The sequence below is a fragment of the Natrix helvetica genome (genome assembly GCF_964273705.1).
Source record: "Natrix helvetica genome assembly, chromosome: 1".
Lineage (NCBI taxonomy): Eukaryota > Metazoa > Chordata > Lepidosauria > Squamata > Natricidae > Natrix > Natrix helvetica.
In genome coordinates this window covers 131,950,640-132,022,728 of record NC_138548.1, presented here as the reverse complement: position 1 = coordinate 132,022,728, position 72,089 = coordinate 131,950,640, and positions in this window count along the sequence as shown.

Sequence of the window (72,089 nt, the reverse complement as noted above, 5' to 3'; positions counted from 1 at the left end):
ATCTATCATATATATATATTTGTTTTCGTAGATTTTCACGGGTGTAGGTATGCTGGTTTTGTTGTATTCGGGTCTTTTCCCGTGTAAAGTTGAGATTGTCTTTGCAACGTTTCGTATTTATATATATTTGTGTTACAACCCCTGGTATGCCTAAATATGGGAGGAAGGTCACACTCCCTCTTTCTGTCCTTCGGCTTCATAGATCTATCCTAGTCTCCCTTTATTTATTTATCAGTACAAATACAACACATATATACATACACACACACACACACACTATATCACTATGTAATAAACTATATGTGCACTTCAGTGCTCAAGGATATTTTGCTAGATAAAAAAACAAAACTGTTACCATTTGGGAGCTTCTCAGAACACCATGAAAAAATTACTAAGACACCAAGGACACTGTGAACTAAGAAGATTTGGGACTCTCAGCAGATAGATATTCAGGTAAAATAGGCAGAAACTAATGGGGAAAGGGATCCTTAATATACCCAGATCCATACATATAACTGTTGAAATAATAATTATGGACAGATGATGTATTGGGAGGCAAGTACTTAGTCTAAAATATGCTACCTATCCAAAATAAAGGAACTGAATAGTAGAAACTGTCCTACTTATGGAAAGGACAGGTTTGTGCATGTTGGTTCTCCCTGCAACTTATCCATCTGCATTTTCTTGACTTCTTCAAAGTAGTTGGCAAGGAAGCTGTTATTTTTGGGATGGTTGGTGATGCTCCCTTTAGTGTAGCTCTCTTCATAGCTTCCTTAGAAAGATCCTTGAGAGTGTATGTGCAGAGCAGGAGAGCAGGAAGGACCTCAGTTACAAGAAGTGGATACAGGATGCACAACTCTAAAGTCCACATATTTTAGCCCTCATGCGTTTATTAAGTTGTTTACATCCCTACCTTTTGTGTGTTGTGTCTTCACTATATACACAGTGAACACAACTACAAATGATTCAAGAAAATAACTGATCATAACTAGTGTAGTCCTTCTGAAAGCAATTCATCCACACATGTCTGACCTGGTTCTAAAATTATTGTAAAAATTAACTGAAGTATTATAAAAGCTTAAATTTTACCAGAATATTTTGAATGTAAAGAAATGTAGGATTTTTTAAAAGAAAAAAGATAACTCATAAAGGGATATTTAATCATTTTTTGGCCCTTAGGATGCTGGTCTCAAAGGCCACTGAACTACACCCTAAGGACTGTAATTCTAGGCATGTCTTCTCATATAACATTCATTTTGAAGTCCTTCCCACTGATTTCAAAGGGTCTTACTCTCAAATAAGTGGGCATGAACGTCCTTAAAGCACATTAGAGATTCAGAGCTCCAAATAGCAGATCAGGGAATCAATGCATTTATTATCTTGATGTATTAATGTATTATTTAAATTCCATGAATAAAAATGTGAAGAGAGCAAGAGAGAATACATAGCAGCTCTCCTTTTACCATTATGTGCAGTCCCTCACAAACCAAAGCATGGAAAAGTGGAGGAATACAATAAACATTTCAGATGAAGACTACACGTTCATGAGATGCTCTAAGGAAAGGAGTCAATGTCCCTCTATTTTCCCTCCATGACATCATCTCCAGGAAATGAACCTTGCTGCAATTTCATCACTTTTAATAATACTTTTCTCTTTCTTCAGTTAATTGCCTGCTCTTTGCAGGATCAAGTAAGGTTGAAAGCAAGGACAATGCAAGTCATGTATTTTTCCAGAGGAAACACATCAGAGACCTGAAAGGTGGTATGGCCAAATGTTTTCTATAATACACTACAGTATTTGAAACAAAGCATGAAAGTCCCCCAATGACAACATATGCATGGTGAGGTTATCACGCAAATCTGCCCATTCATACTTATGTCCTGACATTTGATACCCATAACATGATAGCAGGTACACATAAATGAAGCAATTTATTTCATGAATGCTCATATTTATGATTTCTTTCATTCACTAACTGTTTCTTTTGAACTGTATTTTTGAAAGGTATCATTTCTTTGCAAAATTGAAAGATCCAGTACTATAGTGGGACCCCAGGTGCTGACTGTAATCCATTCCAGGACTTCGGTTAGCACCTGATTTGATTGTGACCAGAAGCAAGACTGACTGTGCATGCGTGCACACACACAAAATGGCATGGAAGGGGAAATTGCTGCGGCCCCCGAGGATGTGTTCGTGACCTGAGTGAAACATTTAGCAGATTTTTCGGTCGGCACCCAAATTGTTCGTGGTCTGAGCCATTCAGGACCCTGGTCCCACTGTATTTCATTCATTATTATTGTGAAGGTCAATATTTTCTTTCTTTCCTGTGTCATGAAACAAAAGCATTTCGTTTCCCGTAATATTCTCCATCTGATTGGATGGAGTACTCAGTACTTCCTGTTTTCAGTGTCTCATCAATACATTGCTTATAACATTGAAGCAAGCATGACTGCAAATGAACTTGCAGACCAAAATCCTGACATTTAATTGCAGTAAGACACTTCTGGGGGGCAAATTTCTATAAGGAAATCAAAAGTGGCAATGTCTTGTGAAATGTATCACATCCTGTTCTTATGAGGCATGTGAAAATGAATTATTACTTATCTGGAAATAGAACAACCAAAACAGTTTCAATTAAGAATTTTCTGAGCTTTGGTAGGGTAGGGATTTGTGAGTAAATCTATTGCTGATTTCCACAATTTCTTGGCCCAAGAAAAATATTACCAAGGACCTAGCACAGTCCAGTTCAATGTTAAGATGAGCAGGAAATTGTCCAGGATTTAGTCCAAACAATCTTGCTACACATAGTAATACATCTTGGAGGTATATCTCCCCATAGCAGAAATAATTTGTAGGTCTTTGATGCTCTTTAAAGGAAAGTTAATTAAGTCCTTAAGCCAAATGTTCCATTGAAGCAAAATTGTGAAATGGCATGGCACCCCACTTCCAAACAAGGAGCTATTGCTGTGGTTTGCATCATTGGATCATATGTTCTTCTGTGCATCTGCCAAAGCCCCAAACATCAGCACTAACTCAACTTTTATTGGTATGCAACAACATTCTTCATTTGGGACTGGTCTTACATCACTGGCTCACATTACCTTGTGAACTCCAAATCAAATGAATGTTACATGCATCATAAATAATAATTTCCAGACGGTATATTGGCAGGATATATTTGCCCTAATTTTGCTCATTAATCTAAATGGATAGCAGTGAGACAATGCTACCAAATAGATAACTTTTATCTAATGAATCATTGATTTGCATCCAGGAGGCTACTTGTATTTCTTTCAACAGCTTGTAATGACTTAATTATATAAATATGTGCCATTATTTCTCAGTTCTGCTCACATTTAATATCACAAATATTGGTGTGAGTCCCTGTGTAATTAATTCATCCGAGGGCTGAATTGATCAAGGTTCAGGATCTCAGCAGATAATAAATCGTGCCCTGAAATGAAAGGATTGTTCTGTGGTTGTCACATCTCACCAGCAAATCAAAATGGAACAATATACCACATATTTTGATGTAACTCAATTGGAGAGTTATCTGAGCTATTAAAATCTTGGCTATTGGACTACAGGTAGTCCTCATCTTAGAAAGTTCATTTAGTGACTATTCAAAATTACAATGGCATTGAAAAATATAACTTATGACTGTTTTTCATAGTTACAACCTTTGCAACATCCCCATGGTCATGCGATTAAAATTCAGATGCTTGGGAACTGGTTCATATTTATGACTGTTGTCATGTCGCAAGGTCATGTGATAACCTTTTGTGACCTTCTGACAAGTAAAGTCAATAGGGAAACCAGATTCACTTAACAACTGCATTATTAACTTATCAGCTGCAGAGGTTCACTTAACAACTGTGGAAAGAAAGGTCATAAAATGGGGCAAAACTCATTTTACAAAAGTCTCATTCAACAACAAAGATTTTGGGGTTGATTGTGGTCATAATTTGAGGACTACCTGTATTTTGATTCATGGTATAATTCTCCCTGGTTCTTCCTTATTTATGAATACTCAATTTTTACTTGTTTTCCACAATGCCTGCAGATGGCCCAGACATGATTTCAATCAATGTGATACCATGTTATTTCAATCAAACCACTGACCTTTGTGCAAGACGTCATGTAATAAATTGTCTATCAAATGAACAATTCCACAAAATATTAGAATATTACCAGCATATTTTAAATTATAAAGGAAAATACAACAGAATGGACAGATTTTAAAAGAGCCATGGTGGCCCAGTGGTTAGAACGCAGCATTGCAGGCTCACTACTCATTGCCAGGAGTTTGAATCACACCAGGATCAAGGTTGACTCAGCCTTCCATCCTTCTGAGGTTGGCAAAATGAAGACCCAGATTCTGGGGACAATATGCTGACTCTGTAAATTCCTTAGAGAGTGTTGTAAAGCACTATGAAGTGGTATATAAGTCTAAGTGCTGTTGCTAGAGCTATGTAAGAAGTTATCTGCTTTCTTTTTCTTTTCTTTTCTTGGCAGCGCTTCATCTGTAGTCATTGATCATGGGATCCTGAAGACTGCTAAACTGGTAATGCTTACCTTCTTCCTCTCGTAAATGTGATACAGGACTGGGAATTCTCTCTAGTTCAACACTGATCACAGTCTTTCTTTTGTTAGCTGCACTATCAGACTTGATTCCCCTTTGATTGAGATAATACTATTGAAAGGACCAAATGATGGGATGTCTAGCTGGTCTTGGTCATGCAGAGAAAGAAACAACATCAATCCTTTGGCCCAGGGGAGGGGCAGAAGCAAGAGAAAGAAACTTAAAATAATTCTGAAGCTATAAATTGACCTGAAATATTGCTTTGATAGACTTACACTACACTACTAGCAATAAATATCTTTCCAGAAATCCAGGTGCTTCTCCCCTCCCCCCCCTAAGCTTGACAGCTATGAATAAGTCATATGTGGGTTATGGGGATAGAAAACATGCTGAGTGGACCAGTTCAGAAATAATGACTTAAACCTCTTAAAATAGAAAAGACATTTCTTAAAAGGAGCCCTGCTGGATCAGTCCAAGAATTCAGTTAGTCCAATATTCTGGCTCACTCAAGGGACAGTAAGGTTAAATTCAGCATCCAGGCTGAACATAAGGGTGACAATGCTCTTCTACTATTGCTTAAACAATTGGTATTGAAGACAAGCATTGGACCTCCTCCCCAGCCCTCACTTTGTCTCTTTACAAATTGGTCTTATTTTATTTGTGGTCTTTTAAAAAACCATGGAATGCATTTTATGCACACTTGGGAACTTAGCCACCTGAAGATTTGAGCACTTGCTTTAAGATTCTGCTTAGTAAACTGACATTACCATTTGGTATCCCTTTTAAATCAAAGAAAAAAACTAGGAAATTGAAGAAAAATAAGGCTGTTACAGGATTTCTGAATTATCAAGCCTGGATTTTTAACATTCCAATATGAGTCCATGAGCCTTGAATAGTTCTGAGTACATATATAGTAAACTAAGCGTAGCTGTTAAAAGTGTGAGAGCTAGAAAAGTACCAATCTAATAAGTGATGTTTGTTTCCACCCTTTGAAACAAAGGGAATAATTTCAATAGAGGAGAATATTTGTAACTCAGGGTTAAATTTGGTACTCTCTGAACTTGGTTTTCTTGCAGATGTTTCATTACCAAACTAGGTAACATCATCAGTGCTATGTTAATGGAGAAAATGATCATAAGAAGACTTTTTGATATTCTATTTTTGACATTTGCCTAAACATTTTGCTATGTAAGGATTCCCTGTGAAATTCAAGTTGCCTGTGGAATATAACTTTTTACAATTAAGCAAGGGAGCTGAATTTATCACCAGATTTCAAATTTATTCTACAACTTAAGTCCACTTGATATTTTTGCTGAATATTTTTATGTTATGTTTTATAATTGAAGTGTTTTCTGACATCTTAATCATAAGGCTTATTTTAAAATTTCTCGTAAGAGCTTCCACAAGTTAAATTTTTGACCTAGAACATCTTTTGGCTACACAAAGGCCACTAAGAAATAGATTAAATCAAACCAGCACCAGGTGAAAATTCATTAAGTTCAGTAGTATTTACTAACTAAGCAGTAATATCCGTCATAAAACCAGATAGCTGACAGAATCCTTCCATCTTACATGATTAGTAAAAATGTACTTGGCATGGTCACTTCACTTGATCACCAGTCTTAGAGCAAATCCACACATTAGCCTAAAATGCCATCTGTCTGAAATGGTTTATGGTCTCTTGTCAGAGCAGGGAGGTTACACTAGAAGACTTCCAAGACCTTCCAACTCTGTTATTATGTTATTCTGCTTGTCTCCTGTGCTGTTCCCAGCTGTTTTTGAAACCAGTCTGGATTGTGGCAATGGGGAAGGGTTTTAAGATGGCTGATGACATAATTTGGACTATGGCCACTGCATTTTCAGTATGGTCATTTTCCAGCTTCTGGGCATTATGTTTTGTGGAAGTAATGCAAGTTCAAATATGGGCTGGTGGTTCAATTACTGTGTGGCATCCTCTTCAGGACTTCTCCCCCCCACACCATCTTTGCATATGCTTTCCCAGATATTTGCACAGAGGGGCCCCCATCCCATATTCTCTTGCTTAATTTATATATATTATAGTCCCGATATATGGTATATGTTTTTCAATGCCTCGTGGAACCACCATAGGTATGATACTATGATGATTGCCAGATGAGGTACCATACCTTTCATATGTTTTGTCTTCTCCCCCTGCATTTCAAGCATTCCTGGAAGACTGCCTCAAGCAGTCTAACAACCCCCATCACCAATTGATCTAGGATTTAACAGGATTTTGTTGACCCTTTGTATTATCAGGCCTTCTGAACGTTTTTTTTTTTTTAAATTGCAAATCCAATGGGAGAAAAAGCAGAGCCTATTTTGCACAGTCTGGGCAGTAAATGCAACAACGCACAGTGGGAGATGCAAAGGTTGAATAGAGTTGCCAGAGTAAATTGGAAAACATGAGAGAAGAAAGTTTATTGCTTTAACAATCCATTGTTGGATGAAATGTCAGATCCATCTGATGTCTATCCAGCTGAGAATATAGGAGTCAGAGAATCCAGAATGAAATGGTGGCACAAGCCAGCCATTGTTGAATAGGGCATGGGATCCCCATCTTGGCTATTTTAAAACATTAATACACCTGGCTGGGAATTCTGGGAGTTGAGGTCAAAAACATCTTTAAGCTGCCAAGATTGGGAACCTTTGCAATAGGGGAATAGGGGACTTGTCAACTGTTATAGCCAATCAGAGCTGATGCTGTCACTAGATTGGATGGAAATTCTGAAGACAATTTGCTTGGAAACATTTAAGATGATTGATGACAGAAAATAGATTTGAAGTGGAAGTTCAAACACAAACAAAGAATGCATTTGTGATAAACTGGGTGGAGGAGGACATTATATGTTCCTGCATTCAAGAAATGGTAGGTGGACTATACAGGTGAAAGAGATAAGCAGAAATTAATAAATCTGCCACAAAGAATTTTAATCAATCTGCAATAGTATAACAGGGCAATTTCCTGGAAAATGTTACCTTATACAACTTCTAATGCCTAAAGCACAGGAAGCCTATAATGCTAGTTTAGTCAGCTGGAAAACCTAATTGATTTCTCAGTTCTTAATCAATTATCATATTTCTTCCTAGGAACATTTGATTGTTTTTTTAAAAAACAATAACCCCAACCTTCAAGGCTAAAAGCCTGTAACTTTTTCAGCAGGTAGGCTGATGGCTATTATGTCAAAGACTGTTTTCAAAACCTTCCAAAATGCAAAGGGGCTAATTATTCCTTACTTAAGGCACATGAAACGTCTAAGGCTGCCATTAATGGAGGATTTCATTTCAACTACAATCTTCCTCAAAAAGTAACTGGGTGGTAAAAGGATTGTTGAAAGGTCCACTGGGATCAAAATTTTGAAGATTTATTGATCTCATTTAAAGTTTTTAGCGTCATTAATAGTCACCTTTCTTTTGTAATTCAGCCAATCGAACATAAAAAAATTGTAGAACATAGAGCACTTTGTGAGAGTTCACTGAAGCAAACAATACACAGGGGCCCTCCTGAGTAGAACTATTAAGAAATTGGTGAAGAAAGAAAGAAAGAATTGCTAAAGGAAAAACAAAAGTCAATGTTACGCTATCGTGAGTTGCTCATGATAAAATACTCTTCTTCAAAGGAAATGAATCTCTTCAAAAGGAAATGTAACACAAGCTCCATACAGAGGTGGGTTGCTCCCAGTTTTACTACTGGTTCGTTGCGCCCATGTGCACAGTTCAGTGTAAATTGCTCTTTGTGCATGCGCAGAACAGTCTACAGTGAACTGCGCATGCGCATGCGCAACTATAAAGCATGCCAACAGTGGCAACCGGAGAAGTGGTTTGGGGGCATGGCCAGCCTGGGTCTCTGCCCGTTCTGCAACCCAAGCCAAAAATACTGCTTAGGCTGAACTGGGAGTAAACCAACTCTGGCTCCATAGACTTGGGGGTTTTGTGACATTTTAATTGCAGAAGAATCCTGATTATTTGGCAAGACAGGTTTATATGTTTTTGAAAGTATTAAAAACAGCTGTTCCCTTGGGGAGAGAGGGAAAGAAGTCCTACATTTGGTTGGAGATCAATAGAAGAAGGATTAACAGTGAATAATAGAATTATTTGATAAATGTGTCCCACATAATAAGTTTAGCATGGGTGCTACTTTAACTCACATTCAAGCCTGCAGATAACGTCAGGGTCAATCTTGGAAAGAATGAATTATTGTGAATTTTGCCTCCTATACCTGGGGTTTTACTATCTTTTGTTCTGAGTGTGATAACACTTCCCCAGACAGAGCTGATGCACAATTTGGAATCATAAAGCTGTGCCTCATGTTCTTTGGCCATATTATGTGGGAGAATTCACAGTTCTATTTCTCCTGGTTTTTTTTCCCCATTTTTCCTCACTGCATAGATATATAGCACATTTTTCAAGTCCAAAGTTCATTTTGATGTCACTGCTGAACAGTATTGATTTAAGTTCAGTGGGGCTTTTTGCATACATTTTTAAGTCATCCATGTATAGTAGATGATTTATCTTGCCATGTTGGCTTGAGATTTGGTATCCCAGTTTTGTGTTTTGTAGGATTATTGTTAGTGGAATTAATGCATTGTTGAACAGTAGTGGTGAAAGTGAATCCCCTTGGAAGATTCCTCATCTGATGTTGACTTCACCAATGTTCTCCCCATTTGTTGTTAGAACTGTTTTACATTTTTGCATATTTGCTTTCAAAAATGTACAGATATTTTTGCTGATTCCAAAGTTTTCCAGACAGGTGTTAATCCAGCTGTGGGGTAATGAGTCAAATGCCTTCTTGTAATCAATCCACGCCATATTTAAACTTGTTTTTCTTCATTTTGCATTTTTTAGTACCATTTTGTTTATGAGCAGCTGATCTTTTGTTCCTCTTGATTTTTTTATAATTTCCTTTTTGTTCTACTGGATACAAACTGTTTGAATACTGAATTTGCCAGTATCCTTGTAAAAAGTTTGAACGTTGTTGGCAGACAAGTAATTGGGTGATAGTTGCTTGGTTCTGTGCCTTTTTCTGGATATTTCAATATCAAGTATGTTCGGCCAGCAGTTAACCAGTTCTTGACCTTCTTTGCTTGTTTTGCCACCATGTCAGTTTTTATTACAATATTTTCCATCTTGTTTTGTGCTTGTTGTTGAGTATCTTTGATCCAGGAAGCAGTGTTGTGTTCCACTGGGTTTTCCCACAGTTCTTTCCAAAAGTTCAAAGTGTTTTCTTTACATGGGTGAATATTAGTTTCGATTTGATTTTCATCAACGGACCAGTAGAAGAGGTGTTGGTTTCTTCTGAACTGGACATTTTCATGTCTTCTGAACTGGACATTTTCATGTCTTCTGAACTGGACATTTTCATGACATTTATTATACAATTGTATCACAGCGGCCAATTGTTGCACCGGATTTGGCATTATCATCATCATCATCATCATCATCATCATCATCATCATCATCAATTATGTACCAAAATTAGGCTTGAACTGAGTCCAGACTTGAGTAGTGGATAGAAAAGTTAAAGCTATAGAGCATATGAACATTCTCACATAGTGCATATACTGTAAGTGTGAGTATTATCTCAATACTGTGTTATATTTTCAATTGAACAATCTCACTTCCCAGACATAATCATCTGCTATAAGTCACAATGGTGTTCTGTGTATACTCTGAAGCCATCTGTATCTTTTGCATAATTACATCATGTCATGTCACATTACCCTTCCTCCTCTCTCCCTTCCCAGACATGAATGTCTTTACTGGAAAACTGCTTCTTCCTGTGTGAGATTTGTAGTATAGTATGGGAAAAAGATAACTTTATAGGACTTATAAAAATCCAAGCCATATAAAAAGTTGCTCTGACTGACTCTAGAGCTTCAATATCTAGAAAACATAAATAATGGGATAAAAGGATATTACACAAAAAACAGTTTATGAACCATACAGCAAGTGAATTCTTTTTTTAAAACACAGCTTGTTAAAAATAGTGTTTACTTTAAAGAGTTTAGTCACTAAAGACTAAAATGAATGAGTCAAAGGTCTCCAGAAGCAATATTTCACTCCATTTTTATTCTCGGTTGAAAGCCAAAATATAGAACATAACAGGAAAAAAAACCCTCCTAAAACTTTGCTACATGAATTTTATTCTGTGGTTTCAACTTATACTCTGTGTATAGTGGAACAGTTTCCACGGGATGAATCATGACAAGGACAGGTAAGAAGATTTGATTGTTACTGAGAAAGCTTTCAGAGGTGCTGGAGAACCTGCATTTCAGTGATTCTCAGCTAGAAAGAATCACATCTCCAGAGAGATGCAGACTGCCACATTCAAAGCATTCTTTGACCTTCTTCATCTATGGAAAATAACTTTAGGCTTTGAGAAACTCTGCCCTGGTTTGCTAAGACTGCACTCTTTGTGCACGATAATGGTAATGGCAATAACATTAACATTTGAACAAGATGGCAATTACGCAGTATCTATTTCAGGAAATATAAGACATTAAAATACAGAATGTTTTAAAAAATGAAGTTGAGTAGAACTCTTACAGGACTAAAAATGCAGCAGACAAGCTATTTTAAAAAAACCACAGGAGCCTGGGTCAATGATATGTGACATTACTAAGTAACTATGATACAAATGCGACAAGTTCATATTTAACAATGTATGGTGTTCTACTAAGACAAATGAGAGAATGCTATTTGGTGAAACCTTTCTAATTGTCTGGTCTTAGATAATTGAAGGAACAGCTATTCTCAGCTATTTCTGTTCTGGTGTTGTTTTACATTATTATAAAGGAGAACAGAACTATTGAAATTGCTCCAAAGATATATGACAAGTAGCCTTGCCAACAAAGCCTTTGTCAGTACACTTCCTATATCTAGCTTACTAAATCCTTTTAGGTTGAAGGTTATATCCCTGCTTCTTTGTACATATGTGGAACGCAAGCACAGCTTAAATGATGATACTGTGATCATTATCTTTTTTGACTCACCCGGCAGATGCTCTTGGTTGATTCAATGTTGGAAAACAAAGTGGGAATATGATCCTGAACATGTCTACTCTGAAGGAAGCTTCAGTTCTCTGGGTCTTATTTTCTATATATGTCTATGCAGCGGTATTGATTGAGGCCTTTGAACTATGGTGCTGGAGAAGACTCCAGAAGAGTCCCTTGGACTGCAAGGCAATCAAACCAATCAGTCCTAGAGGAGATCAACCCTGACTGCTCTTTAGAAGGGCAGATCCTGAAGATGAAACTCAAATACTTTGGCCACCTAATGAGAAGGAAGGACTCACTGGAGAAGAGCCTAATGCTGGGAAAGATTGAGGGCAAAATAAGAAGGGGACGACAGAGATAAGGTGGCTGGATGGAGTTACTGAATCAGTAGGTGATTCTTAAATAGGTGAACTTAAATGGACTCCAGAGGATGGTAGAGGACAGGAAGGCCTGGAAGAATGTTGTCCATGGGGTCATGATGGGTCAGACACGACTTCACAACTAACAACAACAACAAATGCAGCAGCTGAGTTGAGTAAGAGTTCAAAGAATTACAGTTAAGCTAAGTGAAGAGGTACTTGAGAGATCAGGAGTTAGAAGATAAACAAGGCAACAGAAAGCCTTCTGAAGGAGGATCTCCAACTGCAGCAAGTTAAGAACAAAGTTGTATGAACATACTTAGAATAAAAGGATTCACATTCAGCCTAAGGTTTGCAGGCATCTGTGATAAAACAACAAGGCAAAAATCAAGAGCTTTTAACACCTTGACCAAATATTAATGTTTCCTTTGCTGTATGTGTTAGACCAGACTTTGGACATACAACTAGTGGAGGTCTAAATAAATATTTAAACATTTTTTTTCCTTTTTAAAGAAATACACTGCATAATATTTTAAACTAGAGTGTTTAGATAAAGTACTTTGCTTCCCCAAACTGGTAGTTGAAGAGCATTTGGACATAGGATAAAAGATGAGAAGAAAGAAATGGACCAAACTATAGAATCCAAATAGATACTCCTCAACATCACTATTCATTTAATGATCATTTCAAGCTATGATGGTGCTGATAAAAGTGACTTATCACTAAACTTCACAACCGTTTCTGCACTTGTCAACCAATGTGTATTTATGAAGGTTGCAGCATTCTGGAGTCACAGTCATAATCAACTTTCCAAAGCTGGCTTTGGACAAGTAAAGTCCATAGGGAAAGCCGGATTCACCTAACAACCACATTTCTCAGTTAACAACCATGGTCATTTGCTTAACACCCATGGTAAAATTGGACTTGACTCATTTAACAATTGCCTCACTTAGTGACAGAGGTGCCAGTCCCAATTGTGGTCATAAATTGAGGATTACCTGAAAGCAAATAAAACAAGGACATTTATTACATATTACATATATTACAATCCAAAAAAGTCTCCTAAACCACAAGGTTGGCAGAAAATAAATAAATAGAAATAAAAAGGAATATATTAAAATTCTAGAAATTTTACCCTTCTACTCCAATCCTACACCAACACAAAAACAACCCATAAAATACCTATTATGGAGAGAGCAATTATTTTGTATCTATATAGTTTGGCACATGTTCTTCTGAAGCCTACCATCCTACAATCACATCAACCTGAAATCAAAAGGGAAAACATGAACATTTACCTTTAAATTAGATACATTTGCATGCAATTTGCATTTTCATGCATTCTTTGAACTGTAAATTGTATCACAGCATTCAGTGATATGCATAATAAAGAGCTAAATTTATTCCAACCTGCCTATTACTCTATAATCTGAACTTAAGGTCAGTTCAATTAAAATTACAGGTCAAACAAGTTCCCTGCAAGTGCCTGAAAAAATGCAATGTGCACAGTCAACACACGGCTGAGTCAGAACTAATGCACACTGACCTTATGATATGACTCAGAAGACATGCTCCATTCAATTATTTCACATCAATGCAAGGGTAGGCAAAGCAAATGGTTTAGGTCAGAGAGCAACATTTCAAAGTTTGAGACGGATGCCCTTAGAAAGTAGCTGCTATGAAAGGGGGTGTGCCAATCATAATGTGATTTTCATACTGAGACTAGCGAGTCACTAAAAATCTATTCACCAGAAGACCAGCTAGTATGTTAACTTTATGTTATCCACAATATCACCAGAATACTGTCAGTATTTCTAGATTGCCTTCACCTTGTTTTCCAAGAAGTGGGGATATTTTCAAACAAAGGATTGGATCAGTCACCCTGTTTTTATTATCTAAATATAAAATGGGTTCTATATCAGGCCTAGAGGCATTCTTCTAAATGAAGATCATGAATTATGCCAGCTTCCCATGTATAGTTACTGTAATCAAAATTGTGAGATCAAAATAATAGCAATAGCACTTAGACTTATATACCACTTCATAGTACTTTACATGGTTTACAGAGTCAGCATATTGTCCCCAACAATCTGGATCCTCATTTTACCCACCTTGGAAGGATGGAAGACTGAGTCAACCTTGAGCTGGTGAGATTGAACAGCCGAACTGCAGCTAGCAGTTTGCCTGCAGTACTGCACTCTAACCACTGTGTCCCCCTGGCGCTTCTGACAAAATCTCACAAAAACCTATGGTAACTCAGAATCAATTAGCACCAACATTGACCACTTACAAAGTATTGTAGTTGTTTAACAAATAGAAATGCCATGAAATGCAAATGTTTAATCTTAAATTATTCAGTTTTTGTTTTACATATATTGACTGATTGATTAAATAAATAAATAAATAAATAAATAAATAAATAAATAAATAAATAAATAAATAAATAAATAAATAAATAAATAAATAAATAAATAAATAAAATAACCACCCAGAGCCCCTTTGTGATGGAAATGGGTGGTTAAGAAGTTTGATATATAAATAAATTTTATTTTTCCACTTTTGCACTGATGAAACATTTGATAGCAGATGGCCATGAAGCCTATTTTCAGATTGTTGAAACTGTGGAAATCATCAGAATTATCAGTGGTATTTAGCTTCCTTGTCAAAAATTCACCATGCAAAAAGAAATCCAACATTAAAAATGGAGGCCTAATCCTCTGGGAAACAACAGAAGAATGGGATGAAAAACAACTGATCTTTCAGATAAATGTTGAGTGATGGTGAAACTGATGGAAACCAAGAAAAGCCAACGCAAGATCCATAACTGTTTCTTAATAGCTGCCAAATATGCATCAATTTTGAACGTATATTGACTGGCAGAGAATGAAAGCAGAAAATCGGATAGTATCTTACAGCCTCAGAACATTTGTGATGGGTACTTTTTCTCCCTCAGAGATGACACAGTAACAGCAGGCAGAACATGAAATGGCACTTGAATCCAAGAAGTGATTGCTGAGCACCCAGCTCTGACAGAGCTCTCACACACAAGGAAAAGAAGACATAAGAGCGGAGACTCACAAAACTGAGGAGTGTTCAGGTTCATCTATTTTCAATTATTGCACACTGAATTGCTTGACATACTTTCTTGATTTTATTATCTTACCTCAGACAGAAAAACAGACACATTAAGGAATAAATCCACAGGAGCTTTTGTAGCAATAAGGGAAAGCACACTATGAACAATGTTGATGATCATTGAGATACAGAGAGGAGTAGTTAGTGAAAAGAAAGCCCTCTGATTCTTGTCCCAAGTCAAATCACTCCAACAGAGGATATTATGGGAAAAACAAAATGGCATTAACATTGGGCAGAGAGGGCAGCCACCTCAAGTAGTAGGTGATATTGAGGGATACTCTGTGGTAGTCGCTTGAGCCAGACATAAATGCAGGATATGATGCTTTTATCAAAATGGAGAAAGCAGTATGTGCCATTGCCATGCAAAATCCGCCCATGTTGTACATGTGTATAATGCCACTACACATGTACAAAAGGGGTGGAGCACAATCAAAGCTTTTGTCATTTATATACATTTTTTCATGTCTGGTAACTTTTTTACCTCAGTATCCTCAGCAAAAAATAAGATGCCCTTAGCAGTAAAATATATTTTAACTGATCCTGGTATTTCACCCTGATTCAATCATTCCACTGTGAAAAGCAACCCCCAAAGTGTCACTTCTTAATATAATTTAGTTTGTCTATTTCCTTTCTTGGATTCTATTACATTTCTTCCTTTTTTCATATAGATCACATCCCAAACTGATATCAAGAGATCAAAAATATACAAAGTTCTTTAATCTCAGCTAGTCAGCAATGAATTCTCATAAGAATTAATAACATAGAGCGTTTAAAAATCATAATAGCAATGGTACCGAAACATTGTATAGGCTTTATCAAAAATCAAAATCATAACATCATCATAGCATCAACCATTGCCTACACAGAAAATAATAGGAAAAGGTGAATGGCCTAGAAATGTGAGTTGCATCTCAAAGTTCACATGATTTTTGTATTTCCTTGTGAAAGAAATATTAATGGAATTTTGACACATTAACCAGGTCATGCTGAGGTGAGAAAAGCTGCACGTTTTTTTTTAAAGAATAGAAACGTTATACTTCTCTAATTATCAACTATGCACTACAGACAAAAAGGCTGAAAGAGAAACAAAACACATAATTTTAGTTTTTCCTCCATGATGAAAGAAAATTACATGGATGGTTAACTTCATGTTCTTTCTGGAAACCATAGAACAATGATGGAGGGCAAGGGGACAGAAATAGGACAGTAAAATGGTGTCATAGGTGAACTAGTTCAATGTCAGAAGAATAATTTAAGGTCCCAATTCAAGCTGGGGTTACACAAGAACAAATCAGCATGAAATCCAGACATGCTGAAAGGAGATGATTTATTGATTCTGAAATGAAAGAAGTTTGCTTCTCGGGTTAGCTACAGAGAAAATGAGCACAGAGAGGTTGTTTTATAGGGGTGTGTGTGTGTGATTATTAATATGGGGTTGAGGCAGTGGTGGGATTCAGATAATTTAACAACCAGTTCTCTGCCCTAATGAATTTCTTCCAACAACCAATTCACCAAAACTGCTCAGAAAGTTAACAACCGGTTCTCCCAAAGTGGTGCGAACTGGCTGAATCCCACCCCTGTGTTGAGGGTCATGGGTGCGTGTATGTGCTGGTTCTAGTGTGTGACTTTGTCAAAAGATCAATCTTAATTGTCCTTATTTGTGTCAATCAGCTTGCCTTTGTTTGTGTAGATGGGGTTTGCACAAAGTGTTTGCACTCTGCAGTGTTTGTTTTAGAGTTTGCACTCTAAAGTGTTTGCACTCTGCAGATCTCCCAAACCCTCTGCATGTCAGGGGAAGATTTCTCCCTGAACTAAACGAGGCTTGGATCGGGGCTGTTTCCAACAGCATATTCTTTAAGGTGCGAAGAAAAGAAATAAACATTCTGGAGAAACATATTCTAATTAATAAAACAAACTTTAATACAAAAATAATAAATGAAGAAATAAAACAAAACTAACTAATTGTTACATTTTGAAAAAAGCAATTCTGTCTGCCAGCTTCCCGGCAGACGCAGACAAAAGATCAAAAGGAAAACTCTGGAATGTGTGAAGAGCAGGGGCAGTACATCATTGTCAGATAAGAACTTATGACCTGCGCAGTAACTCTTTTCAGTTTAACTATTTAGTGTCAATTCAGTCAGTTCAGGCTAGCAAACAATTTAACGCAGTGACACTGCATGCCTCATTTTTTTTGTCAAAAACGAGGCATGCAGAGAATTTGAAAGGCCTGCAAAGTGCTCCTGGGGGCTGGGGGGGGGGGCAAAAACGAGCAAAAAAGCAGCCTATTTTCCATGAAAACTGGCCCTCCCCCCCCAAAAAAAAGGCATGGATAGCTTTAGGAGGCTTGTAGAGTGCTCCTGGCGGGTGGGGGGTGGGGGCAAAAATGAGCAAAAACCAGCCCATCCTTTTTCGAAAATGGGCCTGGTTTTTGCCCAAAAAGGGCATGTATCGCCTTTAGTAGATTGTTCCTGGGGGGGGGGGCAAAAATGGCCTGTTTTTCATGCATTTTTGCTTTCTCCAGACACCAGGAGCACTTTGCAGGCCTCCCAAACCCTCTGCACACTCATTTTTGTGAAGGGAGCAGGGTTTAGGGAGGCCAAAAATGCTGTATTCAGTGTATAAGATGCACCCAGGTTTTGACCCACTTTTTTGGGGAGTGCATCTTATACTCCGAAAAATATGGTATCTATTTGAGTGCAACATAGTTTCTACTCTTGGTCAATTTGAGAGAGAAGAATCTCCTATATTTATTACTGATTATTTAAATTCTTCCCTCATCAGTCTTCACAAATTCCCCTAACAATCTTCACAGTGGAATCTATAGAAAGAGGGAACTCGAAACAGAAAATTTTGTTAGTGTGTTAGCATTACATGCCTTTACAAAAAAAGGTCAGAATTGACATTGTATCCATTTTCTTGCCTGGTATAAGCTACCCCCTGCAGTTGCTGCTGTTTTTCCACCTCTGCAGTATAAAACTCCCAAATCTTTCCTGCATTGTTGAAAAATACATGGAAAATACATCAATTGTTCTAGAAATGTATCTGCATTGTCTATGCATGCCCTATCGCCAGGACCATTTCTTCAAGGCAGAAATGGACCTTCTACAATCAGCTTTTTCTTACCCGCCTCATTTTGTCTTCAGGGCACTGAGCTGGTTTTCCTGCTGTGGTTCAAAAGTGATTTTCCCCCCCTGTTAAGTGCCTTGAGTATTTTTATCCAGTTTGGCTGGCAGGCTTTATTTTAGTACAAGCTTGCTTCTATGGTTCACTGACTGCTTTGCAGATGAAGGAAGGCTTCCTCAACTGAGGAAATAGTCATACTAATCTAAAGACTTCTAAGAATGTCTCTTTACCATTAGTATTAAAATAGCACACTGACTAAAAATTTTGCCCTATACATAAGAGGCTGATTCAAAGTCCAGCAGAAATATTTCTTGGCTGTAGTTTTTTTAATTACTAATTTTCCCCTTTCATTTAGCTAGCTGATGGGTTGTTTTTTTTTAAAAAAAGAAAATATGTGCAGAATTCCATCATTTCGTAATTTTTCTAGTCACTTAAAGAAATGAATTCTTTTTCCTCATGTAACTGGATAAACAATGAAATGTTAGCACATTTCTTTTTTAAAAAGAAAGCAGCTAGCTAGGAAAGCTTAACTAAATGAAGCAAAGAAAATAGTTGTTTACAAATATAATGCCAACAATCTCTTAAACATTAGGAAAAAAAAACCTCAGCTTTTGTGATGTTTTAGCAATAGTAAAAAAGAAATATATATATAAATGTAAAATGGCTGGCAAGAAATGATTTTTTTTGTTCAGCTGGTTGTTATGCGTGTTTGTGTATGTGTGTGTGTGTGTGTACAGTATATATGCAATTATATATTATTATATATTAATACTTTAACTCTGTATCTATATAATAGATTTATCTATGTGTGAGTGTCTATACATAATATGTATTATAGTATATATGTATAAATGTCTATCTATTAATCTACTTCAGTCTAAATATATCCACTGAGGACACTTCATTTTATTTGTTTGTTTATTGTCCATCTTAATTATTGCTATAAAAAAATCAAGATGGTGAACACATCTCCTATTTGAAACACAGTATCAATCTTGTGAGGTGGATTGGGCTGAGAGTAAGTGACGGGCCGAAAATCATTCAAGCAGCTTTCACTGCTAAGCCAGAATTAGAATTCAGTTTCCCAATTACTGGTATGATGCTTTCATCATTAGACCAAAAAGATTGTCACTGAATTTCAAACTTCAAATTCAAACTTCATTGATGGTTATGGACTCTAATCTATCATGATGGTCCAATGCTAGTTAATCAATAGATATTTCCCAGCTTTCCCTCTAGGCTAGGATAGAGTGACTGGCCCAAAGTCTCCCAGCTTGCTTCAATCTTCAAGGAAGGATTAGAACCTGAAATGCTCCATTGTAGTCTATCACCTGAACTGTTACACTACATCACTACATTGCTGCTGCTCCCACTCTCTACATATATACAGTATGTCTGTGCATATACTCTCTACATATATATGTATGTGCACATGCACACACACGAAGAGAGAGAGGAGGGTGAGCAAAAACTCATCTATCTATCATCTATCTATCTATCTATCTATCTATCTATCTATCTATCTATCTATCTATCTATCTATCATCTATCTATCTATCTGTCATCCATCTATCTATCTATCATCCATCTATCTATCTATCATCCATCTATCTATCTATCATCCATCATCTATCTATCATCTATCTATCTATCTATCTATCTATCTATCTATCTATCTATCTATCTATCTATCTATCTATCTATCTATCATCTACCTACCTACCTACCTACCTACCTACCTACCTACCTACCTATCTATCTATCTATCTATCTATCTATCTATCTATCTATCTATCTATCTATCTAGTCCCGTGAATACAAGGAATATGCAGACCCAGGCTTGGCTGTCTGCCACAACTAAATTATGCAGATAAAGCCACCCCTTGGCTGGGAGCCTAGAAAGTTCTCTTCACAAACACAAGAAAACACTTACAGAAAGCTTTCGCAATAGCTTGAATATGGGCTGTTGTCTCCTGCAAAGATCCCCTCCCTTCGCTCCACTTATAAACTCTTTGGGAGGGGCCACACCCTTAACCAGCTGTCCCTACTTCTTTCTATAACATCTTCTCCACAGCTGTTCCTGTCTCAGATCATACACACATCAGGAACAACCTCCCTCTGTTCCTCCTCACTGCTCCCTGACTCAGATGCCACCTGGTGGCCAACTAGTTCCTGCTCTGATTCCAAACACTCTCCATAGTCTTCCTCATCCTCCAGAGCAGTCCCATAATGGTCTGAGCTGTCAGAGTCCACCAACAACTCAGCCGGCCACTGCTGGACCACAACACTATCTATCTATCTATCTATCTATCTATCTATCTATCTATCTATCTATCTATCTATCATCTATCTATCATCTACCTACCTACCTACCTACCTACCTATCATCCATCTATCTATCTATCTATCTATCTATCTATCTATCTATCTATCTATCTATCTATCTATCTATCTATCTATCTATCTTTCTATCTTTCTATCTTTCTATCTTTCTATCTTTCTATCTTTCTATCTTTCTATCTTTCTATCTTTCTATCTTTCTATCTTTCTATCTACAGTATCTATCTACACACACACACACACACACACACACACACACACACACACACACAGACTTGCCTACAGGAAGGAAAATGAATGGTCTGTCAGGGGAAAAACACCCTGTTAGAGATCGATGAACCGTGGCTGATTCCCTTCAGCATATCTTTTGAGATATTTAGAAAAGAAATAGTCTTTAAAAGTATTCTAATTAATAAACAAACTTTAATAATAAAATAAAGAAAAACAGAAGTAACTAATTGGTTACATTTTGATAATGAAAGCTACGTTAGCCAAAGTTGGCTGCCGAACAAAGAAGAGAGGAATTTTGGAATGTGTAACGCGTGCGCAATAAATCACTTTCAGATAAGAACCCTTTTTTTGTTTTATGACCTGCGCAATAAAGCTTTCTTAGTTTAACTCTTGAGTGTCAGTTTAGGCAGTTCAGGCCTAGCAAACCTTTTAACATCGTGACACCCCTTCTTTTGCTAGTCTGGGCTGACGTCATCAAATCATCAATTAAGGCACATCTTCTTTCGCAGATACTCGTGTTGATTTGCGGCAAGTGGTTTGTTAAGCATGTCTGCGATCTGATCATGTGTAGAAACATATTGCAATTTAACAAAACCTTGCTTAACTAATTGCTTTGTGTTTTGATAACGAATGTCAATGTGTCTGGACCTAGAACCTGTGAAATGTGACTCAGAAATATAAACAACAGATACATTATCTTCCATCACGGTGATTGGTCGAATCGGACGTGTCCAGATATCTGTGATCAAAGCATCAAACCACGTTAGAGAATTACAAGCATCTGAAACACAAGCATATTCAGCTTCAGTAGATGAACATGAAACAAAACTCTGTTTTCTCACTTGCCAGTAAACAGGACAACCATTTAGGAACATCATGTAACCAGAAGTGCTTTTGCGTGACTTCTTGTCGCTCGCCCAGTCGGCGTCGGCAAAACAAATCAACTTTGGTTGATCAGTGTGTGTTGGTTCTAGCAATAACTTCATGTGTTTAGTGTGTTTTAGGTATTTCAACAACTTCTTAATGCATGACCAATGAAATTGTGTTGCCTTACCTACGTGTCGTGATAAAAGATTAACACTAAGTGCGATGTCAGGTCTGGTCCAACTACTAATGTATAATAGTGAACCAATGACTGAACGATAAAGTGTTTGATCCTCGAACTCAGGACTTGGTTCATGTGTTAAGTTGTGAAAATCTGTTTGCATGGGTGTCTTTGTTGTGCTAGCATCTTTCATGTTGCAATGATGTAGAATGTGGTCAATTTTCTCTTCTTGTGAAAGACTAAACCCCTTCTGTGTCTTTTCAATTTGAACACCTAAATAAGTGCTAATGTGTCCTAAAGATTTTAGTGTGAAGTATCTCTGCAAACTTTTAGCAAAAATCTCACTCATTTTCTTATTTGGACCAATATAAACAATATCATCAACATAAACAAGAATTATCTCATATGCATTGTTAGATCTTTTTGTGAACACGCATTCATCAGTTTCGGACTTAATAAAGCCCATTGAATTTAGTTTGTCAGTAAGACATAAATACCACATTAAACCTGACTGTTTCAGACCATAAAGACTTTTGTTCAGGAACCAGGTATCCCCTTCTTGCTTTCGGAATCCTGGAGGGCTTCTCACGTAGATCTCTTCATCTAGGTCTGCATGTAGATAAGCTGTGTCCACATCAAATTGGAAAACTTCTAAACCAAGAATAGTTGCAGTGGTTAAAGCAATTTTTACACTTTCAGTTCTGACTGTTGGTGAGTAAGTGTTTGTGTAGTCCTCAGGATAACGTTGAGCGAAACCCTGAGCTACCAGTCTGGCTTTGTATAAAGACTCACCATTCGGTTTCTTCTTGATTCTGTAGACCCATCGGGTGCCAATGACTTTCTTGTTTGCTGGAGGTTTTGCAGGTGTGAATACATTAAGTTTCTTTAAACTGTCCATTTCATCCTGCATTGCATCATACCATTTGTCTTGTTCTGAATCAGGAAGCTGTTTGATTTGTGTGAATGTCTCTGGAGGAAGAGTAACGTTGCAAATCAAAGGTAATGGTGTTTTTGTCAGTTGCCATGAATAACGTTGTGGAGGGATTCCTTTTGTGGCCCTCTTGGAGCGTCTAGGAACATCAGTCCAGTCTTCTTCTTCTTCTTCATCATCATCCTCGTCCTCACGTTCGTCGCTAGCATCAGCATCCGCGGCTTGAGAAGACGGAACATCAGGTTGTGAAGAACTGGTAGAAGGAATATCTGCCTGCGAATTGTCATCAGGCTGCGTGGCATCTGGAACACCATCTCTAGGAAAATAAACTTCAGGATCATTGGAATGAATCCTGGACCAGTCAATATCTTCCTCAAAATTAGCAGATTGTGAAATGACAATCACATGTTTAGTATCAATGAATTTGTACCATTTTGAATTATCATCAATACCCATAAATCTCAGTCTCTTTGCTACTGTACCTCCCTTTCTTCTTTGACTTAAGGGAGTGTTCACCATAGCATATGAACCAAAAATGTGGAGGTTCTTGAGATTAGGCTTGTAGCCATACAGCATGTAGAAAGGAGTTTGATTGATTACACTGCTCCAAGTACGGTTGACAATGTAATTTGCATATTTGATTGCTTCACCCCAGTATGCGTTACTGAGATTGGCATCTTCTAGAAGACAACGCATCATGGTTTGTAGAACCCCTTGTCTTCTTTCTACGACTCCGTTATGAGCCGGTGTATATGGAGCAGATGTCTGATGAAGAATTCCATTCTTACGCATCCAGTCCTGGAAACGCTGAGACATGAATTCTGCACCACGGTCACTCTGGATTCTGGCGATGCGAACTTGGTATTGTGTAGAAACAAACGCTGCAAAGTCTTTAAAGATCTGAAAGGTCTCAGATTTCTCTCTCATAGGATATACAAATCCATATCTAGAATGATTATCTACAATTGTTAAAAAATACTTTCTGCCACCAAGTGTTGGTGGGAAAGGACCCACTATGTCAGTGTGTACCAAATCAAAAATGCGTGTTGACCGGCGTGTAGCGTGTTTGGGAATTGCAGCCGCCTTGGATTTAGCCTTTTTGCAAACCGCACAATCCAAAAACACCTTACACCCCTTTAGATCCAAACCTTTTGCGAACTCCGGCATCTTTCTAAGAACACGGAAACTGGCATGCCCCAATCTTCTGTGCCACTTGTGAATACACCTGGAATGCAAAGGTTTACCAGTTAGTGAATTCTCAACATTAACAGTTTCATGAGGACCCTCAGGCTTGCTCTGAGCAATCTGTTTTTGTTTTCTCTGTTTGTTGGCTTTAGGAGCCTTTGGCACAGTAACGCTTTCTCTCTCTGGGACAACTCTCTCTGGGTTTGCGTTGTGCCTTTTTGGAGTTTGCATACTTGCCTGTGCTTGCCCTTTAGGCTTTGGCTTTAAGTAATAAACACCACCAATCAGCATAGTTTCAGCAACAATATCACCATCTTTAACTAAGTAACTTGCTTTTTCGAGGTGGTGAACCTGGAACTTTAACTCTCTAGACAAGTGACTTTGACTAAGCAAATTACTGGTTGCTGAAGGTATGTAATAAACATCAGGGATGTGTGTATCGAGCTCTTCAACGTAAACAGTTCCTTTTCCCATAACCTTGCAAGTGTGGTTGGTGAAGGAATACAGTTCTCGATACTCGGGCTCTGGTTCGCCCATCTCTGTGAAAAGTTCCCTTCTGTGGGTAACGTGCACAGCTGCTCCACTATCTAAAGTCCACAAAAGACGTCTGTCGAACTTTGGATCAGGTTGTGGAACGTTGGTTATGGCCAGTGTTGCAAGCGGAGCTTGTGGATCACGCCTTGGACCACGACGACCTTGTCTTCCGCCTCTACCTCTGCCTCTGGAATCTGTTCCTCTGGGCTGGTACGTGGCGGGAGCTGGAACTCGTTGGGGATAATCCCGGGTGTCATGTCCCACACGGTTGCAGGTGTAGCATTTTGGCATCCTTGGAGCGTAGCCTCTTCCTCGGAAGGGACGTCTGGCTGGAGCCTTTGGTGCTGGAGGCCGTTGCAGATGTGGGGTAGCTAACCTGATAGCTTCGTCTTCCACTAAAAGTCTGCAAACGTGGTTAACTGTGCGTTGAGCAATAGGCACGTAGTTAATCTTTGCAACAGCATCTTTCCATTCATAATTCAATGAGTTAATGATGATGCTAATCATTTGGATATCATCGATTACATGGCCATTTTGTCTCAATTCACTTCTCATTCTTTTCAGTTTGGTCAAATGTCCACCAATTCGTTCACCGGGTTTCAACTTCGAACCATGGAACTCAGACATGAGCAAACATGAGGATTCAATTGAAACGGGCCTGTAGCAATCTTCCAAAATAGCCCATATTTCTTGGGCAGTTGCATCAGGTGGAAAGATACCTTGGATCTCAATTTCCATTGACATGAGTAAAGTCGTGATAGCTCTGTTTTCAAGGTTTCTTATTGCAGGTGTCCAGGGTTGACGGGGAGGATCAAAAACCATGGAATATGTGCCTTCTCTTCGAAGCAAGAGCGCAATTTCACTGACCCAGGCTTTATAATTCTCTCCTGACTCCTTTAATTTGGACTCACCAGTCAAGGGGGTGACTGTGAATACCTGCTGAGGAACAATTTGTTGCTCTGGTTGCAAATCTGGTTGTTGAACCAGGGGATGCTGGGGTTGCATCATTGGCCTTTGCGTGGCAACATCAAATTGGCTTCCTCGAATTCGCCTTTGGCTTTGCCTTTTTCCATCTAGGGAGAATTCCACACCGCCAGGGGGTATTGAAGACTTAACCTTTGGAGACAAAGTTTTGGCTTCTAAAGGACTCATAGCTAATTCTTTAAAATTCATCACCTTTTGTTGTAATAATTTTTCTCCGCCAGCAGATGGCAGTGCAGCTTCACTTCTTGGCTGCCTCTCCTTTCTATACGTATGCGGGAGTTCAGTTGACTCAAAGGGACCACGTGACCTCGGTGACGTGTACATGTCTCTTTGTTCTAATTGACCAATGAACTCTGTGGGGTGTGTCTTAGGCTGTTGTTTTGAAGAAGACAAGATGGCGTCCTCAGACATTTTGGGAGTGGGGGAGCTTCTTCTACTTCGCCTTATCTCTTCAAAACACACTCTCGCCTCCCTAGCATATTTTTCAAACAGTTCTATTTGATCTAGATAGCTTTGCATTTCTTGCTCATCTGGGGAGATGTTATAAAATTTGCTTTCTGCGTGGGAGGATTTTAACTCTGCCGGCAGTTGCCATTCATCAATCGTTTGATAATCTGCGAGGGTCTGGGAATGGAGTGGCTCTGGCAGAGTGGGAAGTTTTGGCTTGGCCCCCAAAAATTCATAATCTCCTGGAGATATTTTAGAAGGAGGAACCACTGACCTCGTTTCGTGGATGTCGCGTCCTGTAGCTCCTTCTCCCATATTTGGCTCGGCACCTGAAGGAATTTGTTGTTCCTGAAGCACGTTTTGATCTTGCTTCTCTGTGTCCGAGGGAGCCTCCTTGTCAGAGGAAGCTGATCCTTCTGTGCTCGCCCCATCTTTCTTTTTCTTTCTCTTCTTCGACATGGCTAATTAGCCTTAGTCGGTTATCTTAAGATAGCGCGAAGAGAAAATACAGCCATAAATTGTAGTCATCTCAGCTGGTCATCAAAACCAAAACTCTGCTACCAAGTTGTCAACCATCCTCTGCTACCAAGTTGTCAGGGGAAAAACACCCTGTTAGAGATCGATGAACCGTGGCTGATTCCCTTCAGCATATCTTTTGAGATATTTAGAAAAGAAATAGTCTTTAAAAGTATTCTAATTAATAAACAAACTTTAATAATAAAATAAAGAAAAACAGAAGTAACTAATTGGTTACATTTTGATAATGAAAGCTACGTTAGCCAAAGTTGGCTGCCGAACAAAGAAGAGAGGAATTTTGGAATGTGTAACGCGTGCGCAATAAATCACTTTCAGATAAGAACCCTTTTTTTGTTTTATGACCTGCGCAATAAAGCTTTCTTAGTTTAACTCTTGAGTGTCAGTTTAGGCAGTTCAGGCCTAGCAAACCTTTTAACATCGTGACATGGTCATTGGTTTTCCATACAGAATGTTGGAGGGTCTACTAGCGGAGGACACCAATAGAAGGATACCATAAAGCAGAAACTGAATACCTTGGAAAATGGAAAATGTGGCAAAAACTCCGTCTGTCTGTCTGCTGTCTCATTATTTATGTGATTTAAACCTAATCTGCTATGAGCCCAGCACAGAAAAAACCAGCACCATGCAGCCTAAACTAATTTTGCTGTATGCCGTTCTCAGCCATTCCTAAAGTGACTTTAATCTATTCCAGAGTGCAGCATCTTGTTAAGGGGGTTGAGTTGATGTTTTAGTTCAGATTCCACAACCCCATACTTGTTATTCCTCTGATTCTTGCCATCACCATCTTTTCAAAGAAGACAAACTTTAATGTGTGGCTGGGTGAAAAATGCCTGCCTTTTTCTTTATTTTTCTCCAGTCTTTTCCTCTGCCCAGGGTCCCCACAATCCTTTGGTACAATGTCCAGAACCCACTGAAAGTTGCTGTCCAGTTGTAAAAATTAATGTAAGAGAGGAAAAAAGTATTACTAGTATGGAGAGTGGGGATGAATATAACGAAAATACATTAAAAATGTGTCTGCTTTAATAAATGGATGCAATGGAAAAACAAAAAGATTCATTGAAGAAAAATGCAACTGCTTTAAAATAGTGTCAGGTTCACCCTCCTATACTTTTTGAAACCTAGTCCTGAACCTCTACTAAAGAATTTTCAAAGCATGGCCAACCTTAATAAAGAAGATCATATTGCTTATGTTGAAGTCATTGAAATGCACTTAATTGTATTACTATTACATTTTAAATCAAATTTCATCAACTTTTTCCTGCTGCTTTTCATTGTTGTTCTGGTTATGTCTCTTTCTTTCTATCTGTGGCGTGCTGCTCAAAGGTCACATTCAGCCTCAAGAAAGCTGTCATTTTTTTGCCCTAAAGTAAGAATAGGGATTTGATGCTACAAATCCAACTGCAGCGGAAGGCTGCTTTCAAATCTATTTTAACGCAAGGGCATTGCAAAGGGTCAACTTCCTCATTGGTAAGAGTAGCTAATAATATGGCCGAAGGCTGAACCTGGGTTATTCCGCTGCAAGTGTGACAAAGAAGTGAAAATAGCACTACACCCCCTTACAAACACTTAATGCAGAAGCTGAGCCAGAGCCTGCATTTGCCCTCATCATTCTTCTTCAAAGTAGTAAGCTGTCTGATTAGAGATTTCATGCACAGACAGAGCTGCAAATTAGGTTTTGTAGTGAACAGAGAGAGAGAAAAAAAACCAAACAAAGAAACACAGCATTCTGGCAGAAGTACCACAGTGAAAGGATAAGAAAATATATTCACACCAGGCAGTGGATTATGGCAAAACACAACATAAGATGTTCCACTAATAGGAATGGGAGTTTGATAGAAATTGTTTATTTTCTGGAGAATGGTTACTCATTACTTTTCTCTATGATGAGACAAAATGAGATCCTGAGACCTGGTTTTTGGAAGTGGTTAAGGCATCAGACTGGAGACCATGAGACCATGAGTTCTATTTCCACCAGGTAACCTCAGGCCAGTCATTGTGTCATAGCCCTGGGAAGGAGGTAATGGCAAACCAGTTCTGAAAGCAATAGCACTTAGACTTATACATCGCTTTAGAGTGCTTTACAGCCCTCTCTAAGTGGTCTCCAAAGTCAGCATATTGCCTCTAACTATCTGGGTCCTCATTTTACCAATCTTGGAAGGATGGAAGGCTGAGTCAACCTTGAGCCTGGTGAAATTTGAACTGCCAAATTGCAGGCAGCCAGCAGTCAGCAGAACTAGCTTGCAGTACTGCACTCTAACCACTGCACCACTGTGGCTCATGAAAGTAAGCAAACATGAAAGCAAACAAACTGCAGGGACAGTTTGCCAGGCAAATGCCAAAAGTCAGAATTGACTTGAAGGCACACACACATAAATGAGATCCTTTGAATTATGTATCCCAAAGAAGTCCTCAAGTCATTTTATGTAGAATTGCAACCTTTTGGGTTTTTTTGCAAGTGAACAGCATCTTTTACATATCCTAACTATAAACTGATTATCCCATTGTTGGGGTACAAATAATAATCTTTACAATCTTCATTTTCCCCTAGTCTTATTTTTTATTTTAAAAAAGTTTGGGTAAAATGATATATTTTCTCTTTGTCAGAAAATTCCAATATTTATTTTTAATTTGCAGTCAGTCAAATCCCATTCAACCCCTATATCCAGATCAGAACAAGTACATGCACCGTTTTAATTCAGCTAGCAAAAAGTATAGTTTGATGTTTATTTATAAAACATCACCAAACATCAAAAACAGTTAAATGGCAAAAAGGCACACAAGAGCAGATACATGAAAAACAGGTAAGAGATTTTTAAAAAAACAGAGAATTTAATATCAACTATCTATGTTATCTATGTCCCAAAAGTGCTTTTTCCAAAAGGCAACTGAATTTTCTTCGTTTTTCTTTTCTTTGAAAAGCTTCTCATCCAAGAAGTTTCTACATTTCTGGTTCAGTTCAACACTCTGGGCAGCAAACAGCAGTTAACTGGCAGTCAACATTGAAAATAAAGCAATTAAACCACAATTTATGCAACAATATCATGGACTGTAAATTACAATCGGATTCCCAAGCCTGAGAAAACAGTCATGTCTTGAGGGACCTATGAAAAACCATTAGCCAATGTGATCTCCAGGAGGGTTTGATGTTCTACAGGATGCAGATGTTTTACAGAACAGGTGCAAATTACAAAACAGTAGAAGGTGCTGAATACATGGGAAATAATCCAACTATATATTGGTTTAATTCAATCTAATCCAATTTCTTTTTTATATGGGCTTTGTCTATTTATTTGGCTTGTCTTCTAGAGCTCATCTTTAGGGTTAGGGTTAGGAATGAATACAATGTGCCATTCAAACTCAAAGCAGAAACCTTGGTAGAAAGCAGCGGAAGCAATCCATTTATATAACAATGATGTTACTGCTATGTACCAGAAATGCAGAAACCTTTATGAATGGAAATATTGAATTGAGGTTGGGAAGACTCAGTTTTTAACCTGTAGAATATAGCCTTCAATCCTTGATTTGAATTAAAGTTTGATGGATTTGCACTTTCCCAAGCATATGCAACATATCTAAGATTCCTGGGCATCACAGTGATTTACAAGTACTGTTACAAAGTGGAGTGATTAAAAGAGATGGGGGGAAAAGATGGATGCCATTCATGAGTATCTTATGAACAGTACTACTTAATTCTTTGCTGGAAATAAAAGACATAGGATCCATTTTACCCCCACAAAAAAAGTAAATAGAAAATAAAATAGCTCTAAACCTAATGTCTATAGAACCACATTAAAATATAGGTTTGTCAGTAGATGGTTGTTATTATAATAATTATATAGGTTACTACAACATCTGCACATTGGCATTTGTTATTTACACAGCAAGCCTGAGAATACAAATGATAAAGTTGGAATGTAGAAATAAATAAATTAATAAAGCATAAAACCTCAATCTTAGTCCATAGACATTGTTAATAATTAAAACCCAATACAGTGGAATGCATGCTTAGTAAGAGCATTAGAAATTAAATTAGTTATTTAATTGCAATTTTCCCCGCTCATAATATCTGTATGGCACAGAGAGAGGGGATTTCCCTTTGCTCATTGTTCATTCATTCTTCATGAGCAATAAACACATTAGAATTTCTGGCCCCAGTTTATCTATTTGACTGCCTAAATGCCCATTGCTGAAGTCTGTAAGGGGGAGTTGAAACACAATTATTTATATAAGTTGCAGAAATACAATGTAGAATACATTGACCAGTGCTCCCCCCATTTTTTGCATGCTTTTTTCGCCCTCCCCAGACTCCAGAGGCTTTATAGGAGCCTGGGGAGGGTAAAAACAGTCTCCCCCGACCCCCCTGGAGGCCCTCTGGAGGTGCAAAAAAACAGCCCTATGGGCAAACCGGAAGTTCACAAACGGACTTCTGGTTTGCTCGTAGGGCTCATTTTAGCCCTCCAGAGGCTTCCCTGAAGGCTCTGGAGGGCTAAAACCGATCCTATGAGCTAACCAGAAGTCCGTTCCTGAAGTTCCGGTTTGTCCGTAGGGCCGTTTTTTCCACTCTGGCCAGCTGACAGGGCAACGCCTCACATGCCCTAACAAATGGCTCTGAATGCCACCTGTGGTTCGCCATCCCAGCCTTAGGTCAACTCAGAATTATATCAATACAGTATAAACTTTTCAGTAGATTAGGAAGCATGCTCTTCTTAACCTAGATTAGAAATCCCATTGTTCTCTAGAAATAAATGAGAAGTAGTCCTCAATTTACAGCTGTTTATTTAATGATGGTTCAAAGTTACAATAGCCTCAGAAAAAATGACTTACAGCCCATCCTCAACAGTAGAATCAAAAGACTACCCATCTCACCTCTTCAATAGTTGTAACATCTTGTGGCTGTTACAAGATGGCCTTCCCAGTCAGCTTTCCAACAGCAATGCCAATTGGGGAAGTTACATTTGCTTAGTGGTCACATGACTCACTTAACAACCATATGATTTGTTTAATGACCATGATAAAAATGATCATAAAAGTTGAGTCTTGTCCCATGATAACTCACTTAAGAAGGACTCAATAAGTGGACAAAAATGCCAGTCTAAACATCTAACTGATTGTGTGACAGACCATAATGCCTCTGAAGCCAACGAATATACAAAGAAGATCCAAAAAACAATTAAAATAGAAATAGCCCAAAAAGGTTGGAGAGAAGAATGTTCAACTTGGAATGGTATGGAATGCAGAATATCTTAGATGACCTCAAAAACTGATCAATTGCATGACTGAGCTAAAGTTAACAGACCATTATTTTGAAATTGCATGATAGCGACAATTAATTTATTGTCAAAATCCTGCATTTTGTACACTACTTGTAGTGCATTTATATTTAAAAAATAAATGTTGGCATGTCTGAAATGATGCACAAAATGGATTGAAACAAGATTCAGTAAAAATTAATAAATAGTTTGTGACATATATTAATGCATAGCTTTAGTAACAAAGAGTGTAAGCGGCAACAAAAAAAGAATATTTTGCAGTTAATGTTGGAGAGGAATTTTTGTTAAAATAATTATGAGCATGGGCCAGCTTGATCTCAAAATTTTAAACATTTCATTACATTTAGGGTAGAAGTAGGTATTCAGCAAAAATATTGGAATTATCTCAAGACCTTTATGAACATTATAGAATGTCTCTTTAACTAATTATTTAAATCCGAGTGAGTACACATTATGTCATTATTATTGTCAATGTAGACCAGTTTAGTGCAGTGGTTAATGCTAGGAACCTATGAACCTATGCTAGAAGCCAGGAGTTCTAGTTTAACCTTATAGAAAAGCGATGGCTAACATTTTTGTCATCGTGTGCCGAACGCTCCCTGTGCCCCCCCATGCATGCGTGTATGACACCCCCCATGCCCTGTTTGAGCCTAGTAGGCCTTCCTGCCAATTTTCTGATCTCTCCCACATGCCCCTTGCCCCCTGCGTATGCACGGCAGAGACCGGAATATCAGGCTGGTAGAGGCACGCGCGCACACACATGCAAGGTGGAACTGAGCTGGAGCGACGGCTCATGTGTCCACAGAGAGGGCTCTGCATGCCACCTGTGGCATGTGTGCCATAGGTTCACCATCACGGTTATAGAACATATGGCATAAAGACAGCAGGACATCCTTGAGCCAGCCATTCTCTTTCAATCTTAGGAAGGAGGGAAGGGTAAAGCAGTTCAAAAAAATTTTTTTCCAAGAAAACTTGTAGAGACTTGTAGAGTTGTAGATGGCAGATGCTAGGAATAAAAAATAATAACTGACTTGAAGGTGTGTGAACACACACACACACACACACACACACACGCACACACACTCAGTAACATGATAAAGGATTTTTCCAAAATGCCTTTGACAAAGTGAAATTTGTGCAAATATTTTTGAGATGCTTCTGTCTTTATATATGAGCATGTGTTTGTTTTCAAGTAGAACCTAATTCAACAAAATGGCAACAACTTATTTTAAGTAATTTTCCTTCAGTATAATTCATCCCTCCCTGATTCCCATTCTGCTCGATATATGGCCTGGAGTTTCTTCTCCTTTGTGATGACGATTGCATAATCTGTTAACTGCCTCAAGATTAAAATTTTATAGGCAAAGACTCAGCTATGTAATCTTCAAAATTATAAATCCTATTATGTATTTATGTGTGCATGTACACATATATGCATGTACCTATATACGTAAATATATCTATGTATGTATTTGTGTGTATATATATACAACACACATACACAGGCACACACACAAACACACACAAATTTGCAGCCTGCATCTGAGAATAAACAGAAGTGGAGACCCAAGAGAGAGCTAAAACAGACTCTGCCATTTTAATCTGTATTGCCACACGCTGTGCAATTAACTAATTGAGTCTTTGATTTTATATGGAGTGAAAGGAACTGCAGGAAGACTTTTGTGGCTGCCTTAATGAGGAGCGGTTAATCTTGCCTTTTAATGGAGCTTAATTTAGACTACAAATGAGCACACAAAGGTACTTGTAAATAGTTTTGCATTGTCAGGGAGGGAAGCATCAAATCAAATCTCCCAGGGCACAATCCGCAACCCTGTACCAGTCATTGTTTTATAAAAAGATGGAATAGGAGCAGATGACTCCAAGTTAGGTGGATTGGCTAATTACATACCAGGCACAAATGATAATTACAAATGAGTTCAAATTTCAGTTCAAAGTTCAAATTTGAATCTTGGTGCAAATCCACCAGATTGAAGCTCAATAGCAAAAAGTAGAACATTTTATATCTGGATACAAAATAATGCATGCACAGCAGTGGTGGGATATGACCGTATGCCCTGGTACGGGTGTACCGCTGCCTGCTGGGAGCACCAGATATTGTTCCGGTATGGTGCTTCGAAGTGCCCACTCTCCCGCCCGCTCTCCTTACTGCTTGAGCTGATTGGGGCTTTCATGCACGCACACGGAGAATACGGCACCTGCGCGATGCTCCACCGAGCAGCTGGAGAGTCGCAGGTGGTAAGAATGCATACACGCACTGTGCACGTGCTGCGTGCATTCACGTGGTGGATTCCGGGCCCTGTTGCAGTGTACCAGTTGCAACGGGATCCGGAACCCACCACTGATGCATAGGTACAGGACTGGGAGATCTGGTTTGGAGTCAGTGTGTGTAAGATAAGGTTAGGTGTTCTAGTGAACAGCCAGTAGTCAGCAATCTAATATGCCTGCTGATAACTGGCTATGCAATCTGGGGCTTTGCTAAAATAATTGTATCCAGCACACAGGAGGCAATTGTTTTATTGTACTCTATATACTGCCTAGACTGTACTTGAAATATGGGTATGTTTCTAAGCATTGCCCTTTAAGAAGACCATGAAAAAACTAAAGTGCTGCAGCATAATAAATATAAGATGAATGTAGAAATGAAGCAATGTGAGAAGTTGTTAAAGAAACTCAGCATGTTTCATTTGCAAAGGCTTTAAATTAAGGACAGATACAATTGCAACTTACAAAATATCTTACCTGTTGTCATGTGGAAAAGTGTATTGAAACTGAGGGAGAATAAGAATTAGATGATATTAAAAGAAGAAGGATTTAGACTATGAGCAGAGTTGTTCTGATAGCAAGAGCTGTTAAACCTTGGAACTGCCTGCCTAGACCACTGGTAAAGTATCCAAGCTAAAAATTTCCAAATGGGGAAAGGGTTCCAAAAGGGTTCACTTGTTTTAGAGAGTTTTGTGAATTCTTGAAGAGAACAGGGATTTGGACCAAGTGATATATAATTTTGCCATATCGTTACATTCTCTGATTCTATTGGAGGGGAACAACAAGTGTTGCAGTCATGGGCCAGGACTCAGACTCTGACTTTAAAGAAGAGGCTCCAGCAAAACCTGCAGAATGTCAGCCTCAGAAGAAACCAAGTGATGAATCACCCATTGATCCTTAAACACAGACCAATGGTGTCAAACTCAAGGCCTGGGGCTCCAGATCCGGCCCATGAGGTGTTTAGATCTGGCCTGTGGGGCCACCTTGGAAACTACAAAGGACCAGCCCGTGGTGCCTTTGCCAGTGAAAACAGAGCTCAGAAGCCCATTTTTTTCTGGCAGGGCATTTGGGGCATCCCAGGTACCTGTGACATGAGTGATGTTGAACTGGCCATGCCCACCCTGGCCACACCCACCCTGGCCCACAAGGTCAAACACAACCCTGATGCAGCCCTCAATGAAATCAAGTTTGACACTCCTGAACTAGACAGTTGGAACAGTCAGATGAGGTTGACATAAGACCTCACAGCCCAACCACCCTACAAATAAAGAGGAAAACAGAGAAGACATGTTTTATAAGGCTTCTTGTCAAGCAAGGGATTAAATCTCTTGATTGTCTGCAGCCTGATTTATGAAGCAGCCCTGACCTTTGTTGGATACAACTGCTTGATTTTGGCTGTTTATGGGAGAGAACATATGCTTCCCTTTTGCCTTTCAGCTCCACCCTAGGAGCCTTCCAGGCAGGAAACCATTTTTGTGTTGCATTTGTGCTGATAAATAAATAAAGGGAGACTAGTATAGATCTATTTCAAGCTATTTAGCTCTCATCAGCTAGCCATACCCTTACTGGGATTTGAACTTGGGCTGTTTTTACAGTTGTATTAGCCACTAAGAAACAAGCTCTCCTATCTTATCAGCTGAGCCAAGGAAATAAGTAATATCCCTCCCTCTTACATTTGTGCATACCAGGTGCTTTGATCCAACACTTACTTATTTCCTTGGCTCAACTGATAAGGGAGGAGAGCTTGTGGCTTAGTGGCTAATACAAATGCCTAACATGTAAAAACAGCACAGGTTCAACTCCCAAAGTAAGGGTATAGCTAGCTGATGAGAGCTAAATAGCTTGAAATAGATCTATACTAGTCTCTTTTTATTTATTTATCAGCACAAATGGAACACAAACATGCCTGGAAGGCTCCTAGGGTAGAGCCTGGAAGGCTCCTAGGGTAGAGCTGAAAGGCAAAAGGGAAACAGTATGCTCCCTCCCATATTTATATACAGGGTCTTTTCCCATGTAAGATTGAAATTGTCTTGGCAATATTTCAGCGAGGTCTCACTCACCATCTTCAGGCTGGGTTTTGGGCTTAAAGTGTGATCGGAGCTGCCATCTTTCTATAAATCTGGGTGGGTGGATGTGGAGTGCTGACTTTGTTTCAGTAAGTGGAATGATTGGTTGTGTGGTTGTATCATGATTGGTAGATTAGTGCTCATTGGTGTGGCTGTGTGTCTATTGTTGTTTCATGTTGTAACGGCCTGGGTGATGGGTGGTGCTCATTTGTTGACTAGGGCTGGTTTCCAGATGTCTGGTAGGCGGGAGGTATCATCACGTTTATTCATATTGTGGGGGTGTTTCTCTATTTCGATAGATTCCATAATTATTCTAAGAGTGAGACCTCGCTGAAACGTTCCCAAGACAATTTCAATCTTACATGGGAAAAGACCCGAATACAACAAGACCAGCACATATATATAACTTGTAGGGTTTTTTCCCTACTTCCTTTTGTCTGAAAAATAATAACTTTCCCTTGGGGTGTAAACTTTACTTTTGACCACTCAATTTTTTAAGATGCCAGGAGGATTGGCACAGCTGGTTAGACAAACATGGCCAGTCCTAGAACCCACCCACCATTAGCTGGCAGAAAGCCAGGCTGGTAAGGCTCATTGTTGAAAATTCTAGGCAGGATACCAGGATTACAACTTGCCGGTATAACTAATCTTATTAGTTAGCAGAGGCAGCCAAAGCTGGCTAGTGCACTGCAATGCAATGCTATAAAGATAAGCAGGCCACAGAGAGAACATCTGGCGCAGAGAAAATAGCTTTCTCAGCCTTACCATATCTTTATTCTTGAAGTGGTTGATGTTTCATTAATGCTTGTGTTAGGCTGTCTGTAGAGAGATGTAAACATATTCCAAATATATAGAATTTAAAAGAAGTTAGCTGCAAAAATGTGTGCTGGACTCTTCAGTCCTGGGCCCCTGTTCAGAAAGTGGGTTGAAATCCCAGTTGGTCTGCTTGACCGATATCAAAACATCCCATTCCATCATCATAAGAGATGCCAAAATTAAAGCTTGTGCACATTAAAGAAGCAGAGAATTAAAAGTGAATGCAGCCAAAGCAATGCTAACTTTGATTTCTCAAAATAGCTCTGATAAGCTGAAAATAGAATGAGGCATGAAACTGATTGATTAGCTGCTCATCGCAACATCAGAGAGCTCATCACACCCACCAACCAGGGGTGGGTTTCTGCCAGTTCTAACGTCTTCTATAGAAGAGATTCCACAAATCTACTGTCCCTTTTAGGACTGGTTCTAGCTCCCTCCCCCCGCCCATCCGCACCACGCTTGCCCCGCCTGCCATTCACTGATTGGCTGGCTCACCAATCACCCCGCCCACCTCTAAGAGTCCTATCTAAACCATAAAGTCTTAAAACTGTCAAGTTTGAACATCCCTGGGTTGTTCTAAAGGGTTATGGGTGCAAGGGTCTTGTAACTTGACAGCTTTAAGACTTGCACACTTGCACACTTTAATGCCAGAGTTCCTGAGCCAACATGACTGGTGGAGGAATTCTGGGAGTTGAAGTCCACAAGTCTTAAAGCTGTCAAGTTTGAACACACCTGGAGTTTTTTTTTCCTAAAGGATTAGTGGTGCAAGGATCTAGTAACTTGACAGCTTTAAAACTTGCGTGCTTCAAATGTCAGAGTTTCTGAGCCAACATTTTGGTTGCTAAGCAAGAGCATTGTTAAGTGAGTTTCACCACATTTTACAAGTTGGCCATGCGCACTCAGTCACATCACTGCCAAGCCACTCCCACTCAGTCACATGGATGGCAAGCCAATCCCACCCAGTCACATGGCCAGCAAGCCACTCCCACAAAGCAGGCCACACAAAGAAGAGGTTCTAAAAAATTTTGAAACCCACCACTGCCATAAACCCTACCTCAGAGTTCTCCATATGAAGGAAATAAAGTTTTCTATTTTCTAGTTGCAACTGTCTATTGTCTGTAGCACCCCCAGGAGAGAACCCACTCCATTGGCATCAGATCTCCAAGACACAATAGAATGGGATGATTAAGTGGAAACCTGCCTTGAGTGCTTGAAATCAAACAATTTCATTAACAAGGCCAGGGGATTCTGGTTCAAAAATAAAATTTGTATTTGTAAATTTATAACTCTATGCTGACAACATGCAGCTATTGCTTCTCCTTGAGATGCTAATTGCCTAAAACAATTATGTTTGTCAAATCTGAGTGGGGATAGAGAGTAAGAGAGCAATGAATTTCTTCCCATTCCAAATCAAAACCTGTTGCAAATTCCAACTTTTTCAGGAGAATAATTTGTTGGGATCTGACCATTTCCCTCCCACCCTCTTGGTAACTGATCTAGCTGATCTTGGTAGCTGCTCTGGGATTACTTTTAATGCAGAGTCAGCTAAAATGTAATACATAACATTATAACTAATAATCTCTTTTGCCTCTTTCATTGGTTGGGAGCCAACAACCCACCAAGCAAATAATTAGAAGTGACAACAGTACAATGGGTAATTTGTGGACGAAGTTTACTCGCCTCGAGGCAGTTTCCCATCTCTGTCACATTTGTGTTTGTTTCATGCTCAGTTGTTTACTAAATTCCCTCAAATTGGCCAAAATTGGTATTGAATTTGTGTGGTTAGATTGAATTAGGGATTTGGGAGATTGCAAAGGCATGCTTAATCAAGTATTGTTAAAAGACTGTGTAGGTTGCCGATAGGCTTTCTGATTGCTGAGGTTATACTGAGTCCTTGGGGTAACAAATCTTGTGAGAAGTTGCTTTTTTTCCCTTAGGTGGTTGCTAATACAAGATGGACATGTTCCATCACTTTTCCAAACACAGAAATATAATAACTCTTTTAGGATAAACAGTTTTCTTTATGAAAGAAAAATGCTTATTATATTATAGTTTAGGATGGCTTTCTTTTGCATAGACAATTTAGGGCATGGGTGTTCAGATCCCTATCTGATTTCCCAACCTACTTTGTAGAAATTCAGCTTGCACTAGCCGTGATAACCTGGCAGGTGAGACATTATGATTATGGGTTTTACCCATTCCATGTGGATTGAGGAAAAGGCCTTCTTTTTTCAAAGTCAAATGGAAGACATATTTGACAAGGTGGTCTCCATTTTTTTGGTGAATGTTTGGGGCAGGATACCTTTATGCAAACATGAATACTTCCATTTGAACTGGAATCTTCTACTACCTGAAATCTAGCATTATGTTTCAGATCAAGAATGGTCTAAGGGGCCAAAAAGGATAAGTCATATTTCCTAAAAAAATGTGCTGAATGAAATGTAATTGAAAGATTGGATTGAGGCCTTTTTTATCTTATATGAGGAATCTGTAAAGAGCAAACAACTGGTATCCAAAGCTTCCAACTTAACTGTACTACTTCCAACTTAACTGTACTACATGCTCCATGATTTCTCCCAGGATTCACTAGACTAGACTCTTTACTCAGTTCTAAAACTACAAAGCCTATAATGCAGTGCAATGACCAGTGAAATGCACTGTTAGTGAAAAATGGTTGATTCTAAATTAAGGTTCTAACTTTGATTTATTGGATCAATTCAAGAGGTGATTTTTTAAAAGGACAGTTTGTAGAGGAGTTCTTGCATACTCATTGGTAACCTTACCAGGATTTTCCCCATGAGAAGATATCAAAATGTCAGTAAACATCATTGAAAAATGGAATTTTGGAACAGCTGGTTGGAAGTGATAGATTATGCTAAGATTTTTGCATAATGTTCCTTTTCATGTTTGATTAGCTATCCCTGATTAGCTGTATCCCATACTAGTATGTAATTGATGATGACTGCTTTCCATCACAAATACCCAATGCTTCATTTTATTGTTTCAAACATAGACCTAATAGTCAGGTATTTTGGTTTTTGATTAAGCATATTGATTTATTCCTACCAATTTACCTCCACACATTTTAGTATCTCACCAAAAAGATTATAGGAAGATTTGTGCTCTGTTCTATTGTGGTATAGAGTAAAAAGAAATCTAAGTAAATATCCTCATGATCAGCACTTTTTAAAGTTTCAAACATGAAGCAATGTTTTCAAGATTAACTCTGTTTTTCTTGCAAAAAAAGAAAAAAAGAAGGGGCTTGACTGCTGTTAATTTGTTATGAGATGCTTAGTGCTTTCTAGTAGTACTGCATTGGATATTTATTTGGCATTAGGTCTGATCATCCTCATTTAATATGATGGAAGAAGATTGGGCTTAAAAACTTGCCTGAACTACAGAGGAACCACAGGAAAATCTATAGTATAACACCTTCCTTTTTCAAACCCTGATGGTGCAGTGAATAGAATGCAGTATTGCAGGCAAACTCTGCCCTCAGTCGGGAGTTCAATCCTGATGAGGCTCAAGGTGGGGTTCAGCTTTCCATTCTTTCAAGGTTGGTAAAATGAGGACCCAGATTGTTGGGGGCAATAAGCTGACACAGTAAACCACTTATGGAATGCTGTAAAGCAGTATGGGCTGGTATATAAATCTAAATGCTATTGCTATTCAAAACTCACAGCAATTCCATCCTCAGTATATCTGCTTTTCTGCCAAACTGTTCATGCGACTCTTCCCCAAATGGATTGGTCTATTAAAATGACATGTTGCCTTCTGAGTCTAGTATGAAATCCCCCCTCCCCAAATACAATGCAATACAATAGCAGAGTTGGAAGGGACCTTGGAGGTCTTCTAGTCCAGCCCCCTGCCTGGGCAGGAAATCCTATACCATTTCAGACAAATGGCTATCCAACATCTTCTTAAATACTTCCAGTGTTGGGGCATTCACAACTTCTGGAGGCAAGCTGTTCCTTTGATTAATTGTTCTAACTGCAGGAAATTTCTCCTCAATTCGAAGTTGCTTCTCTCCTTGATTAATTTCCACCCATTGCTTCTTGTTCTACCCTCAAGTGCTTTGGAGAATAGTTTGACTTCATCTTCTTTGTGGCAACCCCTGAGATATTGGAACACTGCTATCATGTCTGTCCTAGTCCTTCTTTTTATTAAACTAGACATACCCAGTTCCTGCAGTCATTCCTCATATGTTTTAGCCTCTTTGTTGCTCTTCTCTGCACTCTTTCTAGATTCTCCACATATTTTTTACATCGTGGTGACCAAAACTGAATGCAGTATTCCAAGTGTGGCCTTACCAAGGTATTATAAAGTGGTATTAACACTTCATGTGATCTTGATTCTATCCCTCTGTTGATGCAGCCTAGAACTGTGTTGACTTTTTTGACAGCTGCTGCACACTGCTGGCTCATATGGTTGTCCACTAGGATTCCAAGATCCCTCTTACAGTTATTACTATTGAGCAAGGTACCACCTATACTGTACCTGTGCATTTTGTTTTTTTGCCTAAATGTAGAACCTTACTTTTTTCAACATTGAATTTCATTTTATTAGATAGTGCCCAATGTTGAAGTTTGTCAAGATCCTTCTGTATCTTTAGCCTATCTTCTGGAGTGTTCCTATTCCTGCCATTTTGGTATCATCTGCAAATTTGATGAGTTCCCCATTTATCCCCTCATCCAGATCATTGATGAAGATGTTGAAGAGTACTGGGCCTAAAACAGAGCCTTGGGGTACTCCACTGCATACCTCCCTCCATGTAGATGCAGCTCCATTGAGGACTACACGTTGAGTGCGGTTGGTCAGCCAGTTACGTATCCATCTGGTGCTGCTGGCTGTCTAACCCACATTTTTCTACTTTATCTAGTAGTAGGTTATGGTCTACCTTATCAAATGACTTGCTGAAGTCCAAGTAAATTATATTGACGGCATTCCTCTGGTCCACTAATTTTGTCACTTTGTCAAAGAATGCAATAAGATTAGTCTGGCATGATCTGTTTTTGACAAACCCATGTTGGCTTTTGGCTATCATTTTGCTTATTTCTAGATGCTCGCTAATTTGTTGCTTGATTATCTTTCCCAGAATCTTCCCTGGTATTGAGGTCAGGCTGATAGGTCTGTAGTTTTCTGGATCTGTTTTTTTTCCCCCTTTTTTGAAGATGGGGAACCACATCAGCTCTTTTCCAGTCCTCTGGTAGTTCCCCAGTGCTCCAGGATCTCTGAAAGATATAGTTCAGTGGTTCTGAGATCTCGTCTTCCAGTTCCTTCAGATCCCTGGGGTGTAATCCATCTGGTCCTGGTGATTTGAACCCATCTAGGGTAGATGTCTAGGTGCTCACTTACCATTTTCTTCCCTATTTCAACTTGTGTTCCTAATCTGATTTTTGTGGTGCTGTCTTTAGTAGGTTGGACTGTTTTTTTTCCCTTTGTGTAAAGACAGATGCAAAAAATAAGTTAAATAGTTCTGCTTTCTCCCTTGTCACCTTCTTGCCATTTTCTCCCAGCAAAGGACCAATTGTTTCCTTAACCTTTTTCTTGTTTTTAACATGTTGGCAGAAGCTTTTTTGTTATTTTTTATTTTTGTGGCAAGCCTTTCTTCATTCATTTTGTGGCAAGCCTTTCTTCAAATCACCAAGTCCAAATCAGCAAAAGGTCATTGCATATTACAGAGGAATTGCAACTGCAGCCTTTTCCCCCCACATTAACCCGATTAAGCTAAATAAATGACAAAGGGGGAAAAACCCTTGTAATTTTGCATTACTTTATGTTTGGTTATTGTGTTTTATATAAAGTTTTAGCCATCTGGGAAAACACCTCCTCCCCAACCCCCAACTTCCTTAGGCAGATGGCTTTCTGATAGTCCAATCTTCTTAGTTTCAAGGAAATTTCAAATCTTATTTTATTATTGTGGCTCAGAGAGTGTTATGATCTTAAAATGGCATCTGATGTTTCATAAAAAAACTTCTTACAGGTTCCTTTTTTTCTGGCACATCATATAAGGTAAGGAATGAAAGCCAAACACAAAGCATCCTTTTGGTTCTGATCTTGAGCTGTTTACAGATTTCAGCTATCTTCCCCCCACCTTCCTTCTTATGTTCTTCTCACTAGAATTCACATAGAATTATGAAGATATGAAGATTTGGATGGCCACCTAAAGACACAATTAAATATCTATTCTTTTAAAGCCATTTAAACTGGAGACTCTCATCTCATTGCATAGCAGTTAAATCCGTAACCAGCAGCATTCTTTGGTATATTCCAAGTCCAATACCATTCCATTCTATTTAATGAGTTAATTTTTTGTAATGTTATTTGAAGTAGGGAAAATCATTATACACAACTAGAGAGGTGCAGGCTTAATTTGTGTCTGGAGTGCCTGGGGTCCCATTCTAAGGAGTGTGTTGTGGGCTTGTCACAGAGTCACAGAGATGACTGTGGAGAAACTAGGCAGAGATGGTTTCAACAATCAGTGCGCACACCAGATTTTTGACTAGGAAACAAAGAAAACATTAGGAAGACATTTAGAATAGTTCTACTCTAACTCCCTGGCATATAAGAAAGAGGAAATCCAGCCACACTTTCAAGATTCTGTTACTAGAGCCTTTCCCAAGTACAGGTTCAGTCAAACTTTTCTATTTCCTGGTGAGACCTACTTCAAAGGACTGACAGATTAGGATCCTGTTGAAAGGATTTAATGTAATATTTAAAAATACCAATATGTAAACGTGAAAACAGCTAATAAGATTATTTAGTAATTTTCTCCTTCCTATTAGCTTTTCAGAGGCTCTGGAGCAGCCCATCCAAGACTTTGTAGGGAACATATGTGTTCCTTGGGACATCAGGTTATGCAATGTCAGTTCTGGTGCAATCAATGAGAACCAGTCGAAATATTCGAATACATTGAGTGGTAAATTGTTTCCAGTAATGGATCATTTCACTGAGTGGAGTTCAGAAAAGGGAAATATTTCATAGTAAATCTTTTTGATCTTTCAAATGGGAAAATATGAAAAATGAAAAAAAGGAAAATAACTGCAATTTAATAGAAATATTCTAATCATTTATATCCAAATGTGGTTATTTTGTTAGGATATATAAACTCGGAAATCTTATTTCTGCATTTTAAAATGGAGTCTTGGGTATCGGTGGGATTCATCAATACCAAGATTTAGAAGGTTCATGCTATAAAACAGGAGTAATGTATTGGTTTTCAGGGTTGGCATGAAGATGAATGAAAGGAATACTTTAGAAAGTATTGTATAAACATTTATAATATTCCTATAAATGAGCATATCTAATACAAATTGTAATTCCATGTCTTATGGCAAAGGTCTACAACTTAAAGTCAAGAGGATATACATGTGCATTATACCTTTTAATGTATTAGAACATTACTAAATATATAGAAAGCAATATGAACTGTAGCTAACTAATTCACTTTTGATTACATTCTAATGAAGTAAAATCAAATATGGCCTTCTTCACTCTGTCTCTGGTCATCATTCAAACTTCAAATCAGTGGTGGGTTGCAGGGGGTACGTCCCGGTATGGGTGTACTGGTGCCAGCCCAGAGCACCAGGTACCATTCTGGTATGGTGCTCCAGTGGGCCCACCTGTCTGTCCATCATCCTTACCTGTCTTTAAACTCTTTGGTGCTTCTACGAACAGGCATGGCGGGTCAGCACCTGCATGATGCTCCGCCAAGCAGCTGGGGTGTTGCGGAGGCTCGCGGAGGCATCGCTGGAGGGTAAGATGCATTTGCACGCTGCCTGCATTCATGTGGAGGACGCCGGGCTCCATTGCAACCGTATAGGTTGCAACAGGATCCGGAACCCACCACTGCTTCAAATATACTGTAAGCTTTAGTCTGAACAAAATTATATAGCCCTAATTTATGGTGACCACAGAATGGTTTTCCTGCATCCCATGAACAAATAGAGCACTATAAGGCAATCCAGAATATCACTCTTTACACCCCATCCATATGTGTAAAAGAATCCCAATTGTCTTTGGCTAAAGAAATAGACTAGGGAGGCACTTTTTGTAAATTTCTCTTCTTGCTGCATTTGGATACATATAATAGTTAGAAGAACAGTAAGGAATAATGCAGGAAGTGTTTCTAGGTTTGCAATAGAAAGGAAAAATAAATGCAAGTTATCTTTCCCATTCCTTTACGAAAAACCTCCACTGGCTCCAATAAACCAGATACAAAAAAAAAAGTAAATAATTCCTCCTCCAGTGAAGTCTCTTGCTTCCACTCCTGAGAACTTGTCTGGGGAAGTAAAACCCTCCAGGTCTTGTGGTCACATGGTCCCTTTGTCATGCCTGAGCAACAAAACATCAAAGACAATGGCCAGAAAGCCCATGGCTTTATGGGAGGGGATAATTGTACAATAAGCCAATTGGAATCTTGTAGGTTGCCACTATTCCTCAGAATAGTATATTTGCCCAGAAGATGACTTGTCCCATTTTCCAATGGCAAACACAAGTTTGTGGCTGAATCACTTTTAAATGTCTTCAACAGCATCTAAGTCCTGAGTCTGTGATTCTGAGCTGAGGATGTATTATCAAAAAAACAAGTCATATTGATGTTTGGGTCAAGGAGGTTATCTAGATGAGTTTACAGTTAATGACAACTGACACTTGGGTTATCATGAAGACACCCTCATAAGCTCATATCCTTTAAGAATGGTTAGCAAGACATTCTTGTTAAGAATATTAAGAATAATATGAGAAAGAGCATGTTGTCTGTACTATGTTGGTACATCTTAGTGTTCCTAGATTAGTTTTCTTCTTCCTTTTAAAGACAAAGGATGTTAATTTTGTAGAGTCTAAGATAATCCTCAAGCCCTTCTGTCCCTCATTAATCCTTTTGGCATCTGCTGCAGTAGCAATCTACTCGTCTAATCAACCTTGCAGCTATATAGGATCACAGTTTTTCTCTGCCTAACGAGTTGCCTTCAGTTTGCTGTGGGATAAAAGATGGTGATCTCTGTGACTTTCCCAACTATATTCATATCCTACCTCTTTAGTAAGTATCTGTACAAACAAAATGTAAATCAATTGTAATGACATGTGCTACCTAAATCAAACACTTTTCCCTGAAATAGTAAAACCCAACTTTAGAAAGAAGCAAGACAAAAAAAAATTACAAATAACCTCATTGTATGCTTGATGTGCCATGCATGGAGACTTAGTAAGAGATTGTATTTGATTTTACCCTAGGAGAATAAAATATATATCGAGGGAGAATTACTCAATAAAGGTAATTATTGCTTTGAATACAATGTGTCAGTTCCATTCATTTTTTTCTGGGGGAAATCCAGCAAATCTTCAAGTTGCATATATATTCATTACTTCTCAACTTTTTCTAATAGCATTCTTTAAGGTGAGATGGCAAATTTCAATCTCGGCCTAGAAACAATTGTCTGTGTTTCTGATTGGTATTGCTAGAACTGTCACCCTTCCCATGGTAGGTAATAATTTTCTATATTTTAAAATGTGTTAATCTAAGGTTATTAAAGTATGAGTTAGGCTGCTTTAGGGAGATGCTGGAAAATGGCAGTCCAATTTCTTCCTAATTCCCAAAGTCCAATGAATCTATATTTCTATTGCTAAAATGAGCTAAAATTTAAAATGACATCCTGCCCTACACCCACATCTGGGAGATTTGAACAGATAAGTGGTTTGATTAATATTGTCAGAGGACCAAATGGCTCTCTATTTTCTTAAATTTGTTGCTGCCACCATCATTATTTTTCACAAGGATCTCTCACTGGAAATACCTTGTAACTTTTCTAAATCTAGTATCTTCTGGCTATAGGGGATTTGCATCAATCCTGAGTACTGGCTAAATTCTCTGACTATGCACCCCATGCTGCTTTCTATCTTCAGTTCATGCAGGTACCCATGCTGCTGGTATTATTATGTATCTTTGGTTTTAAAGAATTTTATTGATTTTTAAAATTTATGGGAAAAGGGTAGGTGGATATACAAAAAAAATTTGGCAGCTCCATCATGCTAGAGGTAGTAATCCCTCCAATTCTCACAACTTTTACAGAAAAAAAACCCAAAAGATAAAAGATAAGCAGAAACAGCATCTTATTATACATTGTATCAACCATGTGTTCAATCATCTCTTTTGCCACTTTCTAATATATCAACAATTACAATGATATTCCAGATATATTTATTTTTGTGACCTGAGTCTTTCCATTATTGTTCCCTCCCCACTGTGTCCAGGCAGAGCTGCAGCCCCTCCCTCCTTCATGTCTTATGTATTGTAGCCTTTTTCACTACCTCTTATATTTCCGTCCTCTAGGAGGGCACTATGTTTTTTAATGAAGGCCTCTGCCTCCACAACTGTGTTAATTCTAATTCTGATTCCCTCCCAGAAGATCAGCATTCCTTCTGGCAATAACCATTTAAACCAAATTCATTTATTATATAATTTCTTTGATAAGGAGGAATACTTCCTCCTATCTCTTATTTTTTTCGGAATTTGCTTAAGAATGGCAATTTCTTTATATTTTAGTGGTCCCCCCCCCCTTTGAGCCCCTAGAATCTCATCCCTCGTGGTCTTCCTAAGAAATTTAACATGTACTTCCCTTGGAACATTATGTGTTCTGGCATATGCTGAATTAATCCTATAAACCAGATCCATATCCCACCACAACTGTTTTTTATCTCTTTTAATATATTCTGCTAAAATTGTACTCATAATATCCTTAAGATCTTCATCTTCTGTCTCCGGTAGGTTCTGGAATCTGAGAAAGGACATTCTTTCAAGTTCTATATTTGCCATAAAATTTTCCAATTCTATATTCCCCTTCTGGACTGCTTTAACGTCCTCCCCCAGCCCAACCGCCCACTCCTCCAAAACACCAATTCTCTGTTTATTTTCTGTTATTTGTTGTTGCACACTTTTAAGCTCTTCTCTGAACTCTGCCACCTCCTTTTTCAACTCATTTTGTCCCTGCATAAGAACCTGAAATATTAGAGTAACAGATAAATCTTTTGAACTCTCTCCAGACCTTTCTTGTTGTGAAAATGATGACATTTTTGTCTGTTGAGTTGTTGGACTGGATGTAGAAGAAGTCGGTGCTGAGGCTGCTTTGCCTGAGGGTGGTTTTCTTGGCCCCATTATCTAAGTTCAAAGATGAGTATAAATCTTTTGCAAAAGAAATGGTGTCTGTGAAACATGCAGCTGAGTGAGTCCGAGAAGACAGGCAAATCCAAAAGTGAAAATTAACCCTCCGTCACAGTTCCAAGCCAAGAAGTCACTCAAAAAAATAATAATCAAATAATCCAAATCCAGAAGGACCACATAACAGGAGAGGCTCCAAGAGTCCTTCAGGGGGGATAATATAAAGCCAGACTTTCTTCAAAGGTAGTTTCAAAAGGCAGACTTCATTTATAAGTGCGAAGAAGAAGACAGAAGCAGGCCATTTTAGCTCCCCCTTTCACAGGGAATCAGGAGCAGAACAACAAAAACTTCCATAAAGCTTTCAAAACAACTCAGTAATCACCTCTTGCAGTTAAGATATAAATCTTTTCACATAGTTAGTTCAAGTGGCTAATTCAACTTTTTGCTCCAAATGCCACTTTGCCTGAGAGGGGTAGAAGAAAAAAGCAAACCCCCTCCAATCTTCCAACTTCAAACAAATTGAATCCATAACTTACAAAAAAGCCGCTGCTCATCAATTAAAAGCAGTTAAGGAGATTGGGGCGGACTTCTCAACTCCAGCACTTCAGCCGCTGCATGTAGTTAACTCTTTCCTTCCAGAATTCATTTAGCGAAGGTGCTGCTATGCACCCCCTATGCACCCCGGCTCATGAGGTGAAACTGGAAACCCCCCCATGGCTGCCGCCTATCCTGGGGGTTCCAGCAAGCCGCGCTACAGAAGGTAGTCCCTCCAAGACCGCCTGTGCTCCTAAAAGGAGCCCACTGGAGAAGCGAACAGCGGACCAACGTCCGTCGCCTTCGGAAGCCGGAAGCGATCTCCAGTATTATTATGTATCTTATGACCAACTTTGATAGTGGAATGTTACATACACACCTTAATGTTGCACCTCAGCCTGACCTTACCACTATCTACAATGGAGCCCATGACAATGTTAACTTATTGGAGCTTCCATTAGTTACTGTGTGCTAGTCCAGTCACTTCTAGCTATAAACAATTGGCTAGGAAAAAGAATAAAAGTATTATCATTCTGATGACAATTTATGCTACCTTTCTTTCTTTTTTCACCTGACGATTGTAATACTAAAGACAATGAATTAAAGACTATTCCCTATTCAAGCAATGCAAAGAATAGTTTCCCAAGTAAAATCATAAGAGGAATCTTATCCTATCCTGTTGGATCATATTGATTGCCCATAGTGGCTAGCCAGATGATTCCAGAAACCCAACAGAATATGGAATCAACAGTTATTTCCTCTTCCTCCATCATTTCCCAAGTAAGTAATGCATAGACTTCATACCTGGTAGTTATTGCTATCTTTTGCCTAATCCATATTTTAAAGCCACCGAAGCTGAAATTCATTACTACATCTGGCTCACAGGAGCTAAAATATTTCTGGAGGTTGGTTAATCTTAACTGTTCAGATTTGAAAGATGGAGCTGCTGTAGTGAAAAACCAGAGACAGGTGCCTTTGGATGATTTAATCCAGGGGTACAGCCTTGTATATGATGAATGGTGACTTGTACAAGTCGAACAAATTGAATTATAAATCCAAAAGCTGGACAATTCTAACATTTTTCCAAGTTTCTCTTTTCAGACTCTAGAAATATTTCTAAAAACTTGTTCTTCTCCAACTCTAAAATTGATGTATGAAAAATATATCAGCTAGGAATGTTGCCAGAAATAATAAAAGTACTCACAGAAATAATGATAATAAAATCATACAGTTTACCCAAGTGTTATGCGCATATGTAGCAGCAAAACTATTTTCTGTGTGGATGGTCATGAAGTAATATCTGTTTTGCTCTTTCTGATTGTTCCCACAGGACCTCATCAGAGTTGTTTCATTATTTCAATGTTTGACAATGTTTGGAGCATCTAATTAGTTGTTAGGTGACAGCAACAAAATAATTATTTAGGCACAATACATAAGGCAGTCTGGATGCAGAAAAAAAGAGATATCTATGCTGTCATGAATGTTGTTAATCACCTCAATCATAATCTAAATCCAGGGTATACCACAAATTTCACCAACATGTTCTCCATCTTTCAACCCAGAGTTTTCACTTGAGAAATGAATGGTCAGGTTCAAACTATTCTACTTCACACACATTATGCAAAGACTCTCTCTCTAGTAAGGGCTCTAATGCTGTAATAGCTGGAGAGTAAGAAAGAATAATTCAGTGGCGTATTACAGTGGTGACATGAAAAAACAACCAGGTTGGATGTAGATCATCCTGGAGAAAGTATTTATGTGATTTCTAGGAATCAAAAATGATTTGATCAATCAATCAAATCTTTTCACTTCAATTTTCTTATTCCATTGTGTGCCAGTTTTCTACAGGAAGGAATGTACATTGATAAAAGGACATCTTGATACAAATATATATATGTATTTGTGTTACAACCCCTGGTATGCCCAAATATGGGAGGGAGCTCACTACTATGTATGTATGTATGTATGTATGTATGTATGTATGTATGTATGCGTGTGTATGTGTATGTGTATATGTATATATATACACATCTCCATAATTCTATAGTCTATTCTGGTATAGAGAAAAAACTAATAAAGGACAATATTTGTAGCTCAGGGTTGACATGAGGAGTCTGTGTGATCTCTGAGCTTGCTTGTTTTCTGGCAGACATTTCATTACCCAAACTAGGTAATACCATCAGTGCTCTGATGATGCTACATAGCTTGGATAATGAAACCTCTGCAAGAAAACAAGCAAGCTCAGAGAGCACCAAGGACTCCTCAGAGAAAAATCTTTTCAGAAACATTCTCTGTGGTGCTTTCTGAAGATTCGTTTGTCTCCAATCAATTGCTGACCACAGCTTGCAGCATCTGAGAGGCCTTTGCTGGCCTCAAATCATATTCCCTTTTGTGAGAGGGACATGGTTGGGAAAAAAGGAAAGCACATTTTACTGTGCGTAAGCTGAATGGGGAGGTCTTGTGAGATCGATTATACTGACAGGGCAGATATTCTTAGCTCTGTTTTAGATGATTCTAGAAGCTTTGCCAAAAGTTTCAACAAAGAGTGACCTTGTTCCTTCAGAGGTAATATAGATCTACTGTAATTAGAAAAGTCTGTATCTCCAGTGTTGCATGGACACATAATCATTCCGGGAAGCGTCAGAGAAAGAAAAACCTTCCTCTAAATTGCCCAACACTGCTGTCAATACATTCAAAGTTTGTGTAGTTAAATAACAGACAATGGAAGATCAGACACCTCACACATTAAAAGAAATAGACCCATCACTGTTGTCTAAATGGTCTGAGATTTTTTATATATATATAATCTAATGTAACACAATTAAAATAATTGGAGAAATATGTCTTCAAAACCCTTCAGATAAATGGCATAGACTTATCTAGGAAATCAATACCTCATAATTTTTCCATTAATAATGTTGTTCCTCAGAATGAATTGTACTTGTCACTCTATTTGCAGAAAAATCATTTAAGGTTTTCATACCTGAAAGGGGGAAGGAAGCAGTTTTGTGGATTGACCCTTTTTTCCTATGATCTTCCCCATGCCATCTTCACCATTGTTCTAGAGGTACACCATTCTCCTCTATCAGAGATGTACCAGTTCTTTGGAGCAGTGGTGGGATTCAAATTTCTTTACTACTAATTCTGTGGGCGTGGCTTGGTGGGCATGGCAGAGGAAGGATACTGAAAAATCCCCATTCCCTCCCCATCAGCTGGGACATGAGAGGCAGAGAATAGATGGGGGTGGGGCCAGTCAGAGGTGGTATTTACCGGTTCTCCAAACTACTCAAAATTTCTGCTACTGGTTCTCCAGAACTGATCAGAACCTGATCAGAACCTATTGAATATCACTCTGTTTTGGAGAAGATTTGAGATATGCCTAGGTCAGTAATAGATCTGTTGAAGTGTCCTTTTGTGACGTCTCTTTCAAATACTTTCTATGACTCTTCCTAGACAACCATAATCACACCTCTACTTAATCTAAGTACCGTATTTTTCGCCCTATAAGACGCTCCGGAATATAAGACGCACCCAATTTTAAAGGAGGAAAATCTAGAAAAAAAAGATTTTTGGGCTCAATTGCCACTCAATTTTGGGCTCAATTGTGGTCATAAGTTTTCTTTCTTTGTTTGTTTCTTTCATCTCTCTCTCCCACTTTCTTTTTTTTTCTTTTCTTTTTTTATTCTTTCTACCTTTCTTTCTCTTTCTCTCTCTTTCTGTTTCTCTGTGTGTCTGTCTGTCTGTCTCTCTCTCTCTGTGTAGCTCTTTGTCTCTCTCTCCCTCCCCCCTCTCTGTCTCTTTCTGTCATTCTTTCTGTGTGTCTGTCTGTCTGTCTCTGTATCTCTGTCTCTCTCTCTCCTCCCTCCTCCATCTGTCACTCTGTATGTGTGTGTCTGTCTGTCTCTCACTCTCCCTCCCTCCCTCTCTCTCTCTATCTGTGTTTCTCTCTCCTCCCTTCCTCTCTGTCTGTCACTCTGTGTGTACATGTGTGTGTGTGTGTGTGTGTGTGTCTGTCTGTCACTCACTCAATCACTCTCTCTCTCTCTCTCTCTCTCTCTCTCTCTCTCTCTCTGTGTGTGTGTGTGTGTGTGTGTCTGTCTGTCTGTCCCTCTCTCCGTCCCAACTGGAGAACAACCTTTTCTGTCCCCTTACCAGCCCATCTGGGAAGATGAGGAATGCGAGGGGGATCCCCCCCCCGCAGATGGGCTCCGAGCCAGAATGGGGTGGGGAATCCTCCCTTTCCCCCTCTTAGAGATCTTTTGGGAAGTGAAAGAGCTGAGAGGGGGAAAAGCCTCCCATTGAAAACAGCGCTGAGTGGGGTGGGGAATCCTTGCTTTCCTCCTCTCAGGGATCTTTTGGGAAGGAAAAAGTGAGGTGGGGAATCCTCCCATTGAAAACAGCACTGAGTGGGGTGGGGAATCCTTGCTTTCCTCCTCTCAGGGATCTTTTGGGAAGGAAAAAGTGAGGTGGGGAATCCTCCCATTGAAAACAGCGCTGAGTGGGGTGGGGAATCCTTGCTTTCCTCCTCTCAGGGATCTTTTGGGAAGGAAAAAGTGAGGTGGGGAATCCTCCCATTGAAAACAGCACTGAGTGGGGTGGGGAATCCTTGCTTTCCTCCTCTCAGGGATCTTTTGGGAAGGAAAAAGTGAGGTGGGGAATCCTCCCATTGAAAACAGCGCTGAGTGGGGTGGGGAATGCTCCAGTTCCTCCTCTCAGTGATATTTTGCAAAGGGAGGCTTCTCAAAATGGGAGGCCCCCATCTCTTTGCACCCTTCAATCCGTCTCTCTCTCCCTCTGAAGTCCCCCAGTGAAAAACTGGGAAAGAGGAAAAGGAGGAGGAAGGAAAGGGGAGAGAGAAACGGGGGGGGGGGGGGAGGAAGAGAGAGAATCTCTCCCTTAAAGATCGCCTACTTAAAGATCCTGCTTAAAAAGAAGCCTTGCTGCCTTTTTCTCTCTGATAGCTGCCTGCTTAAAAAGAAGGATGAGCCTCCCTTAGCAAAATATCGCCGAGAGGAGGAACTGGAGGATTCCCCACCCCACTCAGTGCTGTTTTCAATGGGAGGATTCCCCCACCTCACTTTTTCCTTCCCAAAAGATCCCTGAGAGGAGGAAAGCAAGGATTCCCCACCCCACTCAGCGCTGTTTTCAATGGGAGGATTCCCCACCTCACTTTTTCCTTCCCAACAGATCCCTGAGAGGAGGACGAGCCCCGATGCAAAAAAATGCCATGGACTTGCGAGTGAGTTACAGGGGCGGGGCTTCCAGGTTCATTGACCAACCAGCAGAAACCCACCACTGCCCAGGTGGCTACATTCGGCCTATAAGACGCAACCAGATTTTCACCCTCTTTTTTGGAGTAAAAAAGTGCGTCTTATAGGGCGAAAAATACGGTAAAGTAGATTTAAATACAATATAGCCAGTTTTGATGCCCTAAAAGATCCTCTCCAGCTCCATGTTTCTATGATAAACCAAAAACATAATAGAAACATATACAATGGTAAAGCAGAAAATTTTAAATAGAAAGCAATTCCACAGCTTTTTCATGGACATTTTTCTTTATGTTGTCACTTAAAGTAGTAGCTGTTGTGCCTCATGGCTGGATCATTGTCACATATTGGAAATCATTTTCATTTATGTCACAATCTCGCCAGAAAAGAAATGTTATAGGCATTAATGTTTCATATTCCCTTTGAAAAATTTAGTGAAACTGTTTTATATCTCCAGACAAATGTTCTTGACAACTCATTGCAGAAGCACAACATTTTTTGAATCAACCAATGAAAAAAAAATCCACTCAGAAGACAAGAAAACTTCTGAGGAAAGGAAGGAGATGAATGGTGGCTTCATTTCTTTGAAGAGTCAGAGCATCCTGTGTTGTCCTAGCATGCAAACAAATCATCCTTTAATATTCCTGAAGATCCTGATTCAACATTCTAGTGAATGGAGATTTTATAGTCCAAGAGTCGGCAGTTCAAGACTAAACATACACTCCCTCCTAAATCATAATGATCAAACCAGAAAGGCAGGGCTCTTCTCTTTCAATCGTTTAAATAAATGTATGCTCTCATATCAAAATGTGATGTAAGCAGATGTATCTGCAAAGCAAATAGTCTTTAATAACTGAATAAAAGCAATCAAGAAAGATGTTATTTCCACACTCCAAACATTCTTTGTTAGAAATACCTTTGTCTCAGCCATGACTTGACAGCTCTCTACTAATCATCTGTGCCAGGAATGGTTCAACTTTTCCTAGTTATAAGCCACACTCAGTGGTATTGGAGGAGGAAGCAATAGTTAAAGAGATTTCAATTAATAAAACTGAACTTTAACATTCCTGAGGGCAGAGTCAAGATTGTAAGCTTTTGTTACTGGGCATTTTTCTTTTTAAAATTGTGTTATGCCTATTTGAGATCTAAACATTCAGAATGACTAAATTCAAAAATGCAATTAGAGAGCTTAAAAGTTTTAAAAGCTTTAAAACTCTATATACTGATAGTTGGAACCTATAAATTATATCCATTGACCTATGCTACTTTTCTTTCTGTGTACCATTAACAGACAAAATATGTTGTACATTACTAAAAAGACATACTATAAAGATAATAAATAGTATAGGAAAACCAATATTGGCTTTAATACATGTTACAGCATTTTTGAAGTCTTTCCTGATCTTAGGTAATCTGTAATAATTTCAATTCCATTCACCAAGTCATTTAGTTTCTACTTATTTTATTACTTACATTAGTTACAAGCTTCATTCAAACTGAAAATGTATTGATTTACTAAATGGCACCATCTCTGCTGGAATTACTTTTGCAGTAATTTTAGGGGTATCAACAAGCTCGCTACAATCACGGTATCAAACCACACCTCCAAAACACTGGAGACTGTTCCAAAATGCTAAAATAGATACAGTTTCATAGAAAACGGCTCATCCAATAATACTCCCATTTTATCCAGCAGAGATATTTTCCCCCTGCAATTCAAGAAGTTGCATTGGACTGAGATTTGGGGAAGGGGTGTGAATGTTCTAGGCCAGCGATGGCTAATTTTTTCCAGACTGAGTGCCCAAAGCACGCATGGCCCCTGTGCATGCGCCCTGCTTCCATGCATGCACGTGTGCCTTCCCCGCATGTGCCCTGCCCCTGCATGTGCACACGCCCCCCTGCCCTCCCATGTATGCTCACCCCTGCATGTACCCCACCACCTGCACATGCGTGGCAGAGACCCAACAATCAGCTGGCTGGCGGGAGGTGCACGCACATGCGCAGCAGAGCTGAACTTGGATGATGGCTTGCATGCCCACAGAGAGGGCTTTGCATGCCACCTTGGCATGCATACCATAGGTTTGCCACCACAGTTCTAGGCAGATTATGATGAGGTCTAAGATGGAAATCTTAAACAGGTTTGCTTAAACCGTATCCAGGATAACATTCCAATTACTGAATGTCTAGATCCAGGTTTTATCTTTATCTTTAAATTATAACAATGGTCCCAGATTCTGCAATTGATCAGACATTGTGCTTTGTTTTGAATCATATATCAATCCCCCACCCTTTCATCTTAAACAGTCTATTTTTTAACACCTAAAATGAGCAATTTTCGCAAATCCCATATAGCTCGATTCTTTGGAAACTTTTATTGTATCAGTCACTGCATTGTTTCCTCTGGAGCTTCCACTCTAGTCATGCACAGGGGTTATAAAGGCTACAGTTCGTCACTCTTGATATATTGGAAGAATCCATCATTATATGCATTTGCTACTATCTGAAGTATCTGGAGGATTCAGAAAAACTGAATTCTTGCTGTAATAACTTATCTGTTCTTTTTCAGCATGAGGTATAAAGTCCAAAATCAGGTGGAATATCTCATAAAGATCTCAGAACTAAAAGAAGCACCTCATTTTATAATCTGAGGACCTGTATCAATGTCATTAGAAGAGCACTATGAAGTTGAGGTCTTTATGCCTGTTTACAAATTAATTGAAAGAAAACATCCAATTTTGAATATCAGTCTTGCATTCTCACTGTCAAATAATGTATTTCTGCCAATTCTGTGCCACTCAGATATTGTTTTGAATTATCTATGCTTGATTTGTTAAAATAACTTATAACTAGCTTTATAACTCATCTATAACTATTTGAAAGCATTTATAGACCTTATTTACTATTTATCTAAGCTCCAAAAACATCTAAAGACCCATCCAAATAAACTCAGTAAAACATTCTGGCATAATTACCTCTGCCCCCCTTTGAAGGTATTATCAAGAAGTATGTACAGATGTGTCAGATCTACGGAAAATGTATGGTCCTTCTTCAACAAATCTTCCTCCAAAATTACAATAAAATGGCCATGGAATCTATCAGTTATGAGTGTGGAAGAGATTTTTCGAGTCCATGACTTCCCCTCCTCCTTCTCCTCCTGTCCCTGCAAATAGAATTATCCCCTAATACTTGCTTGGTCAAGTCATCCTTCCTCATCTGCCCAAAGGTGTGCTCTGCAAGGAATTTATCTTGCAGCAGGACTTAATATAACTACCTGAACACTCTATAGCAATGGACTATGCTCTAGTACTCATAGATCATATTATGGCATTAAAACATCTACACGTTTTCCTAACATATGATGATCCTTGAGCTTTTCCTGTGAGAGAAGATTTATAATATGTTATGTCTGCTTTTAAATACTGGAGGGGTAGGGAAGAATTTCTCAATGATTTTACTTTTCCTCGTGATTCTCAACATTTACCTGAGCATAAAAATGGTAAGATCCAGCCTTGGTCACAATAAGAGCTGTATATGAATTTATAACTTGCGAAACAGACAATTGTCTCATAAATATTCTGAACTTGGGAGGACATATGAGCAACATAAGCCAGCATTTATGTTGTTATGAGATTAATAAGTATTATGGAGATACTCATGAATATTATGTCATCCAATCTTCACCATGGCAAGAACTGAGTGTATATGCAACAGACATACTGGTCATCTAAAAATTGGGTATAATGTAAATCAATTTATATTTTAGGTTGAAAACTTATATTTTGTACATACTTACTGTGATTCTCAGCTCAATGGGATTCATTTCAAGTAGTCATAAAGAGGACTGCATCTTTTCTATGTATACAAACACATACAAAATGGTAGCATTATTTTCAGGAAGTCAGAAACTCATCCACAGCTTAATTCTGTGAGTTTAGCAAGTGTGTTGATTTGCTAAACCAACAAGAGTCACAAAGCATCCTGAGAAAATAATTTGATTTACAATAAAATAAATAGTAATAATTATCTGAACTGTCTCTTGCACTTCCTTATTCCCTGTGTGTGTGTCCCTCCGCCTCATGTGTGTGCTTGTGCATTTTGTATAAATTAGGCAATGCCTGGGTGTGAAGCTCAGTTTCCTGTTTTTCATTACAATTAATATTCATGTTTTTGTTAGGGAAAGGGTTCTGCCTCACCTAGCCGCAGTTGTTGCCCACTTTTGAAATATGAAGCTGTAGAAATCATACAGAGTGCACCTCTTCTCTTTTACTTTATCTATCAGCAGATGGAACTACTATGGCAGCAAGAAGGATGGCAACAAATGCACGAAGAGAGGAATTGCCATCCTTCCTCTTTATGGAGAATGAATGACTTGGAGTAAAATTATAATTGCTGTTCGGTTACAAGAGTATATTGCTGAACAAGTGCAGAATGGCAGAAATGCCAATGAACAATAGGGCTATTTCAAGATTCAGCAGTAGAGAACTAACTATAAGCTCGTAAATCACTACCTGTCAGGACTAAGCTAGAAAGAAATTTGATAAGTTCTGTAACAAAAAGGGGTGTTTTCTAGTTCAGGGTTCCTGAAACCAGTGGTTTAAGCTGAACTTTTAAGTACCATAAGCAGTTGTTATGACACAATGGATGGGAAAGCAAGGAAAGGTAGACTGTTTGTACAGGTGGTCCTCGACTTATGACCACAATGGAGGCCAACATTTCTGTTGATAAGTGAGACATTTGTTAAGAGAATTTTGCCCCATTTTACAACCTTTCTTGTCACAGCTGTTAGGTGAATCACCACAGTTCTTAAATTAGTGACTCGGTTGTTAAGTGAATCTGGCTTCTCCATTGACTTTGCTTGTCAGCAGGTGCAAAAGGTGATCACATTACCCTGGGACACTGCAACCATCATAAATATGAGACAGTTTCCAAGCGTCTGAATTTTGATCACAAGACCATGGGGATGCTGCCATGGTCATAAGTGTGAAAAAACGGTCATAAGTAACTTTTTCCTGTGCCATTGTAACTTGGAACAGTCACTAAATGAACGGTTGTAAGTCAAGGACTACCTCTATTTGCATTAGACCATTTAGAGCAAAGGTCCATTATAATTCCTGGTTAAAATGCTTGATGTCAGAGACTCTTATTTTGTTTTGTGCCTAAACAGGACTGCAGTATTGAGTTAATAAAATCTATTACATAAATAAGCTCGGATCACTAGCTATGTTCAAACACTTAAATTCTGTGCTATGTCGACAGCTTCCCCAGCATACAGAGGGGCAATAATAAATAAGATACCTGCTTTCTAGCTTATGTCCCCCTGTGGCTATATATTTAACATGGTTGCAACGGACTGATCAGATCCCCATTGAATATGAAATACCAAGAGTTGCAATGCCTCCAGGGTTTCTCACCACTTTACTTGGTTCTTATGCCACTCTCTATCTCTATCTATATCTATATCTCTATATCTCTATATCTCTATCGCTATCTATCTATCATCTATCTATCTATCTATCTATCTATCTATCTATCTATCTATCTATCATCTATCTATCTATCTATCTATCTATCTATCATCTATCTATCTATCTATCTATCTATCTATCTATCTCTATCTCTATCTCTATCTCTATCTCTATCTCTATCTCTATCTCTCTATATCTCTATATCTCTATATCTCTATATCTCTGTCGCTATCTATCTATCTATCATCTATCTATCTATCTATCTATCTATCTATCTATCTATCTATCTATCTATCTATCATCTATCTATCTATCTATCTATCTATCTATCTATCATCTATCTATCTATCTATCTATCTATCTATCTATCTATCTATCTCTATCTCTATCTCTATCTCTATCTACCTATCTACCTATCTACCTATCTACCTATCTACCTATCTACCTATCTACCTATCTACCTATCTACCTATCTACCTACCTACCTACCTACCTACCTCTCTCTCTCTCTCTCTCTCTCTCTCTCTCTCTCTCTCTCTCTATCTATCTATCTATCTATATATATATATATATATATATGGCGAACTGGTAGCATTGGTAGCGGGAGGCTCTGCCCACCCACCCAGATGTTATCATGTCCCATTTTTGATGCTCTACGCATATGCTGAAGGTCATGCTCATGCATGGAGGTGGTGCATGTGCCACGTTTGAGAACTGGTAGCAAAGGTGTTGTGGCCCAGCAGGATGCATTGGAGCTGCTGAGGGACTCAGATAGCGACGAACCCTATGAGTTGGCTATGGAAGAGATGGAGAACCCTGGACAGCGTTCAGACCCAGAGCAGGGACCCGAGAGGCTGGTTGGCCACCAGGAGGTGCCTGAGGCATGGAGCAGTGGGGAAGATCAAAGGGAGTTTGTCCCTGACACAAGATTAAGAAGGGCGGAGAAACGAAGGCAACAGCTGCTCCGGAGACAAGCTCCTAAGAGATAATCAAGCTAAGGTGGTTGTGGTGTGGCCCTTCCCAAGAGCATATATAAGAAGAGACTTTGGGAGGAGGCTTTTTGCAGGACACAACCGTTCATAGTAATCTGGATAACTCCTTGTCTGATCTGCCTCGTGTTTTCATTTGTAACAAGCTGGAGAAGCTCTTGTCTGTATCTCTAGGAGTCTGGGTTGCTGCCAACGTCTTGCCTGTGAGTCGTGTTTGGGCTTTCAGCCAACAAGATTATAGTACTGTCAATAAAGTGTGGCAAACAGCTAAGCCTGTGTCGGCGTTCATTACCGGAAGGAAGGGGGGTCAGAACAGAAGGTAAATTGATTTCACCCCTGATATGCATGTACAGTATAATATACATTCTCTCAAGAATAAAGATGTATAGATCAGGGTCAATATGTTCCATTTTATTATTCACTTTATCTTCTTTCTTATATACTTACCAGAGTTTATAGGCCACTCCAGTCCAGGAGGACTCTGAACAGCTTACCTTCCATTCTTTCAGTAAGATTAAAGTAGCTAAACAGTGTCACGGAAGAACAAATGTCAATAAAAATAATTGCAAAGAAAATTATGGTCACCAAGGAAGACTAAACATCCAAATGCAATCCAGGTGGATAGAGTTATCTATAAAAAAAATCACACTTTACCTTACTCCTCACAACTGCTCCCTGTCTCATAGCATTTGAAGAAGAAGAAGAAATTATAAAACAGACCAATAAAAGCTATCATAGAGTTACAGAATATTAGAGGAGATATAAAAACCAGAAAATGTTAGCAAACAAGTTGCAGCAGACAGAACTAATTTGAACGACCTCAGCTTAATTTGGAAAGGCAGTCAGTAATTAATTTAAAGCAGCATCTTTCAAAACAAATTGAGCAGATTTTTAATCAACAGAAACTGGGAGGCTGTGGGAAATGGGATTAAGATGGTGAAGTTAAGAGTGAGGCCAGCTGTGCAATGCAGAGTCTCTGGTTCTCTGTATATTCATTATTCCATAAGGACAGTGTGAAAGGAGCTCTGAACTGGTTTCTAAGGGCAAATATTATTGCAATTTTCACATAAGACTTTTTAAAAATCAGAAATAGGAGAAACTACTGGGAGTGGCTGCTGAATTATCACCTGAAAAAGATTCTAATATCTTTAGCTGATTTTGAACCACACAGAAGTATGGATTGGATTTCAAAATGGTGTTGGAGAGGGTGATTGGTTTATTTGCTGTTTATTTTATTCATTTATAAAATTTATTAGCCACCCATTTTACTACATGGTAAACTTGAGCAGTGTTGGAAGAAATATTCATCTGGTTCTGTTCTAATCCCAGAGAAAGACACTGGAAACATGGAGGCTGATTGGAAATATGATTTTTAATAGTGAAGCAGAAGCACATTGGTGGGTCTGGGCAGCTGACCCCGTGGGGTTGAGAATGGGGGGTGGGGCTTCTATAACTTCTTTTGGGCTTTGAACTTGAGTTTCCTTTTTTTCTGTTCAAGAACATGTATTTTATTGGCTGTTGTCAGACTCCCATGGGGCCATGTTTGTCTGAGATAAGTTTGGTTGAAGCTTGGATTCTGATGCAATATCCTTAGGAGATTGTGCAATGTAGTGAGTTCTGTGTCTTCTGTTAAATGGTTCTATTATGTCCTGAAGGGCCAAGTCTTAATCCATCACCCTGGAACTGAAGCTCTTTTGTCTTGTAGATAGGCTGGCCCAGTCCTGCTGGGGCTATTAAGAAAGGTGGGGGCTGCTTTCCAAGAGCATGTTTCTCCTTTAGGGAAATGTAATATTCTGCCTTTTTTAATATTTCCCAAAAAATTTCATTCTTTTAGGCGAAGGGTAGGTGCTAACTTTGTACAGTGGCTTACAATATTAAAAGATAAAACTATATAAACTCTAATAATATAAACACAGTACTATAAAATTTCAACCAAGCTAAAACGATGGTGAGGGAAGGAGCACGTTGAAGAGGAAGTGGTGGAATTTTTTGTTCCTCTATCAACCACCCCTAAAGTGATACTCCCCTTTGGTGGGATCACCAAGCTAACTGGCAGAGTGAGGTCTTTAACTCTTAAAGAAGGTAAGGAAGGTTGGAGCTCATCTTTCTCTGGGGGATAAGATGTTCCCAAGGAGTTGTGTGATAGGTTTGGTGAGTTGCAGGAGATGGTAGAAAAAAAGAAGGCTTGTTGAGAGTAGGAATGAAGTTTGTTTTCCTTTTTTTTGTAAGCAAGCAGATCATTAGTTTTAGGAGGCTTGAGGAGATAATTAGGATTGCTGGATGATAAAATCTCTGGAGTATGTCTGGGATGCATTGGTACTGACATGCAGTGGAAGTACAAGCTTGGAGGCAGGGGTGGGATTCAAAGATTTTAGCAACCGATTATCTGCCCGGTTGCTGTGTGGCCATGGCCATGGTGGGCGTGGTCTACGTGGTCTCTTGAACCATGGTGGGGGGTGTTTTCACCGTCCTCAGGCTCTGGAGGCTTTCCTCATGTCTCTGGGAGGGCAAAAATGGCCTCCCCTGGGCTCCAGAGGCCCTCCAGAGGCCAGAAATGGGCCTGTTTCCAGACTTCTGGGAGGCCCATTTTTCACCCTCCCAGAGCCTTCACGTGGGCCCTGCATTTACCTGGCATCCAAAATGGGCCACATGGAGACCCCTGGGAGGGGAGGGGAGAGGTGGGCAGGGCCAGCTAGTCCTTGCAACTACCGGTTCAGCAAACCAGATGTAAAATTAGAATTTGGTTTGCCTGAACCATCCGAACCGGCTGAATTCCACCCCTGCTTGGAGGGATGTTTTGGCGATGATATCCAGGGCCAGTAGCAGAAGCTCCATGCTGATTTTGTTGCTTGGGAAGAAATTTGATCATAAACGAACAACAGAGCTAGTTGTTTTGTTAAATACATTTTGTTAATTTGCTCGCTAGCTTGCATTGTTTTCTCTTAATATCCAAAACTCCATTAAAGTTGTGTCCAGAATACCAAGCTTCCCTGCAAGCCATAATCCTTTCTGCATTTCTAAAATCATGTTATTATGAGGCATAAAATTAAACCCAAATCATTGCAAATCTTTAGGTAGGATCTTGTGTGTGCTGAGTTGCATCCTGAATATTAACCTGGTTCAACTTACATAAATATGAAATAAGCATTTTATAGAATTCAGATTTCCATAGACAGTTAATCTGCTAAAATGAAGTATCCATGTAGGAGAGATAAGAAAATAGTGAATGTTCTTCTTTGAAAATAATGTAAGGCTTAGCAGCTGAATGTAAATTATAGGTATTTTAGCTCTGGCAAGTTTCCCTGTGGGTATTTGCAGAGTAAATATTAACAACTTGTTTAAATGAAGTAGGTCATTATTCATTTCACCTATTCTTAAAAAAATCTATTCCAATTAACAGCAAGCCTCTTTTTCCTACCTCTTACCCTGATTCAGTTTCTGTACACAGTTATTTTAATCAAGCATAAAATTTAGCATGGGATAAATTTAGCTTCAATAAATGAGGTGTCATTCCAATCTTTTCTGGCAAGCATTATCCTTTATCCTATATCTAAACATCTCATTACATTCAGAATTTACTGAAATCTGAATTAACCCAAGGCAGGAGTTAAGATAGGGGTTAAACTCTGGGAGTCTAGAAAAGGACACCAATTCCTTTCATTTGCTGAGAGCAAGTATGGTGGGACCTGCAGAGATGTTTCTACTTATTCTAAAGAATATTCCTCTTCATGAACATTCCTTGACTTTTCACTGTGGGAAGGTGAAGCACTAATGTGCAGCTCTTATGGTAGGTTTGGTCAGCCTCCATGGTGAACCCCATAGCTCCTAGGCTGCCAGATCATTTGCTGAGTACACCAGGGGAATCACACAAAGGTTTGATATGTAGAGACTCAAATTCAACACTGTGTCCTTTCAGTAAGATCAAATCCTTTGTTCTGCTCTGAGGGAATTGTCTTAGACAAGAAACAATCTCACGGAAAGTATAAATATTAATATTGAACAATATACATTTTCCCCCAGACTTTTGTTTTTTATATGTCTTAGTTTGTTAAACTGCATTTTAATGTTTTTTTAACGTAGTGCAACTTTTGTTGATATAGTTTTTAGCTTTTCAAAAATTTATTAATCTTAATTATTAATACAATTATTGGGCTGGTCTAGGGTCACAATAAAAAATTGATTGCATGTGAATATGGAACAATATCACTGAAAATCCCCTAAATAACAAGAAGAAACTAGGTAATGGTTGACCCCAAAAGGATGTTGAGTTGAAGTCCTACAGCTTCAGATTCTTAGCTGAGTAAATATTCTTGGACTGATTGTCTCTTAATTTGAACCTGGGTGGTGCTTGTTGAGCATAGAAAGGACATGTTGTTTCTTGCAGAATAAAAGCCTATTAAATTCAGCAACTTGATATGTCTGGTTGCTCATAAATAATATTCAGGGCAACCCACTAATAATTCCTACCAACAGATATTTAGAACTGTACCACCTTTATTCCTGGACTTTGTTGCAGTCATTTATAGATTACTTGTTTACTTTCTATGAATCTATTGTACCTCACATTTCCTAAATATCTAAGCTGATGGCCACATCTTGTACACATATTGAACATTATGTGCGATTTGCCAGTTTTACACTTTATGGATGAGTTATTTTTTATATGAGCTCACATTTGCTTCCCTGTATAAAAATACTCACATTATCATTCTAATGATAAATGGTGTTGGACACTTATAGCAATAGCACTTAGACTTATATACCACTTCATAGGGCTTTGAAGCCCTCTCTAAGCAGTTTGTAGAGTCAGATTTGTTGCCCTCAACAAATCGGGGTCCTCATTTTACCGACCTCAGAAGGATGGTAGGCCGAGTCAACCTTGATCCAGTGAGACTTGAACTGCCAAACTGCTGGCAGTCGACAGCAAAATTAGCCTGCAATATGTATCCTAACCACTGCGCCACCATGGCTCTTATGTTGTTATATTACCATCAAGGCAGGAAATAACTCCCTGTAACTACTGCTATTAGTAATAATTGTAATAATAAAGTAAAATGTCATAACGCGATGGCTGATGACTGACTTTCATAGGATCTGTAATATTCAAAGAGCCCTCTGGTGTAGTAGTTAGGACACCAGATTAGGAACTGAAGGACTGGAAGTTCAAGTTCCATCTTAGGTACAAAGATAGCTGGGCAAACCTGGCCAGCAGGTCTCTGTCAACCTTAGAAAGTAGGCCAGGAAAAACCACTTCTGCAAATCTTGTCAAGAAAACTGCAGGAAGTTTTTGGGAGTAAAAAATTAACTCAAAGATGTAGGCATCATATAGATGCACACACAAAAACACAAAACCTCACACAAACACATACAAACACTATATAGCGATAGCACTTAGACTTATATACCGCTTCACAGTGCTTTACAGCTCTCTCTAAGTGGTTTACAGAGTCAGAATATTGCCCCAACCAATGTGGGTCCTCATTTTACCACCTCAGAAGGCTGGAAGGCTGAGTCATATTCAGGGAATTCAGCACAATCCTCAATTCTCTCTCTTTTTCTATATAATATTATTGCTAATTGCAAACCTGTTCAAGTTTTTTCTTACTGTGACAACTTTGAGGGCAATTAAACAGTTTTTGGCCAACTTAATACTTTCAGAAAGTTGTTTCCCCCCCCTCCCCAATTAATATTTTGGGTTGGAAAATGCTGCCTTTTTAAAATTATCTCTTCTTAGAATCTCTTACCTTCTGCACAAAATAAACAATTAAATGAAGAAAAGCATCTCTGCTCAGCTTATTGATCCATTTTAGTGCAATAATATCCCACTTTATTAAATTATGATCACCCTGGAAAACATCAGTAAACCCAGGAGAACATTTTTACATACTTTAAACATTTCTAGGAAATACAGAAGTAAGGTATGAAATGAGAACTTTCTGAATTGTGCATGGCTGAGCTTGATTGCGATTCATTTCATTTTGTTTATTTTGAAATGGGGATTATAAATGTTGGACTATTTTTCTCATATGTTTGCAGTAAGGAAAGATTGTATAGGAAAGTTAGTAATGCTGGTTGTTGTTAATAAACAAGTGACTATATTAGGTAGCAAAATCTATATAAAGGAAGAGATACATCTTATATATAAAGATGTGTATAGAAAAGATAAAATGCCCATTGTCTTAACTCTAGACAAAGAGACATCTGTTTAACAATAAATAAGGAAGTTTGCTGTCATTTTAGGATAAGGAAACATCTGTTTTAACAGAATTTGGAAAGAAGGATTGTACAAGAGGAAATATTTTCATGCTGATATAGCAGAAACTATTGTAATAAGCTAACCCATTTCATTCTATTCATAATGATTGGCTAAATTCTGATAAAAAGGAGGCACTCAAAATTGTCCTGGTGTGATTGTCAGTCCAAATTTTGGATTGAATAAGCATAATTCCTTTGATTCTCCATTGATCTTCTAGTGGTTTCTATTAGATTCCTGGCTTAGAATGAGTCTCATGTGCAAAGATCAGTTGCACTCACACATACACATATACTCAAGAGAAGCAAAAGTATTATCTACTCCTCAAGTCCAAAGGAAGTTATGCTCTTGCTTTTCTGTGGTACTCTGCATCTCATCCATACGGGATGGGTATATTTTGTACAGTTGTTGCAACCAGTTTTGATGACCAGGAAAAACATACACATTGAAGACTATAGTGTGCTACATTGTGTTTTACAGTACTTTCATCTGAAATGTTCTTCAATGAAGAAGGATGGAAGGAAGGATGAGAAGAAGAAGCTTTTTGGTTCTCTTGGATAGGAAAGGAAAGAAGAATAAGCTGGTGTCTCCTCTGCTTGATACTTTTGTTTTCTTTTTATGACCCTGTAATCCTTTTTATCAGGTTGGACTTGGGGTGACTGAATGCAGCTGAGTGTTTGCTGGCTGGATTCCGAATGCCCTTCCTGACACCTACATGGAGTTCGCATATTTTCTTTTGGCACTCTGAGAAACATCTGTCGCTGCCTAGGATTGAACTCTCAACCTTCTGAGTGGGAGGCAAGTGTCTTCACCTGTAGACCACTGTACCACTTCTCTGCTTGACACTTAAATACTTGTACTAGTATATTTGGTTCTATCCTATTATACTTAGTAGTATTTTCCTTCCCCTTAAGGCCTGTTACTTTACTATCACCTTTTAATGAGAAGTTTAAGGCTGCATTCTTCAAATTCTGAGAATTTTTACTTCACCACGCATGTTCATAGCAATCTTCTCAGACATGTCTGTACACTACAACAAATTCTGAATCTTTTTACTGCTGCTGTTTTGCACCTATTTCAGTATCCAAAGGGTGTGAGATTTTATCGTATTGCAAATCATGCTGAACTTCTGAGCTTTAATCCCAATCTTTAAAGTTTAAAGATTAAAGCCTTAAACTTTAATCCCAATCTTGAGATTAAAGCAAGACAGAAGTAGACACCAATATTGCTACCAAATATCAACGGGCAACAATTCTAGTTCTGCTTTTCTCAGGCTTAGATGTTTAGCATTAAGTACCTGAATGCTGTGGTTTTAGCTTTAGTTTTAAAATTTAGCTCCCAAATGTTCATCAGAGCAAAAGATTGGTTCGTTGACCCCTTAACTTTGTCTCCTGATTGCGGAGACAATCACTTGCATTATCTGCTGGGAAAACACTGGCTCTTATTTGGTTATAGTTTTGTAACGTTTAATTTGCATTTATTACTTGTTATTAAATTAAGATATTTGATCATTTTGAGCTGGATGGTTGTTATTTGCTCTGTTGAAGATACACTGTAAGAATAGAGAAGACCGAGAAAAGAGATATAGTAATAATTTGAAGGAGATTCAGTTTAAATCACTTACCGCACCACCACATAGGTCCTTCCTGATGCTTTGTATTATTACTCCCCTAGTTTTTCTCTTGTAAAATATATGAGAAGAAGCATAGGCATCTGCAGGAGAAATGAAGAAGCAAAGGGCACCAGAAATTATTATGTCCACTCTTTACTAATATCCTGGTTGATCTGATTTGTTTTATCTCAAGGTGTTATTATCTCATCAATCTAATCGTATTTCCTTGACCGCAGCCAAGTACCATTCTATAGTCTACACAGTATGCTGTATTATTAACTTTAACCCTTTTTCAAATATTTTTCCAGATATTTTTCAATAAATGCATTTTACCCTTTCTCTTAATCAATTGTGACTCTTGGTGTTTTATTGGCTAACCTATGACTGAATAAAGATTGATTTCATTTGATTTGAAGCAAGGAGGCAAATGATAAAATGTGCATTGTGATATTGCAGTGCAAACCAGATGACCTACGTTCTTATGTCCTTTGTTGGGAAACATGAAAAAAAAAAGATCAAAATTTGCATCATGAAGTATAAGAGTTGTAGTGGTGCAGTGGTTAGAATGCAGTATTACAGGCTAATTCTGCTAACTGCAAGCAGTTCGATTCTCACCAGCTCAAGGTTGACTCACACCCTTTTGAGATGGAACCCAGATTGCTGGGGGCAATATGCTGATTCTGTAAACCACTTAGAGAGGAATGTAAAACACTATGAAGCTGAGTATAGGTATAAATGCTATTGCTAAATGCTATAATCTATGTCAACTTTTTCCATGCAGTTTTTACCTGATATTGAATGAAAGAAAGCATCTGATATCATAGAAGAGGACTTGAAATGCTTTGCTTTTCAGAATCTGAGCTCAAAGTTAATCCTATTCTTATACTAAACTGAGATAGCCACCATTTCCACCACCTCACCCCACCCCCATCTTCCTGGAAGTATGTTTCAGTTGATCAATGGCATATCAAGCAGATATGAAATAGGAGACTTCCTATTAAAGGATCATAGCTTATTGATCAGAATTTCTTTGAAGTCATGGGGTTTTCTAATAAACATTTACTATAATTCATAACTACACCGCTACAATTCTTATGGTAGAGACAATAAAGGTTAGTTTTCCATTCATGATGATTAGTTATTTGAACTAGATTTTTTTTTAAAGGTTCAGATGTGATAGGTTTGCCAATTTAAAACCATACAGAGCTCTCTGTTCAGATTCAAATGCTTGAAAAAGTATACTTCTAGACCAGTGGTTCTACCAACATCCTGTTGCTTGGGGCAACCATTGGAGCCGTGATTCTTAACTTTGGCAACTTTAAGATTGTAAAGTAGAACAAGTAATCAGTGGAACAACTTTCCTCCAGAAGTTGTGAATGCTTCAACACTGGAAGTTTTTAAGAAGAAGTTGGATAACCATTTGTCTGAAGTGATGTAGGGTTTCCTGCATAGGCAGGGGGTTGGACTAGAAGACCTCCAAGATCTCTTCCAACTCTATTATTCTATTCTATTCTAATATATGTGTGCTCTAAGTCCCAGAATTCCCCAGTCAGTTGAAATCCAAACAACTTAAAGTTGCGAAGCTTGAGAAACATCATAACCCTAACCCTCCTCCTGCTGCTTCTCAAGACAATAGGCTTTTCATATATAAATTTAGAAATCTAGATGACCAATAGATGGCAATGAACACTTATAGAAAACAAAAAAGTTTCTGCCATCTGGTGGCTTTATGGATTGTTGCAACCCAGATATGGTACACCATTCTCTGGCCTACCTTTAATCACACTAGAAAGGGGCTCAACACTTTCTCACCATTGGGAAGAACACACTTGAGAAGATCTTTCTCCATATGTCCATGATTCTAGATCTTAACTGAGACTGTTAATAAAGCATCATGCAACATTATAGAAACAATTATAGGAATTAATTATGCCCAGGAAAATAAATCCCGATACACAATTTATCTCCTCCCCCCTAAAATGAGTTTTGTAGTCCTGTTTAAGCACACATGGATGAACACAAAGAGTTTTAATATTCCTTCCACAACTTCTATTCCTGTTTTTAAATTATTGCGTATACTTCTATATATTGAATTAAATTCACATTTATTCTATATTGTCCAACACAATATGTAAAGGATGACCCATTGTTTCCTATTCAAATCATGCAACAATATAGATATTTTAAATTAGCCATAAAATTCAAAATTCAGAACATAACCTTGAATGATGGAAAAATGAATAATACAGTATGTATGGTGAATAATATTTCAGGCTTCCATGACGGCCATGGACCTGACCCAATTAGTTCAGGGCCACACTCACGAAGGGGGCCACACACTGGACCTCATTTTTGTATCTGAACAGTGGACGAGTGATCTGGGAATAGGGGACTTAGTCATCACGCCCCTGTCATGGTCAGATCACTCATCCCTCCGGCTGGACTTCCCTGGCGCTATCCCCCACCGCGAGGAGGCGGAACCAGACCCTACAAGCTGGTACCGCCCCAGGCACCTGATGGAATCGGACAGATTCCAGACGGAGCTTGGGCCAATACCTGTAGCCCTGTCCCGCTCCCGCTCCGAGGACCTAGTGACTGCCTGGAATAGGGCGACGACTGGGGCCTTGGACCGGGTTGCGCCTTTGCGACCTCTCCTGCGGCATCGACCCTCCCAGGCTCCTTGGTTCACTGAGGAGCTTAGGGTGATGAAGCGCCACAGGAGACGTCTAGAGAGCAGGTGGAGGTCCTCACGCTCCGAATCTGACCGAACACAGGTAAGAGCCTACTTGCGGACTTACCTTGTGGCAATAAGAGCGGCCAAGCGTAGACATTGTGCCGCCCTTATTGCGTCCGCGGATAACCGCCCTGCCGCCCTGTTTCGGGTGACCCGCTCCCTTTTGTCGCAGGGGACGCGGGAGACACCCTTACAGGGAAGAGCAGAGGAGTTTGGGGAATATCTTCAGGACAAAATTGATCAGATCCGGAGCGGATGGACCCCCGTCAGTGGACCAGACGAGCCGTCAACAGCGAGTCTTGAGAGACCATTCTGGGAGGAGTTTGACTCTGTTGCCCCCGAGGATTTGGACAGGTTACGTGGACGGCTGCGGCCCACCACATGTTCAATGGACCCGTGCCCCTCCTGGCTGGTACTGGCAGCATGGGAGGTGACATGAGACTGGCTTCTGGGCCTGGTGAACGCCTCATTGGGTGAGGGATACTTACCAACCGCGTTGAAAGAGGCGGTGGTGAGACCCTTGCTCAAGAGACCTTCGCTCGACCCAATGGAGCTAGCTAATTACCGTCCAGTCTCCAACCTCCCCTTTTTGGCGAAGGTTGTTGAGAATGTGGTGGCGCAGCAGTTTCCACGACACCTGGACGAATCCGATTATCTAGACCCACGCCAGTCCGGCTTCCGACCCGGGCACAGCACAGAGACAGCCTTGGTCGCGTTGGTTGATGATCTCTGGAGGGCCAGAGATAGGGGTTGTTCCTCTATCCTGGTCCTATTAGACCTCTCGGCGGCTTTTGATACCATCGACCATGGTATCCTATTGCGCCGGTTGGAGGGGATGGGAGTTGGAGGCACCGTTTTGCGGTGGTTCGGCTCCTACCTCTCCGACCGGAAGCAATGTGTGTTGACAGGGGGGCAGAGGTCGTCCCTGAGGCCACTCACTTGTGGGGTGCCACAGGGGTCGGTCCTCTCGCCTCTCCTGTTCAACGCATATGTGAAGCCGCTGGGTGAGATCATCCGTGGTTTTGGGGTTGAGTACCACCTGTACGCTGATGACACTCAGCTGTACATTTCAACCCCAAACCACCCCAACGAGGCTGTCGAAGTGATGTCCCGGTGTTTGGAAGCCGTCGGGGTCTGGATGGGGGACAACAGACTCAAACTCAACCTCTCCAAGACTGAGTGGCTGTGGGTACCGGCA